General features: G+C 26.6%; 4 protein-coding genes across 4 annotated transcripts; 1 reads left to right on the top strand and 3 right to left on the bottom strand.

Moving 5' to 3' along the window:
- Positions 1 to 3,728: 3,728 nt before the first annotated feature.
- On the bottom strand, positions 3,729 to 7,755 carry LOC145828642 (long-chain-fatty-acid--CoA ligase 1-like). The gene is made up of 6 exons (XM_082936397.1): positions 7,636 to 7,755; positions 6,274 to 7,408; positions 5,747 to 5,916; positions 5,442 to 5,664; positions 4,264 to 4,415; positions 3,729 to 3,983 (listed from the first exon to the last, which is right to left on the bottom strand). The coding sequence occupies exons 1-6, from the start codon at positions 7,753 to 7,755 to the stop codon at positions 3,729 to 3,731; spliced, it is 2,055 nt and encodes a 684-aa protein (XP_082792523.1).
- A 12,728-nt stretch (positions 7,756 to 20,483) lies between these two features.
- Positions 20,484 to 38,592, top strand: LOC145828641 (glycine amidinotransferase, mitochondrial-like). The gene is made up of 9 exons (XM_082936396.1): positions 20,484 to 20,504; positions 24,097 to 24,204; positions 25,664 to 25,859; positions 27,831 to 28,024; positions 28,602 to 28,739; positions 33,031 to 33,195; positions 33,982 to 34,045; positions 34,752 to 34,868; positions 38,483 to 38,592. The coding sequence occupies exons 1-9, from the start codon at positions 20,484 to 20,486 to the stop codon at positions 38,590 to 38,592; spliced, it is 1,113 nt and encodes a 370-aa protein (XP_082792522.1).
- A 1,220-nt stretch (positions 38,593 to 39,812) lies between these two features.
- LOC145830154 (long-chain-fatty-acid--CoA ligase 1-like) lies at positions 39,813 to 52,138 on the bottom strand. Its single transcript, XM_082938048.1, has 15 exons — positions 52,024 to 52,138; positions 48,092 to 48,194; positions 47,710 to 47,777; positions 47,330 to 47,531; positions 46,823 to 47,031; positions 46,473 to 46,601; positions 45,450 to 45,553; positions 45,277 to 45,385; positions 44,891 to 45,018; positions 43,700 to 43,815; positions 43,437 to 43,619; positions 43,235 to 43,320; positions 42,706 to 42,822; positions 40,749 to 40,955; positions 39,813 to 40,382 (listed from the first exon to the last, which is right to left on the bottom strand). Exons 1-15 carry the CDS (start codon positions 52,099 to 52,101, stop codon positions 40,245 to 40,247), a joined length of 1,977 nt encoding a protein of 658 aa, XP_082794174.1. The 5' UTR covers positions 52,102 to 52,138; the 3' UTR covers positions 39,813 to 40,244.
- LOC145830191 (membrane-bound acylglycerophosphatidylinositol O-acyltransferase mboat7-like) lies at positions 49,331 to 50,113 on the bottom strand. Its single transcript, XM_082938105.1, has one exon. The coding sequence runs from the start codon at positions 50,111 to 50,113 to the stop codon at positions 49,331 to 49,333; it is 783 nt and encodes a 260-aa protein (XP_082794231.1).
- Positions 52,139 to 58,854: the final 6,716 nt, after the last annotated feature.

Here is a 58,854-nt window from a genome sequence, read left to right as displayed (position 1 = left end):
AATCAATAAATATTCAGTTGCAAAAGATTAAACTTGGTCGTACATTCTATTACATTAAAAAGCATTTTTACAATAAATATTAAGAAATGAGTAAAAAAAGTTTAAAGTATCAAACATTAACATCGAAAAAATCTAACTTTACATAATATAACTTTACCTTGAACATGATTTAACAATTTAAAAATAGATAAAATTTTTGAGCGACGATAAGCTTTTAATAAAAACTTGACTAAAAATAAAAAAAGAGATTAAAACAACGACTTTAGTTTTATAATTTTAAAATTTTCATAGAATGAGACATTACACGTACATTTTTTTTACTAAAATGTACTAAAGAGGTAAATAGTTAACTAGTTTCAATATAATTATTTATACAGCCGTAAAACCGGAGGATTTAAAAAACAGTGTTTTGGAGAAATTTAACTTTGTTAACTTTTTGTAGCTAATACTTATAAAAGCTTGAAAACAGACAGAAATATAAATCGTAACAATAATTCTTTTGTTTTTTCACATTATTTTAAATGAATTACTGTTAATTATTAGAGAATGAGTATAATTTAAAAGTTTATTTATGATAATGATAACAATATTTTTTTATTTGAATAAGCCGTCTTTCTTTAAAAATGTTGAAGTAAAAAATAGTTTTGCTCGGGTATATATTTTATTTGGAAATATTTTTTTATAAGTATTTGCTATAATGAATTTCAATTATATAAGTTTTAAAGAAAACTATCCACAATATTTTTTTACACGGGAAAAGGAAAAACTTTATTGTTAGTGGGAAAATTACATACTCTATAAGAAGCTTAAAGAAAGTTTAACTTCTAAAGTATTATCAAAATAGTTCATATTTTTAAAATGTTTATTTTTACTTAATCAATTTTATTATTTCTAAGCTACATCATTAATATATTTTAATAACACATAACTAAGATGTGGCGAGTTTAGTATATATTTATTTTTAAAACTAATTAGAAATAAATAAAGAAAATATTTTACTCATATTATACTTTGGTTATTTTAAAATTTTATTGTTAATGTTTGAAAAATATGGAATGTATTTCAGTTTTTTACTGTAAATAACGTTAAAGGAACTAGCCTACTTAAGTAACACTTTTTAGATTTTAGTTATAATATGTCAGTAAATATTTATTCAACTCAAAAAAAAATCTGAAGGTAGAAAAAAAAAATATTAAAAGATGTTATTTTTTAAAGTTAGCTGCCATCTGTGAATATGAAAAAGAAGGCTTAGATGCAATAGCAGTTTATAAAACAAAAACATTTGTAATTTTACAGTACGTGCTTTTTTTAAAAAAACGACCTGATGAACAGTATAGAAAATAGATATCCAAAAAACAACTAAAAAATCCAGTCTGTTTTTAGATTGATAAGAAATATGTTTTCATTTTGCATGCCATAAAAGTAAAATACAACATTAACATTATATGAAAAATAAGCAAAATGGAAAAGTTTTAGATAATTGTGGCAATTAAATAATATACTTTTAAAACAAATAAAATATTCAATTTAATTCTTAGATCAATGTTTTTACTAACTAAAAACACTTTTAAACTTTATCGTAATTGCACACTTTAAAACGATAGCTAACTAATAGTGATGTTTTAGTGCAGTTTTAAATGTTAATTTCTGGATTTATAAACATTAAATCAGATTTTTCTTTGATCGGATTCAGCAAAACAACCAGATTTTGATAAAAGAATTTTAGCAAGCCGTAGTCAGCTAAGAAAATAAGTTATTGATTAAAGTTTTGTTTTAAGAATGTAAAAAGCTGTTAATAGTTTAATTAGTTATCATAATCGTGTCTTAGAATAAGTAGATTTAAACCAAATATGTAATAAAGTTAAAAAAAAAAAATATTTTCTACATTATTTTAATTTTTTAAAGATTTCGATTCAATATATAGTAAAATATAGCCAAAAACTTTCAAAACTAAATCTATAACTACTACATAAATACAAACTGAGAAAAATAAAAGAATAACAAAGTTTATGTCTAATAATTCAAAGTGCATCAACATAAAATTGTACCAGATTTAAATAATCTTGTGAGTGACGTGATATCACATATCAGAATTAAGATTACCTTTAAAATTGTATCTAATTTTAATAAAAAACAAAACAAAAGTTATATATTTTGAAAAACCAACTAGTTTTATGTACTTTTTGGCTATCATAAACGATAAGTTAATTAACGACTAAAAATGAAACAGGCTCACACAAGGGGCGTGTATAGACTTTTATCAGTTTGGTTGCACAACGTTTTGTTCAACTATAAAATATTTTAAGTTGCAGTTTTTAATGATACACTATATAAAACTACATATTTGTCTACTACATAAAATTATTGACAATGTGAAAGTTTAGCCTCACATTGTGAAGCTTACATGTATAACGAAATCGTTTATAAACAAAAAACTAAAAACGAAGTACTAATCAAAACTAGTAATTTACATGTATAACGAAATCGTTAATACATAAAAACTAAAAACAAAGTGCTAATAAAAAATAGTAACTAATTTGTCTTTGATAATAGAAAAACATAGTCAATTATATATAGATAAGTTACTTAGTCAAACATTTCCAGTTAAAATGATTTAGCTGAAAAAAAAACTAAAATCAAAAACAAATTATATTTTTGATAACAAATTAAAACTATACAAGAACTACTATTTTAAAACTTGATAAAAAAAAGTAAAGTTACGGTTTTTCTAATGTAGTAAAAACAAAAAAATATGTGATTTAGTCAAAAGTTTTTTAGTTAAACATGAAACTTTTTGAGGTGTAAAATCATTCAGAAATAGTTCTTTGAAACTTTTTGAACTTGCTAAATTTGAATGAAACATTTCCTTTTCAAATGTGCTCCGATCGTAGTTAATTTTTTTTATATAGTGTATTCTTTTTTTTCTACAAAAATGTTATAAACTTACATATAAACTATTTATATTGTCGGAAGAAATTTTATTGTTTTAACTACCATTGACAACTTAATACGAACATATTTTTCACTAAAAAAATTATAAACTTAAAACTTTTTGAATTTGTTTGATTCTGTTTCAAAAGTTAGATGAAATGTGAAACAGTTTCGAAGAAGCATACTAATTTTAATTTGAATAGCATGTTTTTTCATAACTTTGTATAACTACGTCGTGATTATTTTAAATTAAAACATTTTTGTCAATCTTCAAAACTGTTTTAATTTTTATTTAACTTTGAAAAATAATGAAATTGATTTGAAAAGCTTTAAGCTTATATAAAAATTAGAAATATATACGTATATAAAGTATCAAATGGTATTTGAATTTTACTTGATATCAAAAAGTTAAAAAAAAATATATTAATCTTTAGCAATTTATTTTAAAAGAATACCATATTTAACTGCTTGTTTGTTATGTCAACTCTTTTTTTTTCAGGATTCGCACAGGAAACAGGAAACAAGTCAATATACGTACCTAGCTTACACGTATTAATAGTACTAATAAAAAGTTTTAGGATAATTCATATTATAATTTTGAGTTAAAAAATTTCTAAAGGTAAAATTTACAACTCCTAAAAAATACATTAAAAATATTTTATAAAAAACTGAAACAATTACAGAAACTGGTTATTTTCGTAGCAAGAAAGTAAAGTTTTAATGTTTAAGTCAGATATAAATAAGTATAATGTATAGCTCTAGTAGTTTTACGCATTGATGTATTTCACACTAAAGTTTCAATCCATGTCTTCAAATAGAGATTTGATTACACTTTCATATTTTTTCTCAATATTTTTTCGCTTTATTTTAAAAGTCGGAGTCAGCAATTTGTTTTCTAGCGAAAAAGATTCAGAATCCAAATGAATTTTTGTTGGTATTTCAAATTCCTTCAAGTTTTTTTCTTTTGCTATTTTTTTTATGTTTCCTAATATAAGAGTATTAACTTCATTGTTTTTGCAAACTTCTTTTTTTGATGGTATTTTTTTCATTTTCTGAAAATTTAATATAACTTTTAAATAAAAGTAAAATTATTTATAGCCAACTGAAGATTGTATAATTTTGTGATAATTTTTTTTAGTAATTAAAAAAACATTGTTCACTTTCTGTAAATATTGTTAAACAGTATTAATAAATTTTGTATTTGGTTTATTGTAAAACAAAAAAAAACACTTAATTATAATGCTAGTTAAAATATATGGTCTTATACTATAGAAAATAATTTACCTATTTGTTTATCTTTTTAGAACAAATTTTCAGTTTTTAATTTCTTACCTCCTTTTCAAGCCATTGAATTATTGTGTCAAGATCAATGATAGCAATGCATATCAGGCTAGATTTTGAACTGCTTCCAAATACTATAAGTTGATCGATTGGAACTGCTGTTATCAAAATACTCTCTATTTTTTCCGGCGCAACGAGATCACCTGTCGTTTTTATTGAACAAAAATTATTAAAAAACAACTCAAAGGCTAAATTTATCGATTTAACATTACTAAGCAATACAAAAAATTTAACATTTTTCGTAAAATTGTTAAACTATTGAAAGTATTATATACATTTATACTAAAAATTTTTAAATCATGAAAGAGTAAGATAAATATAAATAACTTGAAAACAATTTTGAATAACATACAGTAATCAGGATAAAGGTTTGCTAGAAATATATGCCTCCTAATAATTTTAAAGTTGTATCACCAAAAAATGCAATTATAAAACATGAGTTATAGCTATTAATGGATTTAAAATATAATAATAATTAATAATATAATATCAATGAGTAAAAATGTTAAGTTTTAAAACAAAAACTAATTCGTCGTTCTGAAAAAAAATATATAGAATATAATTTGACTTACTCTATCTTCTTGGTTCAAGTATGCCTAACCTCATAAGGTTTTTTTATAAATTTTATGACAGAACTTATAATATTTACTTTATTTCTACTTATTTTAATAACAAAGACTAATTGTAAAATTAATAATATGTTGTTAAATAAAACAATACGATGGTCTACCCAAAATTTTACAACAAAACAAAAAAAGAATTAATTGTATACTACTTTTAAAACAAGCATTAAAGTCTTATAAAAAAAAATCAAACATTTATTGCAACGTAATATACTATTTTTTAATGTGCATAAAGTTTTACACTATGAATATAGATTCTATACAAACTTAAAACTTTAAAATAGTATTTGCTATCGATCTCATTAGATTAGCATGAGTTAATACTTTTGTTTTTTATTCATACTACACGAAAACTTTAAAGTTAAGATTTTTCAACTACTCTTTACTTGCACAATGCGAATAATTCCTAGCAGTTCAAACAGAACAAAACTAAAGTTACTTTATTTTGGTTACTTAAATAAAAAGTACTATTTTCCATTAAAGTTATTGCTTATTGAAACAAAATTTCAAATTATAATTTCGCAAACTTTGCGTTAACAAAACTACCGTTTGAAAGCTTGTAGACGTTTTTCTTTCTTCCGACGATTCTCAACGATCCGTTCTTGTTCCAAGACCCAACATCCCCGGTGTGGAGCCAACCCTGCTCGTCCAACGCCTGTTTGGTCATCTCCTCCTTGCCATGGTAACCGGTAAAGACGCTCATGCCCGAGATGCAAACTTCGCCGATTCCGTGCTTGGCAAAGTAGCCCAGTTCGGGGACGTCGACCAGCTTAGAAAAGATAAAGCAAATTTAACTCTCTGCGGCACAATGAGATAAAAATATTTAAATGAAGGAATAAAATATCACAAACCTTGACGGTGTTACACGGGGCGACGGTGCCAACGGATTCGGTCATGTAATCACCTGGCAGCGTTATCATCGTTGCCCCTGTGCATTCCGTTAAACCGTACCCTTCGGTGAACGGAATACCCAAGGCGGCCCTCATAAAGTTCAAAATGTCTTTTGACACTGGGGCTGCTCCTGTGAATTGTAATAACAGTTTTAGTTTTAAGCTACTATAGAAAAAGATGAAACTAATAACAAAATAAAAAAGTTGTTTTAAATTATTTTATCGCGTTAAATATTATTAAGCTCATATCTTTATGCAAATAACTATTTAATACAAACTTTTTTTTTATAATTGATCACCAAAAAACTTAAATACCAAGGAACAATTTAGTACTAACTTTACAAAAAGTGAAGTAAAACTGTTTAGTTTGACACACTATATTACATAGAATTTTTACTGTTTTGTTTTCCATGATGATTTAAAGTGCGAAAAAAACAAAAAAATTTAAACTAAAAACGAAAAAAACTTATATGTACAACATGTACTACCCGCCAGACAAATTCTGACTTTTCCGCCGAGCATGTTTTGAAAGCTGCCGAAGACGTACTTGTCCCAGAACGTTTTGCGGCTGACGCAACCGCCCTGCAGCAGTTTCATTTTACTCTTCAATGCCCTCCCCAAAAACATCGACTTGAAGCACGAGCTGGCGGCTTTCTGGTAAAACTGGTCGTACACTTTCTTGATTGTGTGGGGCACCATGGGAAAAATCGTGGGTTTCAGCTCCTTGGCGTCGTCAAGCAAGCGATCGACGTTGCCGCGGAAATAGCCGACGCTCGCTCCCCGCAAAAACACGATACCCTGGCAAACTCTCTCGTACACGTTGGCCAGCGGAAGGTAGGAAATGTAAACGTCGCTCGGCTTAACCGCCAAAAAGTCGTTGTTGCCGAGGATGTACACGGCGACTATGTTCGCAACAAAGTTTTTGTGCGTCAGCATCGCCCCTTTCGGCTCTCCGGTCGTGCCGCTGGTGTAGCAAATCGCGTGTAAATCATCTGCCGAGGGCGGTATAAAGTCTTTCAAAGTGTCTTTTCCGAGATCTTGCAGATTCTTGAATCCTATCAATTCCAAGCTGGTGCTTTTCTTTTTGGCGTGTTTTATAACGCCGGTGCTCGGGCCGTCCATCACAACTATCAGGTTTATTTTGAACGTTTTTTTGGGAACGGCGTCTAGCAGCATCGTCGCTCTTTCATTGCTGTCAACGACGACAGTTTTCAAATTGCAGTCGGAAACAACGTGCATGACTTCTTTTCTGCTCAGATTGGCGTACAAAGGCACCAGCACCATCGAATAGCAGCTGCACGCTTGCTCGACTATTTTCCATTCGGCCCGACTTTCCGAAAATATACCGATAAAGTCTTTGGGCTCGTGTCTTTTAGCGATCAAACCGGAACCAAACTCTTGCGTCTGATTGTAAACGTCGTCGTAGGTGAGCCACTCGTACGGAAGGTTTTCTTCCGGTCTGCGGCCCAAGCACCGTTCGAACCTTGAAGTTTTGTGTCCTTCGATGAAGATGTCGTGCATCGTTTGGACTTTGGGGTCGAGGCAGGTGATAGGTTTGCCCGGGAGCATCATGGGGTTCCAGTGGACCCCGGAAAGTTTTCCTCGGTCAGCTATTGTTTGCTCCTGGTTATTTAAATTTTTCAAAATTTTTCAAAAAACAAGATTTATTAATATTATTATTAGTTCGACAACATTTCTAAAGATATCGCGGAAAAAAAAACTTTTGTGGAGTTTATGGATAAAATCTTAACTGGTAACTCGAAAAAAATATTCAAATTAAATATTCTATTGTTGTGTATTTTATTCTGGTCACCATCAGCCAACAATTAAAAAAAGATAAATTAATTAACTTGCAAGTAAGTAGAGTGATGCACACTATTGTGTTCGTTGAACCAATAAGCTTCTGCAGATTTTTCACCTTCTTCTTCTTCGTTTTCAGGTTCTTTTTCATCTTCATTTCGTGCGAACATATTAAAATTGTTATAGTTTAGGTTAGAAAAAAAAAAGTTTTTAGTAGTATTTAATTTCTATGGTTCTAATAGTAAGTTTCTATTTAAAGACTTGTTAGTTCTAGAGTATAGTAGTCATGATCATAAAGTTATTAAACTGTTCGAAAATTTGTGGGTTTCTATGCAACAACTTACGATTCTAGGTAGACTTAAAAATTTCTTCGTATTTGAACTTCGAATTTAATAATTTTTTGACAAATTCATTTAACTTACTACTAGTATATATTTTTCTGAAAGTAGAACATTTGTAAATTTTAGGTGAGGAAAACTAAAATTTTCAATGTAGTTTAGTTTTTATGTTAATAAAATGAAAAAAAAATACAATATTAATACAATATCTAGAAAAATTTAAAATTAGCAGCTTGATATACATAAAAGTATATTAGACCCTTAAATTTATAAATTTTGTTAACAATGTCTCATGAGTAAATTTATTATCTTAAAGTTTATTTGTGACATAAATTAGTAGAGATCTAATACTTAATTGCTCCGTCCAGAAAATAAAACTATAAAACATAGAAACTGATTTCTAAAAAGATGTTAGCACTATTATTATATCGAACTATGCTTTAAAAACCTAATTTTTTGTTAAGAAATGCCTTTTAGTCGAAAATTGGTTAGAAAAAATCTATTTATTTACAAAAAAATTATATTTTTGCTTCTAATATAATTAAAAGTAAACTGCAGAACTAATTTTAGTTAAACTTTTCTTTTAGATATTCTTATGAAGTACTACCATGTAAAACTATTACAAAGTACAGCAGCCTGTGAAAGACTTTGTCTAGAATCCGGCTCGTTGTTTATAAATTGCTACCGAGCTCTGATCAAAGCTTTGCCAATACCTTCGAGTTTTTAAAGTCATCACAACAAATATCAGTTATACTTTTATATATTGTTTTCTTTACAATACTTTTGACTAGTTGCTAAATTGTATTTGATCAAATCGTTACTTTTAGCAAATTTGAAAAGGAGGCTGCATTTCGAGCTTTTTAATTAAAAAAATTGCTAAAAGCTTCCATCAAGCAGTTAAACAGTTAGCTTTAATTAATTACTTTAAACAATTAATCAAAAGATTCTTGATATAAAAAATTGACAAAGTTATATTGCTTAATAAATGTTTATAACTGCTTTCGTGTATATTTCATGGTCAGCGTCAGCTAAAACAACATTCTTAAAACTAAAATGTATGATTGCAAAATGACATAAATTAGGAAGAAAAGCTATTATGGCGTAAATTTTTCAAGTTTTGTGTAATAGTAAAAATATTATAATACTTAAGTTCCTCAAATCTTCCTTTAGCTATGTCAATTATTTTTTGTGATTTTTTTGTCTTTATCTTAATTGCTATATATAAAAATTATTATACTTCAAAAAATCAAAATAGCTTTTATTTTACACTGGTTATATTGATTGAAGTGCTTTCAATATGTTCCTCAGCAAGCAAGTTGAATATAAACTGATAAAAAAACCAAATTTTTTTATGTATGTAGAAAAGTTATAAACAAAACTTAATATGACGTAGCTATAAAAATTTAAACTGAAGTTTACATTGTATGAGTTTTAAACTTAAAAATCAATAGAAATAATAGAGTTTAAAATGTTAAAAACACTAAAATAATTAATAAAACAGAGGCAAGGCACTATAAAAACTTAAGTTATGACATTTTTACTCTAACTAATTAAGATACTTCGAAATGTAAAATCAAAAACTTTAAAAACCATTAAAAATTATTATATGAATTTTATTTTGTTAGTTATCTGTAAAGCGGTAATTTTTTTTTGTATATTTATTGTTGCTTGCAGTTTATTAATCCATTTGCTTTCTAAAAAGTCTAAATTTGAACACTTTTTAGTTGTGTCTATGAAAATATTCGAAAAACTTCTTTAAAATCTTTTTTCGATGTTGTGTAATTTTTGTTTTTATTTAATTTAAAGTAAGTATAACTACAAAAAAATTGAAAACGAAGTAAATGGCTATCACTAAGTTACAGGATTTATAAATTACAGTTTAAATAGAAAAGTTTCTTCATAAAACTAACATTTAAACTTTTGGAAACGACTCTTACTCTTAATGTTATTAGAAATTTTTTTCAAAATAACTAACTTACTCTGTAAATAGTTATCCATTTAGTTAAGAAATCATTACTAAAATGTAATAAATGCTTATACATATATAGTTTATTGAACGACGAAGAGAAGTGCTCAGTATGTTTCATCCTTAGACCTGGTGCACTGAAAAACCTGTCGGTTATCTAATCGCACACCACGGATACCTTTTAACGTCGTGTCCAGGACAGTTATAAGTTAAGTTATAGTTATCGGTAATTTCAAGATAATATTGTTGTAGTATCCCTTAATGAATTTTCTTTAAAATGTGGACTTTTACTTCCATTACATTTGAAATCAAAATTGTTTAGATTTGAATAATTTAATTTGTAAAAGTTGAATGCCACTTAAAAAATAGGTTTTAGCAATAAACTTAAGTATAATAAAGATAAATTATTAAGAAGCTTATTACATTTTAAGGAAAGTGTTGAAGTGTCACTACATTAACGTCGCTACCGACTAGTTGAAATGACATGGTCAGTATTTAGTGAACTAAAAATAAAAAAATACAAAGTTAAAGAATATCATTTTACGTTTATGTGTAAATTTCACAGTAAAAAACTAATTGAATCTGCTTTAATATAACCTAATTCGCTATTTAATTAACGCTGATAAAACTTTTTCTCACATAGATTTATTTTCAACAAGCAACTAAGTATGTTTAAACTTTACTAAACAACATAAAAAATGTTTGACTAGTAAGTTTTACTTTGAAGTTTAAACATGGTGCATAATCATTTTTTTACTTAAGTTAGCATTTGCGATTGAAAACTTTAGGCCTTTTAGTAAAAAGTTTTCTATAAATAGGCTCTTTATGGATTGTTTAGTTTATGTAGTATGTTTTCATTATGAAAACTCAACTAAATTTTAGTCTCTTAAGCTAATAAGTAGTACAGGAAAAGTTAATAATAAAACTCTTTTAAGCTTGTTGTTTTATAAACTTACTATTCATTATTTTAAAATTCAGCAAAAAACAAAAAAAAATCACTTTACATATGTGAAGTTTCTTATTAAATAACGTTTGTATTGATTAATCTAAGCTTCTTCTTTTTTCATTTTTTTCCGCACAGACTCAAAGAAACCATTCAAAATACGCCCCTGACTTTATACACAAAAACTTTAGAGAGTTTTCTTATTTTTGTAAACTATTTTCGTAAAAGTTCTACTAAAACTATAAAAATGATATTTAACTTTAACATTGTAGCTTGCTCGAAATTTAAATTGTAGCATATGGTAAAACATACAAAACAAGCTTTATATCAAACTGTTTTCCAAAATTTCTTAATTAATTAAAAAGTAGATCGCAGGCTGGATGTTTACAAATTGAAAGTATATCACTCTTCCCTAAAATACATTAAATATTGTACATTTTAAAGCGTTTTAAACTTTACAAATAGTTAGATGACATATACAAATACAATGATAAAAAAATCAAATTTTTAAGATTTTCTTTTAATTTACATTTTTAATATACAGCTGTGCATAAATTAAAGTATCTGTCTCAGTTATACTTAACCTCTTTAACAGAAACTATGATATTAAAAAAAAAACGTCAGAAAACTTAAAGAACTAAGTTAATATTTATGCATGTAGTTTTAGTTTAAAAAACTAAGTTCTTGTAAAAAAAGTATTAATAAAGTATTAAAAGTAATAAGAAGCAATTTATATAATTTATTTGAGTTAAGAAACTTTTACTTTGTTAACTGTAAGTAAATAGCTTGCGCTGCTCAGAGAGAAATTTTTCTCCCACTCCACGCATAGCAGAATAAAGTGAGTTTATATAGCTAGTTTAACGCTGTTCAGCAGCTGGGTGCTTTGGCAGGCGCCTGTAATCTAGCTACTAGGAAGCTTGAAATGGTGGACGGTATGAGGGTGGGAGCCCTGTTACTCGTTGTGCTATGTCGATCGGGTGTCCGCGCTAAGCTGGGCGTTAATATGTGTCGTGACGGCGGAAGCTGATATGACCAGGTTAAGTAATGAGAGGCGATTCGGGCCAGGACCGCAAGGTAGCAGCCAAAAGTCTCCGCGTCGATCAGTAGAGGGACAGCACCTGAGAATAGGCAGCGTGTAACAGCCCATTCAATAAGATTGGACCCATTTCTTTTGTTTTCACAAATTAAACTTCTCTTTTATATTTCGACTTACTTTATTTGTTGATCGATCAAAAGCAATAAATTTTCATTTATTGTTTGATAAATTTGTATAACTAAAAAGTTCTCAATTCATAACTTTTTAATTATTTGAATAACATTTAGGACATAGGTAAGTTAGTACGACTTTTCACTCTGTTTTTTTTTTAATAATTATTTATATTTGCACAAAAGCTGAAAAGTAAACATATTATTAAGTACATGCATCTTTATATATCTACTTAAGTACATATTTAGTTGGCAAAGCTATTGTTTAATAATGGCAAAACTTGGGTGTTTGTATTTGCAATGTAAACAGTTTTACCAAAACGTATACTAACAAAATATTTTTAATGTGGTTAACTTTTAGTAATATCGGTAAAATGTTAAGGAAGAATATTTTAGGATATTTTTAAAAATGTCCAAACTTTAGACCCGATTATTTTCCTTATCTTAATAGCTAATTTTTTTTAGTTCTAGAGAACGCTCCTATGCCTTTAACTAAAAAAATCCATAGGATTGGGGTTTGACATTTTGAGTGGGGCCCCTTAGAAAAGTATGTTTTTTATTAATTTTCACTTAAATCAGATAAAAAAAAAATTAATATATTTTATTTTATAAGGTTTGATTTATATTTTTATCTACATACTATATAGCAAAGTGTTCAAAATTTTGTAACTTGTTTGTACTTATATTTAAAAAAACATTAGTTACACCTAACTTTTTATTATACTTTGTACTTCCCAAAGTATTCAAAAATTTTAGACTTTTAGAAAAATTAAAAATGTGTTATAAGATCAGCACAGAAAAAAGTAATAAGTTTTAATGAATTGAATACATTTAAAAAATGTTATTGTTACATTATACCGAGCTCGTTTCAAATTTATATTTTCTTAGAATACATATTTAATAACTAAAGCTTTAAGACCAACATATATAACATATTTAAAAAATCGGTTGTCCGCCTTTTAAATAACCAATTTAAATACATCGGTTATTTTATATTTTTTTCACTAGCTCTGCAACAAATGCTAGATCTTTAGTAACTTTATTTAAAAAAACGAAAATTAAAAAAAGTTCAAGAATTCAATTGTAAACCAAGAATATCTAACCCGATCATATCTAACCCGATCACTTCTAACCCGATCATTTCTAACCCGGTCTGTAAAAACTTGTTTTAAGATTTATTTCAATTAGTATTTATTTCAAAAGCAAACTAATTTTTATAAAATTGTTTTTATATTAAGTTAAAATGTAGTTTACTTTGTCTTAACCAAAATGTAATGTTTCTACCTAGACCTAGAGAAAAAAAATCAATGGAACTTAAACAAACTTTTTTGTTAATAATAATCCGAGGATGATGAAATCTCGTCTAGTTAATGTTCTTAAAAATTTTCACTTAAGTTTATAAAAACTCTAAAATATTTTAATTACGACTTAAGTTAGTACTTAAGTTGATGTGTTTATTTTTTTACAATTACATTTTCTTTTAGAAAAAGAGTTTTTACAAACTTACTATCGTAATTATACTTAGTCTAACTACAATTTTTTTTAATTTTTAATAAGCTCTTTTTTTTTCGTTATTTTTTTCATTTGTGCTTATATTATTTTAATACTTTTTAATATGGTAAATAAATAAAGTGTATATCAACATAAGTTTGAATTATTTCTTATTTTAGTTGTACTTGAAACAAAAAAGTGAATCAAATGATAATATTTTTCATATTTATAAAAACTTAACTGAACATTTTAAAGAAGATCAACTGGAAATGTTAGAAATGATCAGGTTAGAAATGATCGCAGTTTAAAAATGAACGGCTTCCTTTTTGAAGACATTTTGTTTTTCGGAGATATACTAAAATAAAATAAAAAATTAAATTATAGGTTATAATATTGAAAAGTGTAAAGTAATTATTTTCTTTTATTTAATTCCAACTACATATTAATTTATTGTTATCTTTAAAATTTTGTTTTTATATGTTACAGAAAGTGCAACTGTGTTTATACTAAATGATTTTAAAGTTTTCAGCTAGTATAAACTTCTAAGGACATATATCCGATTATTATCGTTGTAAAAGTGGAGTTTTGAATACTTACTTAACATTATACTGATATTACTAAAAGTTAACCACATTAAAAATATTTTGTTAGTATACGTTTTGGTAAAACTGTTTACATTGCAAATACAAACACCCAAGTTTTGCCATTATTAAACAATAGCTTTGCCAACTAAATATGTACTTAAGTAGATATATAAAGATGCATGTACTTAATAATATGTTTACTTTTCAGCTTTTGTGCAAATATAAATAATTATTAAAAAAAAAACAGAGTGAAAAGTCGTACTAACTTACCTATGTCCTAAATGTTATTCAAATAATTAAAAAGTTATGAATTGAGAACTTTTTAGTTATACAAATTTATCAAACAATAAATGAAAATTTATTGCTTTTGATCGATCAACAAATAAAGTAAGTCGAAATATAAAAGAGAAGTTTAATTTGTGAAAACAAAAGAAATGGGTCCAATCTTATTGAATGGGCTGTTACATGCTGCCTATTCTCAGGTGCTGTCCCTCTACTGATCGACGCGGAGACTTTTGGCTGCTACCTTGCGGTCCTGGCCCGGATCGCCTCTCATTACTTAACCTGGTCATATCAGCTTCCGCCGTCACGACACATATTAACGCCCAGCTTAGCGCGGACACCCAATCGACATAGCACAACGAGTAACAGGGCTCCCACCCTCATACCGTCCACCATTTCAAGCTTCCTAGTAGCTAGATTACAGGCGCCTGCCAAAGCGCCCAGCTGCTGAACAGCGTTAAACTAGCTATATAAACTCACTTTATTCTGCTATGCGTGGAGTGGGAGAAAAATTTCTCTCTGAGCAGCGCAAGCTAATTACTTGCAGTTAACAAAGTAAAAGTTTCTTAACTCAAATAAATTATATAAATTGCTTCTTATTACCTTTAATACTTTATTAATACTTTTTTTTACAAGAACTTAACTTTTTAGTATATAAATTTACATAAGTTGACTTAAAACAAGTAAATTAATTCTAAGTAGAAACTGCAAATTTGTCTTTTAAGCATTAAATAAAAATTTCTTACTATTTAATCAACTTCTATCAAAAGTAGCTATTTTAAACATTACAACTTGTTTGTTTAATTTTCTATTATCTTTACAAACTTCACTTTATTTAGATAACAACTTATTACTTTTAAAGTCATCACTTGATAAACTGTACAGATTAAAAAAAGCTAAAACAAACAAACTTAAAACATTTGACAAACTTTGTGAGTTGCTACATATTATTGACTACTTTGAAATAGTTTGAATTTTTTAGACTTTATTAAATAAAGCCTTTTTAAAAACATATCTATAAAAATAAACAATGCACAATACAAAAAAAAAAGATAATTTAGCTAAACATATTTATAAACTATTCTGGACTAAAACTAAGCTTGTAAGAAATAAATTAGTAGACTTTTGTTTAACTAATCCAAGATTAAGAAATTATGTTAAAAAAGACTCCCAGTTGAAAAAAATCTTTTGTAATGAAATTAAAGAATTATTGATAACTAAAAGTAGATTTAGAAGTTTTTAGATTTTTTAAAAGCTTTCTAAAACTTATAGACAACTTTTCTTAGTTTGGTAACTATATAGGAATATAACGGGTTGTAAGATTTAAAAAAAGTAAATATTTAATTTATAAGGTAGAGAAAAAAAAACTAATACTCAGATTATCTCTAATGTACACAACATCACTTCTATATTGAGCGATAAAAAAAGGGCTCAAAAAGTTTGGTCTTTGGACCTGGTGTACAAAGTAACCTTTCGATTATCGAGACGTACATCACTACAACTCTAAAACACTAAAACACTAATTGCTTACTTCTAGCACCTAATTTAAACCTTTTCCTATTTTTATTTTAAAAATAAAAGTACTTAATAAAAATTAAGCCGTGTAGAAATAGCAATAAAGAAACTATTTTCACCATTTTAACTAAAGCAACTGTAGAAAATTTATATTCAGCGAAAAATTACACCCTTGCAATTGTGAGGCGTTTTAATATTTAATAATATAAAAATTTAGTTTAACTTTTTTTCATCTCTTAAATGTAGAAATATATAGAAATTCAGTTTACTCAGAGGTCGGCAGCATTTTATAACAAACTAGCCAATTTTCCTTTAAAGAATTGCCGGCAAGCCGCGCTTTATTGTATAGGTACACAAGATATGTTAATTAAATATATTTATGATAAAAGCAATAATTTTACTACCTCTGTGTTTTTTTTAATGTTGGACTTATCTACCAAAACATGTTAAGCTTAGATATAAGACCGCGAAGAAATAAACGACATCCCTTTATCTGGGTCACTACCATCCTAAGTTTTGTTATCTTGTTTGACAGACTTTTTTTGACAATAAAATTTAAAATTTTGAAGTAATATAAATTTCCTTATTTTTAAGTCGAGAACTTTTACTGTAATCTTAAAAGTAAAAGTACACAGTTCTCATGAAACCAAATGGTATGTCATATTTTGTAAACGTTTAGCTTTAGATACTATTTTTCAAATTATTTTCGTTTGAATACAAATGAGGTTCTTCATTTACAAAGTAACGGTTACACATAAAAAACAAAAGTTTATATATTTGTTATGGAGCTTTGTTAAACGTAGCTGTACTATAATGTCAGAAAAACGTACAAATACTAAGTAAAGCTTTACTTCCTTGTTTTAAATTTATAATGTTTTACTGATTCGAAATTTGTCATCAAGAAAGTGTTAACTAATAGGGAAGCTATGTATTTAAACAAAACTTTGTTTTAAGTGTCTATTACGAAGTATGTAGCTGCTTTAAAATAAACACAAGTTCTTTTAGACTTGTTATTTTATATATTGAAATCAGTTTCAGGATAGATATAACAATAATTTTATTTTTTTAATTGTTTTTCTTTTTTTTTTTCAGTTTAATGATAATAATAAAATTAGATAATAAAAATTAAGCACTAAAGGTAAAATATAAATAACTCAACTTATTATATTTAGTATATTTTACAAAAAATTGCATTCGTAAAATCGGTTTTCTTTTAAACTTTAAAATTGAATGAAGTTTATAATATATTTTGTGCAACCCAAAATAAGCTTCGTGCACACTTTCGTATACGGGTGCTAATGGTAAAGTCCACTGCTTTAAACAAACAAAGTTCTGATTTTTTAATCAAAATGAAAGTTGAAATACACTAAAGGATAATTTATATATAATAGTTTAAGTCAAAACTTTTTATACAATTTGGTGACTTTTTTAGTGCTAAAAATGTTTATGAATATTTTATGTAATAATTTATGTAGAAATATAAGTTAAGTAGATCTTAAATATCAGTTGTTTACTTAAATTAAAATGAGCTGCTCAAGAAAAAGTGAAAACGGCTATCAGTACGTAAAGTGTGGTAATTTTTTTATTATGAAGAAGCAATACCTGTATGTGAGTATCATAACTCTGAACTTGCTCATATTAACATCAAAAACGGTAAACCTGATGACAGAAGTCTTGAAAAAGTTTCAATCCAGGCCTTAAGTGCACTTGCAATAAATGAATCCACCTTCTTTATAAATGGGCTGAGATTTGAAGGAGAAAATGGTGTATGGTCAAATGATGAAAAGTAGAATTCTCAAACCAGCTAGACCGAAAAAAGTCTCTACTTCAATTGATACAGCGATGAAAACTACTTTTCCTGAAACATCGCAACCAACAACACCTAATGATAATGTTTCAACAAAAGTTTCGACTACTTTTAAATCAGAAACAAAGTCAACAACAACTTTATTAACAACACAAAGTTTGTTTAAAACAGACTTTAAAACAGAGAATTTTCTACTTCAAAACCAGGTGTTGAATTCAGCAAGGATGACACAAAAAGTTCACCACCAAACTCGGTACTGATTTCAAAACTCCTGAACTAACTCCTCAAAACCTGTCCACAAGCTCAGTCTTGATCGGAATGAGTTTCGCAATTGCTTAGCTTTTCTTTGCTGTAGTAATTTTACTCGCCTATATATTCTACGGCAAAAGCAAGCGAAAAGGTAAAAAAATAAGACAAGTCTAAAACACTAAAAAGTCGAAACCTACCCGATCAGATTAAAGTAGCGAACCAGACTATTGACAAATTGAACAGTAATGAACAGAAATAGAAGAGAAAAATAAATGTAAAAGTAATAAAAACGAAAATATCAGAGTTAATTGTTCAACATTGGTTGCTGCTTAAACGAAAGTTGACGATAAAAAAAATTAAAATGCTCCATGCACGACTTCCGAAGCGGCTCAAGCGTCACCACAACCTTGTACCTGCCACTCTTTAAATTCGCTCTCCAGTAGTTGCTGGTCCAGTAAGCCAATTTCGCTGATTCATCGTTGGGCACCACCGAAGCTGCCATCATCTCCCTTTCCGGTGATGAATATGCTCAAAAAAATTTTTTGTGGTCTAAAGCAACTACGATGAAGACGAGCACCTCCGTGTCGTCATTATCGACCACCAGGTCGTAATACACAAAGCGTATTTTATCGCGGTGGGTTCAGCGCCGGCCAAGTTTCGACGAGTTTCAACCTCTGCTACTCTGAAAATTTGGTTTTTGTAATAAGAGTTTTGTAATTATTTTTGAACATTTCATCTTCTCCGCCTCGGTTGCATAACAAACATTTTCTACAAGGGTATTAACTTCCTTCTCCTAACGTTAACTTAATGAGTAAACATTTTGTAACTAATTAGTAATGTTGCAACAGTCAGTGCCCAGTGGACGTTTGTATGTAAACATTACAATTGAATTCAGTTGTTTCTCTCTCTCTGTTAATCTTAGCAAGTTTTGAAAGATTGTGGTCCAAAAGGTTAAAACTTTGTTACTTTCCTTCATTCGTTTGAAAAATCTTTTGTTTGGTGGTCTGAACCGATCTTTCTACTTTGCTGTTTTTTTTTCAGCATCTCTACAACTTAATCCTGGACAAGACGTTAATAGATGTCCAAGTTGTGTGCAACTCGATTATTTAAAAGTTCTTTGTGTACCAGGTCCAAGGATAAAATATGTTTAGCGCTATTTTTGTCGCTCAATAAACTATATGTATAATCCTTGCAAAAGTATGACTTTAATAATTTTACAATTACGCTCACACAACCTTCTAAACCTTAAAGACTCGTTAAATACAATAGTTTTGTAAATTAAGCGAGGATGATAAGATCTTCCAATGATGTAAACCGTATTGTTAGTGGTAAGTTTAACGTAATTTCTAAGAACCCACTTTTTTCATTTCCGTCTATGATTTGATAGACATCCAAAAACTATAAGTCCTTGATGTTACTTTAGAAATTTCTTTAAAGATAAGTTTTAAGTCATAGTTTTCAAGCACAAATTTTATCTTTGACATTATCTGTGGCTGTTCTTGTTTGGGTAAAAAAGTAATATCACCGAAATAACGTTTTAAAAGTTTTGATGCTTTTAAGGTTGTTTTGACTTGTAATATTACATGATATAGCGCAATATTTGCAATTTTAACAGAGTTGTTATCTTCAGTACAACTTCGTTTGTTTGCGAATGAAATGATGTTGCATTTTGCACTACTACATTTCTTAGCAAAACAAAGTAAGATCGACTAAAATGTTACTTACCAGTTTTGAATAGTTCTTCTTCTAATATTAATTTACTATACATTTAAGTGTATCACTTTACTTTGTGCTTAGTTGAGGATCAACTTTGATTGTTTTGATTTAAATTTTCTTAAAGTCGGTATACTTACAACTCCCATCCATTTTTTTCCTAAAATTCTTTATTTATTTTTGTTGTGTTTTGCTTATTTTTCTTCATTATTTATTTATTTTTTACTATCACTGTAACCTCTAACCCTTATTTTGGTGGGTAAGTGGTTCTCAGATTTAATCAAGTGGGAATTGTGCGCAGATGGGAATTAATCGCGGTTTGGAATTAAGGTTCCTACAATAACAGTTATACTTAAAGTTTTTGTCCCTGATATGATAGTTTTAATTTGCTAATTATATTAGGTGCTTCCCGCTAAAGTTACAAAATGGCCCCAATAGTAACGAAATAAACAAAAACAGTTTAAATAAACAAAAATTAATTACATGTGCAATTTTGATTTTTTTTTAATTACAAGTACTTGGTCTCAAAATTAATTTTTATTCGTTATCTCAAGTTTTTCTAAATCTAATTTTGAGTTTCATATAAATTTTAATTAAATAGTAAAACCTATTTTTATAGTAGTAAATCTTACACATTTTTACAGTCATGTAAACCAACACCTTCAATAAGCACCTAGCATTAATGTGTATTAGTAATTATATTTATAGAAAAAATTAAATTCTTCTAACAGCTAAATTAAATTGCAGAATAATACTATCTTAAGTCGTTTTATATCAGAATAAAAAGCCTTGCATACTGATACAATGAAAACTTTAAGGTTTCAGGTAAATTGATTCTTAGTTACTTTAGCTTTTTGACATATTAGTTATTTTATAAACTTTCTTTTGTTTTTTGTACAGTTTATATTCACTCATAGGTTTCAATCAACATTGTTAGTAGTTAAAACAAAGTTAAAATTTATGTTTTTAAATTCTCTATGAAAATTGAAAAATGTACAAAATATTTCCAACAAAATATAAGTTGAATTTAGATCTAACCTAAATAATTTTTATGATGTAAACTGTAAACTTTGATTAACTTAGCGGCATAGGGAGGTTAACTATGTTTTTTTTTTTACAAAACTAAAATTGGTTCTAATATAAAAGCTGATGAGTATAAACTATAAGTCAGCTTGCATGTATTATGAAAATTTAGATTAACATTTGAGATAAATACATTTTTGTAAAAAAAATTTCTATACAAGCTATAGACAGTCCAATTTTATCTTGAAATTAAAAAATTCACTAAAAATGTATCTTCTTAATTTTTGAGCTAAAGACCTTAAATTTTCAAGAAACATTCTTATGGTTTAGAAAACTTTCAATATTAAAAAAAAAATAGATAGAAAAAAAAAAAAATTTTACTAAACTAAAAGACTTCCTGCATTAGAAATATTTAAACATTATTAATGGAATTACTATGAAAATTTGAAGAAGATTGGTTGAGAAATGAAGGAGAAAATTGATTTTTTATGAAGTAGTCTTTTTTCACGTTTTTGGTTTGTGCCTTCTATTAGGAACTTATTGAGCTCGCCAACTTTGATTGCTTCTATCTTAAAAGTTACTTTTAATTTTTTTAAGTTTTCAAAAGTGTCTGATAGCTAAGATAAAACTCTACAATTACTTCAACTTGTAAAAATCAAGAGAGACCATCTTATTCCCTTTCAAGTATCAACTTATACTATCAACTTATAATTAAAAGTTTTCTACCAAATTTAATTTAACTTTATCAGCAATAACTTATTTAACAATTTTTAAAACACACTGCAATGTTTAATTTCCTTAAATTCATTATATCTCTTTTTAGTAATTATAGTACTTAACAAAGGCAATATGATGATGACAAAAAAAGGAGTCAAAACAATGTAAAATACCCAAATTGTTAATACTATATATTTTTTAAATACAGTCTCAAGTAATTATTTTCTATTCTGCTTTGCACAGTAATCAAGTACAGCTTTTATTGTCCCTGATATTTAGTAGTTTATTTTTGAAAGGCTAAGACACTGGTTTTAAAAATATATGAGACTTAAGTTGTGGTTAAATCAAAAGTTTTATAGAGTTTATTACTTAACAGTTGTTTCATGCTTTTGCAATAATCATAAAAAGTAAATAAATATTATGTGACAATGGATAATTGATATGTATAGTATTAGAATAGTAGTTAGTCAACTACGTACTTTTAAGTAAAATTAAAGAGAAAAAATTGAGTTTAGTAATTGAACTTTGAAATAAATAGCTAATAAGTTATTTTCATCCACGTATAAAAAAGGACAACTAAAGATAGAGTACAACAAACTAAAAGTGTGAAACAAATTACACACTTACTATAAAAACATAGTGAGGCAAATTCAAAAATTTAAGATTAACAATATAGCTTGACAATTTAGACTTTAAGTAATGCTTTGTGAAAAGTCTGCAGTCTCCTACCAGTTCAGATCTCAGATTTAAAAGATTTTTACTTTCTACAAATACAATTTCAATTCTCTCTAGATTGCAGAGAGTGGACATTTTACCAGATTTATTTAGGTCTGTGGAGTGAAGAATTTCTCATCTTGTGGATTTTCTTAATTTGCATTGTAACCTTTGATTTTGTGGATAAATCTACTTTACCTTGTGTTTTCTTTCTTTGATTTAATCTAAATGATTGCATATGTTCTTAGAATCTTTTCTTGAACTCTCTCCCTGTAGACCCAATATATATATATATCAATTCTTTATTTCTATATTCAACATTAGCCTTGTAAGTCACTCCTTTGGTGAGGAAATTTCCATCAACTGGACAGTTATTTTTTGGTCTGCAATTGCAGGATTGGTTATAATCGTCCGTTATTTAATGGGAATTTCGAAGAAGTTAGTGATTAAATTTTGATCTTTCTTTCTCCAGATTAGGCATACAGTATGTGAGATTTTCATATTATTTCTATTAAATATAGCTCCAAAGAACCCTGATTTTAGAAAGTGCTTAATTACCAGTTTAAGGAACTCCTTTTCTATGTTTGTTTATTATAGAATTGCTGTTGGGCGGGTTAAAATAGAATACTTTCTTCTTTCTTAACTTTTTTTTTTTTATCTGCTACACTTGTGTCCTTGAAATACAACAATGGGGTTTTAAAATCACTATTTTTTAAGACATTTTCATATGGAGTTTTAACTTTGTCAAAAATCTCTTGAGTTTTGGATAAAGTTAATAATCATTTTTGAATCATGGTTGAAAATTCTTTCTTTTATATTAAAAATATTAGCTAGTAGTTTTTGATTGTTTAAATTTCAACTGCTGAGTGTGCCATAACAACTTTTTTTTTCTAAAAATATTTTTTTAAGCTCTACAAAGTGGGTTTTTAAACAATTTTTATTTTATTAATTTGAAAATACTAATAAGGATGAAACCGGTCTCAGTCTACCAAAGGCTTGTAGTCTGATGATCAAATTGGTGTGATCAAGTTTTGTTAAACTTGAGCTTGTCTCACGACATACAAAAGACCAGGCTTCTGCTCTACAGACTTTCGCTGCTGTTTTTGTTGATACTTTTTTTTAGGTTATTTTGTCTAGTTATAAAATATTTATTAAAAAACTGCTATCTATAAGAACAAAATGTTTAGTATTTAGTTTTTTTTCTATTACTACAAAAAGCTTGATTTTTTAGACTATCAAGAGATTACTAAATAGTCAAAGAAGACCAGTTTCAAGTATTGCAGCTAACAATGCACAAGTAATAGTTCAAGTATATTTTTAAATTTAAAGGTGGTACTTGCTATAAAATAGTTTAATTTGGTTATATCAATCAGAAAATTTAAATAAATATACTGAGTTGTTTTTTTAAGAGTTGTACAAGAAATTAAAACTAAAATGCATTATGATCAATTTTTAAATAAATTTATAGTTAATTTGCTGATCTGGAAATAATTCTGCATTGAAATAGTTTGTTTCCAACATTTGTTTGTTTAAATACATTTATAAAATTAAGTTTAATTAATAATGACACCTTTTATAATTTTTTAGATAAATTAGAAAGAAATCTAAAGACCATAAATATCATAAAAGTTAAGGAAATTTTAGATAAGTTAAATTAAATTTTATAGCAGAGTATTTATAATTTATACTAAATTAAGGTAAATAAAAAGTGATCAAGTAGTATACTTGCTTTAGCTTTACAAAAATATTTTAGGCTACGTGTCATTTGAGTGTGTACTTGCTGGAGTTTATTATATACACATTTTCATGAAAGCAAATTTGTTTTACTTGCATATATTATTAAATGATAAAATACATATGTAAAAAAAGTAGAAGTATATAAATAAGTAAGTTTTTTTTTGTGAATCTAGTTATTTGTTGTTAAATTCAAAGCAGATGGTAATTATTTTTATGCTTTTAACAGGCAACAGCGTCAAAAGTATGTTGTCATAATGAATGGGATCCTTTAGAAGAAGTTATAGTTGGCAGAGCAGAAAATGCTTGTGTACCTCAGTTTACTTCTGAAGTTAAAGTAAATTTTATTGAGTTTTGTAAGTATCTAACACTATGAGCAGTTTTTGAAAGTGTTTTAGTTTTATTTTTTAAATTTTACTGTTTATTTTAAGCTTCATTATACTCAATTTAACCTTAGTTCATGTTATTTTATCAATTTTTAGATAAAAATACCATAATGTGTTAAAATGAACTAGTTTTATACCAATATCACTTGCTTGTAAATTCATAATAATCTAATACTTTTAAATTTTATGCATAAAGAAAATATTGATGAAATAGAGTTAAAAATTACTGCAAAAATATTTATTTTTTGAAAGTTAAGTAGAAGGTTTGATTTAACTTTTGACTTGTTTAATCGTTTAAAATTTTTTCAAAGTAAGTAGTTTAGAATTATTAAAAGTCTTAAGTTAAAGTACATGATTGATACTCATTAAGAAAAGCCAGGAATAGACCAGGAAAATTCTATTTTTCTTAAAAATGATTAGAAAAAGTTAGAAACTAAGTTATTCAAAATAAAATAGACACAAAATTTGTTTAAAAAAACTTTTAAATCAAAATATTTAAACATTTTTGCTCTACAAAAAGAGCTTAGCTATTATTAAGTACTATTAAATATTTAATACTACTATACAACAGTAGCAAACTAAATTGCATCTACTTAAGGCATAACATCATAATTATAAAGCTTTTTCAATGTTCTTTAAAGCTGTAAACCATTTTATAAAGTGTCAATTAACTTACCTTACTTAAAGTAATATTTATATTTTTAATTAGTAAGTTAAGTTTTTAAATCGCTCTCAAAAGTTTTTCAAAAACTTTTAAGTATATAGCTTTCGATAGAATTGCAGTAAAACTCTACTTTATTTTAGATAACAGACGGTATGCAGTAGTTGATGTATAATATCGTATAAAGTTGCAGCTTTATTTTTGTATTTAAAATATTTTACAAGGAAACGTGAAAGCTAAAAAAGTCTAGCAAAATATATTGCTTTAACTTTCCTACAAAAATTAAACTGTTATCTGCCTTATATAAAATATTTTTTACTAATAACGTTTTAATTTGGTTTTGTTCTAAGTCTTAGGTTTACTGATACTTATGTTCCATGTATAAAGGTTATATAACTGTAGTTTAAATTAGAAGTTGAAAAACTGGGCTGTGAAGCAGTAAATACAATAAAGTTTTAAAAATAGTGGTATTAGTCTCTTAGTTTCATTACTAGTAACTACTGGTGCTTATTAGTTTATATCTTATCTTTTTATTGGGTTTTCATAGTACTTTTTAATTAATTACTATATATATTGTAAATATAACCCACGAAAAACTATTTTCTGTTCAGTGGGACAGCAAGCAACTTTTTATAGGAAAATTAGTAGTTATAAAAGAGTGACAAGCCCCGGTTTAGATAATGAAGCATTGAAAACTCAAAGTTGTTTTTTAATTTTGATATATTTGAAATTGTGATTTTGTTTTGTAGGCAAACTGCGACGAATCAATGTGGCCATTCTTTTTAAAAAATGGAGGATCATATTTTCCAGAAGGGCATTTAAAAAAAGCTGTTAATGAAATTGAAGAATTTTGCAACATTTTGAAACATGAAGGAATAACTGTGAAACGGCCTGATAAAATTGACTGGAAAAAACCATATCAAACACCTGATTTTAGTGTAAGAGGTAAAAAATATTTAATATTTTGAAAATAACTATTCAAAATATAAATTTAAGTGTTTGTTAACAAAAGATTCTATTGAAACAAGTTCACTGGAATATATAATAATAACAAATTATACAGTATCCTTCTTTTATTACACTGACATATGTTTCTTTGTGTTAACGTATTAACACACTTCAGCTGAGCTCTGTAAAAAAAATAAATTTGTTTACTTTATTTAATTTAGACTTAATAAATACAAATATTATGCAGTCTTATAACAGTCTGATTTAACATTAAGTATTTTATATATTATTAACGATTAACCTCTAAAAATCTATAGCAATTATTTTTATTTTAATGAACACATGTATACACCTACTTTAGCTCCTATTCTTTCCTTACAGTATTTATTTTTTTACAGAGCTCAGTTGAAGTGTGTTATTCCGTTAACACACAGAAACATATGTCAGTGTAATAAAATAAGGATACTGTATAATCTGTTATTACTATTTTGGAAATATTAATAGTTATAGATGTAAATTCCAATCTAAAGAATGAATTTATGTTAAGACTTTTGATATTTATGAATTTTTTTATTGGTCTGTTTATATTTTTAAAACTATAGAATAAGCATTAGACTGCACCACATGACCATCAACAACAGTATCAATGTAATACTGTATAAAAACAGTATAAAATGTACAGACAATCTTCGACCTGTGTCGTCTTTGTTAGAATTCATTAGATATGAATATATGCGAATAACTACTGTATACTGTTTAAACGAGCGGGTTTAAGTACCTTAGCAATAAAGCATTTGTTTGTTGGTACAATTAAAATTTTGACGCCAATTAATTCTTCACAGCGCAATTTTTAAAATATTTTAAATGTTATTTTTTAATTTTAGTTTACTATTGTCTGCTTAGTTAAGTAGTATCAATGGTTTAGTTATCTTCTGCAAAGCTGAAGTGTTTTTGCTATAATAAAGTAAGCAGTAGATTGCACCACCGTGCTAAGTTACTTAAGCCTGCTTGTTGAGGCTGAAAGCAGTGCAACTATATCTATCTGCTTAGTACTAGAAAGTACAACACCATTTGTATACTGTCTTGGTTGTTGTTGGTTGTGCGGTGCGGTTTCTAGTGCTTGTTGTATGTTAATATTGTAAAATAAATATTATTGCATTATCAAGATAAACATAGATATATTTTCTATGATAGCAGTTTTAAAAACTGAGGAAAAATCATACGAAAACCATTTATTTGATGTTAAAACAGCATTAGTTGTGCATACATTCGTCGTTTTATATTGTTTTAGTTAAAAGTTAAATAGTTTTGCTCGCTTATTGCACTGATTAACAAAAAAGGAGATAGTTTTTAAGTTACGAATAAAACTTGTGAGTAAGTATATTAACCTAGTGACAAAAATTTTAGATCTACACTGATGTTTTAACTCTAAACAATAATTTTATTGTCATTAAAATATTATGAAGTGTTTAAATTAAGACTTAATTGAAGAGTTAATTAAACCAATTAGCTTGAATTTAGTAAAAAACATAAAAGCGTTTTTTCATGTTAGCAAAAGCTAAGCATTTTTATAATATTGTCTGGTTTAAATAATGATTTTTTTTTGTTGTGATAAGTGTTTATATGTGCAATTTTTAATGATATTCATAATGATTTTATAAACATACGGCTTCGATTCCTAAATCTTTGCCATATAACAACTAAGTTATAAAACAGTTACAAGTTTACTAGTTTCTAAAAGTATGTTGCTAAGTTGATTTTTATACTTATTGTTATTTTTAGACTAACTAAGTTTTTTCCTAATATTAAAATATTTAGGTCAAACAAGTTTCTATACTTTTATAATGTAATTAAGACTTTGTAAATTTTTGTGGTCTAAAGACTGCCTTCAAAACTAAAATATTTTACTTTAAGACTATAATTATCCTAATTATATTTCTGATTTTGTACTATTTAGTATTGCAATAGGTGGCTTATATGGAGCTATGCCTCGTGACATTCTGGTAGTAATTGGCGATGAGATAATAGAAGCCCCGATGGCTTGGAGGTCCAGATATTTCGAGTTTCGAGCTTACAGAACCTTGCTTAAAGATTATTTCAAATCTGGAGCTAAATGGACTGCAGCTCCTAAACCTCAAATGAGCGATGAATTGTATGATCAGGTTTATTTTAAATTTGAAAACACATTTTACGTTAAAAATGTCTGTGAAATTTCTACTTTTTTAAGTTCTGGTTTTATAGGCTCAAATTTATTGTGCAATAATACATTTAAATAACATTTTTGTCATTATGAATTCAGTTATGTTATCTAGACTGTCGTTTTACTGATTTACCAGCTGACGTAGTTTAATTGTAAACACGTAACAAATCATGTATAGGTTAAGTAAACTAGTAATAAATGTTTTATAAGTAACAATTTTTTGAATAGTTGATTGTAATTTAGTACAAGTAATACAGCCAAAAAGGTATCTGTTTTTAAGCTTGTTATAAAAACTGCAAGCTTAAAGTACAAAAATTAGTACGAAGATAACCACAGTTCGATTAAAATATTAGTAATTTTTGATATTCGAGAGTTAATGTTTTTCATTTTTGTTCATACTTCTCCAACCTAATCTGAATAACATTTAAATTTACTAATTGTCCTAGATATTTAGGTTCTTTATAACAAACTATACAGATTTGTGTTAACTTTGTTTCAATGTAAAAACGCAAATTGCAGACCAAAATTTTTATTTAAAGTCTTACACAATAAAAACCGTTCAAGAAAGACACCAATTAGCAGCTGAAAGTAAATTTGTCACGACTGAATTCGAACCTGTATTTGATGCTGCAGACTTCATAAGGGCTGGGAAGGATATTTTTGTCCAAAGGAGCCAAGTGAGTTAATTTAAATATACTCAAGTTAACTAACACTACTTGTGTACTTCAAACAATTTTTGTTAATGTTTTACTTTAAAAGCTATTCTTGGACTACATTATTTTTCCTTATCATTTTTACTGCCTCATATTTTTGGTACCTTGTTTTTGTTATTTGTTTGCAAATATTTTAGTTAGGTAAAACGAGTGTGAATATATTATAATTAGTCAGTTTAAACTTCTAAGTTCGTTTAGTTTAATTAGGTTAGGGCAGAAAATAGAACTTTTTTATCACTGTTATCTATGTATGAAAACTTGAGACAGTGTAGCTAAAATTGAATTGACTTTAGCTTTTAATTTTCCAAGCTAAACTTTATTTAACATTATAAAAATTAGAGCTCAATGTAAACTGTATGGTTTCAAAGCTTAGTCTTAAACAGAAATAGTCCTTAAATCAGCTACTAGATTTTATTTAGAATATCAAAAAACAAACAACGTACATAAAACTTGCAAAAAAAATCTTTAATCCACCGTTTTCATTAACGCTAGTCACAAAGTTGGAAAAAAAATTATTGACATTTATTACCTACGTTAATAAAGCCTATTCCTTTGCAAAAAGTTTTATTAAAAATTATAACAAAATTATCGTATACTTTCTTGAAGATTTAAAAACAAAAGTACTAAATAACATTACCAAAAGCTCCTATATGTTAATAGCATTATAAGTATGACTTGATGATACTGTTAGATACAAAGCTTTGCTCGGTATTTATTAATTATTTTGTTTTCAAATAATATTTTAGTAAAACTAACTTTTGAAATATTTGTCATACAAATTTGTATACATAAACAAGTTACAATAAACATAAAAGTTTTTTGTATTAAAATATTGATCTAAAACTTTAAGAATTTTTGTTTCTATAAAAATGAGTATTACTTAATGATACACCAAATTCAGATCTTTTTATAAAATTAAAAATCAGCCGGATCTAGTAGATCACTAGTTTAAATATAAAAACACATACCTTTACTTAAAGTAAGAATTGTTCTGCAGAACAAAAACCAAACAGTAATATTACGTGCAATTTTTTTGGCATAAAGTACTTGTAGATTGAAAAATTTGACAAAAACATCCTTAAACAAAGGAAAAAAAGATAACAACCGTGTTTACATTTAAAATGACTAACCTGTAGTTATATTTTCACACAAAGTTTACAGTGTTTTTGAATAACTAAAACAAAACGTCTAAAAATAACTATACTTACACTGCACTTTTAAAGAAAGATAACTTGTTTGTCTTACTTAACTTACGTTTTATCTACGTCATAATCGCAACATGTTTATACATAGATAATAGCAGCATGTTTATGTTATAATTACAATAATTTTCTCTGTAAGTTTACTTTTCATATCGTTTTGAATTATATTAGGTGTCTTTATAAATAAAAACAAGTAATGTTTCCACTACCGGCTATATAGTTACTAAGTCCTTCTTAATAACAATGAAGTTTATTAAAAAATAAGCGTTTAATAGTTACTTATAAAACAAACCAAAATTTTCGATTTGTTATGACGTAGTACTCAAACTGAAGATGAAATATAGTTACTTAGCCAAGTTTGCTAAAATGCTGTATTGTTATTGTGCTTTTATTTGATTTTAAGAATCTTGTTTACCAAGAACTCTAAGTGTTTGTTGAAAATAAAAAGTTTATATAAAAATTCTTAAGTGGTCATTGTTAGGGAGAAATTGAAAATTGTAAGTATGAATAGATCAACAACAAATTCAAAACAATCATAAAGTCTCGTCTAAATAAAACACAATTATTTTTGTAAAACAACTGTTTCACCAATCACGGTAGGACTTTTTATGGGTACTATTTTATGGGTAGAATTGCTGCAATGAAATCTGCTCATAATTTGATGTGATGTCATTAAATTTATTGGTAGTATTTAGATGTTGCTGCAATTAGATGAAAAATAAAACAGTGTATAGGCCTTATATAAATATTATGGATAGTTTTGTAGATAAGATTTTATAAACTAAAAAATAGAAAACAACTTAAATACAAATAAACTATTTGTTTGATTTGTATGTACATTTATTTAAATTATATTTTGTAAACTAATAAAAGTTGTGGCTAGACTTATTAAAAGATTATGGGTAGTTTTTTATTTAAGGTTTAATAAGGAAAAAAAAAAACTTGAATACACTTACCAATTGTTTGATTTTTTTGTTAATAGTTGATTTGTTTTTTTCAAGGTTTACCAAATTTCTTCCAGGTTTCAAAAGTACACATTTTTGGGTCTATTTTTGTTTAAAGTTAAGTTTAAGGTAAGATAACTATGTTAAATAGTATAAAAACATTTAAAAAATGCTATAAAGCTATTTAAATATTTTTTTAATAACAAATTATCTGTGTCAAATTTAGATTTTAATACTGAACATGTTAAAATTGTTAAAAATTCCAGGTTTTCCCAGGTTTTATGTTTAAAATTCAATGTTTTTCCAGGTTTTTTCAAAATTTCTTAAATTACAGGTTTTTCCAGGTTTTTTTTTGCCTAAATTTTCAAACTCCAGGTTTTTCAATGTTTCCAGGTAAAGTAGCAACCCTGAAAAAAATTTTACTATTACATAAAAAACATTTAATGAGCATTATAACAAATATTTTAACCTAAAAAGACCATCATAACAACTGCTTTACTTCATATGTGTTTATTTTCTATATTTTACAAAAATTAAGTTAAGACAATTCTGTTATCTAGTCTCCTATTTTGCTGCTGACACTTTTACTTCTTTTAAATTTTATATCTTGTAAAAAAGTACAAAGTATTTCATACAATACGAAATATATAAAATGTGAAAACTATATTTTCCTGTATAATATAATGTAAAATATGATATTACTTTTTACTTTTATAGTTAGAGATAAAAATAGGCAATATTAAAAATAAAAACAGAAAAAATATTATTCATTTATTCAATTTTTATGACAAAACTAAAAGTGCTGCACTAAATTTTCAAGTGATCAGGCAATTAAATAAAAAAACAAGCATTCATAAACTTAATTATAAGAAAATTTTTAACACTTAAAATTGACTAGTGTAATATTTTCAATGTTTTGTTTCAAACCAGTTTTGTTTACATTGCATAAACATTAACTAAAGTTAAGAGATCTAGACTTTTTTTTGTTGTTTAATTACAAATGAAAAGTACAAAAGTTTTACTTAATTGCAGAAACATCTCAATACTACCCATAATTTTAATGACATCACATCAAATTAAGGGCAGAATTGATTGCAGCAATTCTACCCATAAAAAGACCGACCCCACCAATCACTTTACAAACAAAAACTCACAATACTAATTTTTTTTATGATAATTACATCATCATCAGTCATAAACATTAATCAGGTAAAAGGTATGCACAGCCAAGTTATAAATAACTGAAATTATCTAAGATAACAGTTAGATAAATGTTGACTTTTTTATTAAATACTAGCACCTACAACTTCTTTTGCAGAGCCTTTATATATTCATTATTAATTACCAAAATCTACGTATTGATAATAATATAATTTTTTAAGTATTTGCTTTAAAACTAACTTACATTTCTCTATGTTAAACTAATGGCAAAGTTCCATGAAGATCTTAAAATGCAAATACTTCAAAAAAGAGATTAATTAATTAACAATTATTCATATTTTTACTTATTTAGTAAAATTTAATGATGAACTAATATATTCATTAGGCTTGGGAAACTTTTGTATCAAGAAAACTGTAGTCTATTTTTAATATATAAGTTATATCTATTTTTAGACAAAAAACAACGAGTTACAACTGTCTCACACTTAAAGTATAAAATTTTAAGTGATTCTCAGAAATATATTTATTCTGAAACTAGAATCGAAATTTATATAAAAAGAATGTTTATTTGACGTAATACTTTATTAATTTGTTAACCAAAATTTTAACATCATTGAATAATACGAAACTTAGTTGTTTTTTGGATAATATTGTAATTAATTTTATTTAAAAGGTTCAGCATTGTTTACAAGATACAATTATTTCAAATAATATATTTTTTTATATGATTTTAAACTATCGATTTAAGTTTTACTTATCTGTTTAGTATTCTTAAATGTGAATTTAAAAAACTATGTTTTACACAACAATATGAAATGAATAACATAGAATACGTTACACTCTTCACAAGCATGTCTTTACTTGTTTGATTACTCGAACTTTAATATAAGTATTCCAAAACTGGTAAGTAACAAAATTTATTTAACTCATCGAAACTAAATACCTTAGGTAACCAATTCCTTTGGTATAGAGTGGATGCGTAGACATTTAGGTTCGAAGTACAAAGTTCACGAGCTTAAATTTAAAGATCCCAACCCAATGCATATTGACGCAACCTTCAATATTATTGGTCCAGGACTAGCCATTGTAAACCCTGATAGAAAATGCTACCAGGTTGTATTAAATAGTTACAAAATGTATGAATTTGACTTATAAAACGATGATCACTCAATGATAAAACAGTAATTGGTTTGAAAAATTAAGTGTTTTCTAGTTATGATTTTTTTATTTTTTGAATTTAATTAAGGTATAACTATTTTATTCTTTCCTACGTGCAAATTTTAAGTTATTTTGTAATTTGTAGTTATTATTTTAGAATTCATGCCTGAATTCTAGTTCTAGAAGTGTTTAAGATAAACGAAGTTTAGTAATCAATACCAAATTAATTTATAAAGAGTAGTATAAGTTTTTTTTTACTGTTTCAAATAAAAAACTTGTACTCTATAAAGTATTGTAATGTTTTAGCTCTGTGCCAACTACTTTTTATAAACGTTGTCTTTTCTAAGTTGCATTAAAAAGTTATAGCCTACCAATTAATATTAAGTCATGCAGTTGAAGTTTATTTAATTTTTAAAGTTAAGTTTAAATCAGCATTCCAATTTAAAATAAATTGTATAATATAATTTTTTATTAACTAGTTTAAATTAAAGTTAACGAAAAATATTCAAAAATTTCAATGCATAGTAACTCCGATGTGCACAGGTTTTCTAAAACAATAAGTAAGCAAAGTTTGTTTTTAAGTTTTCTTCTTCATACTGTTTTATCTTAACTAATCTTTTTTTATTTAATCTTTATTGTTTTATTTAAACAGTATTCCTAAAAATAGCAAGTTTTTATTGTTGTGGTCTTTAATTGAAATTATTTTATTTAGTAAATATTTTGCAAAGATAAAAATAACAGACGAAAATGTTTGAAAAAGCTGGTTGGAAATTAGTTGAGGCACCAAGACCTTTGATTTCATCAGGTAAATTATAGAATTACAAGCAGTATTTAAAATTTAAAAATCAAATTATATTTTCTCAATTTTTTTGATTATTTTAGATAATACTTAATTTAATTGTACGGTAGCTAAAAAAGTACGTGTTGTTAATAAACTAGTGTATAATTATGGTTTTGTACTAGTATAGCTTGTCCTACTAGATATGCTTATTAAAGTTATTTTTGATGGAAAGTTATAACTTTTAATGGTTACATAAGCTTGAAATTTAATGCATATTGTTTATAATTAAGTATTTTTTTATAAATTGGGCCTTTGATGCTCTAGTGCAGTGGTTCTTAACCTTTTTTTAATCTTTTACCCCTTTTTTGAAGACTATTACCAAATTTACCCTTTTTTGGAAGGTAATTACAAAATTTACCCCAATATACAAAATAGTGTTTAATTTGAGGAAAAATACTAGATTTTTTGAACTTTATAAAAATAAAGATAATCAAATTTTAAGAGTTTATTTAAATAACAGTTAGATTTTAACTTATAAGTTAAAAAAACAATTAAAAAACATTGATATACATAAGTTGTAATAAAGAAAATTTACCCCCTAAAACAAGGTAATTTACCCCAGGTTAAGAATCGCTGCTCTAGTGTAAGGTCATAGTGTCATACTCAATATTTTATATATAAATTTAAGTATGTTAAACAAATTACATGATTAAATGATAAACCAAACTAGATCATCCGTTATGGTTATCTTCGAAATGGCTGAGTATGAATGTTTTGATGCTTGATGAAAAGAGAGTTATGTGCAATAAAACAGAAACTTCAACAATCAAAATGTTTGATAAACTTGGTAAGACATATGCACTAAGCTTTTCAGATTTAAAATAACAAGAAATAACAAGTTTTTATTAAAGTTTAATATTTTGTTAGATATATTTTAGTAATTAACAATTAAAATTCTGTATTTACAGTTGTTCTTGGTAAACATTAGGTATTTTATTCAATTTTTGTACGAATTTTAATGCAAATCTATTTTGATTATATACTTTAAATTAGACTAAGAAAAAAACTAAAAGGTCTAAACAAAAATAGCCACTTCCCAATACTTTACTAGTATTTTTTATTTATTTATTATTTATTTGGTTTTTTTAATTCCTACTGTTTATTTTTAACTTGTCGCTTTCCCAACTGATCTATCGAGACTTACGCAACGTGAATATGTAAGAAAAATAAACCAAAAATAGTAGTGGTAGAAAATAGTTAGTGTGTATTTGCTTTTGTTTGTAACAACGTTATAATAACATGCCAAAAAAGGTAATATGTACATATGGTCTTTCAGTAGAAGTTTTAAAAGACGCATTTACGAGCATAGTGTTTCTTTTTTACGTAGTACAATACAATCAAAACCGAGAAACGGTATCTGTACTGGGGACGGGTCTGTTTTGCACGAAGTAACTTTTGCACAAGTCATCTATTTTACTACAACCAATTTAGCTGAACTGAATACTATTAAAAAATTTGAATCATTGTCTTATTGCATTTCGTTTACTTATTAATTTGTTCAAGATATATAAAATAATATCTAAATAAATAATAATATAATATTAATAATATAAAATAAAGCATATGTTTGTATTGTACATTTACCCGATAATTTATGTAAGAAACCAAATCTTTAAACAACTACCTATAACAATTGACTTCAGACTAAGCAAACTATCCAGTAAAGAAGGGTCATATGACCGTAGAAAACAAGACTATTTGTTAGCCCTCAAATCCGTAAACCCAAAATCAATCTGGAATAATAAAAACACAAACAATAAATATCAAAATCAACAAAAAAAAAAATTTTTAATGATTTTATCCCACATTTTTGACTAACATTGGCCACAAAACAAAGTAATAAATTTTTAAACTAATTGAGCAATACTTAGACGTAACCCACTCATATTACAAAATATTTAAAACAGAAATACATTAAAAATATGCTACAGTTGCATGGAAAATTTCAAAAGAAAATTAACAATAAAATTTTTTTATACAATACAAATATTAAAAAACAAGAAAAACCTGCAACTGCAGAAACGAACAATGCCTAATGAGTAACAACTGCTTATCATGCAACCTAATCTACAAAGACATAATAAAAACCGACAACACAACAAAAGTATACATAGGCTCGACTAGCACAACGTATCAAAATAGATACCCAAACCATAAAACAAGTTTTAACAACAAATACACACCACATAGTTATTAATTTTTACTTTTGGGGCTCAAAAAGTATGAACATAAAATAATGACTAAAATGAGAGATTAAATTAAAACTAAACCAAAAACAGTATAACATGTAAGCTATGCAGCTTAGAAAAAGTTTGAGATAAAAATATTAAGCAGAGGGTTTTTGCTAAAGAAAACAAATGAAAGATATTAACCCTGCCTCCACAACCAAAACATTTATTTAAAGAAATCAATAACTTAAAGTAAAAAACAAACAAAACACAAAAAACAAATACTAGTACTTTTATTTTGTTTACAAAAAATTATTGTAATTTATTCCATTGAACTTACTTCGCTAGGATCTCTATTAGCAAGCGATTAACTTTGAATTTAGAATTTTTTACTTGTACATTAGTATATTTGAGATAGACCAAGTTAAACTATTTTTTTTAATTTACGCTATAATCGTATTTTGGGTATTAGTAAAAAATTTCTTCGCTAAATAAACTTTACTCTGCTTTGATAATTACTGCAAAAGGCTGCGAAATATTGTCAGAAACATCAATATTTAGCGGTTTTATATTTTAAATATTTTTTTTTTGAGCTGTGAAACATTTGAGTTCCATAGAAGGACTTTGACAGTAGCCAAATAAAAAACACTACTAATATATATACACTATGTCTTATGTTAACAATTGTTTCACTTGCCTTCAAAAGTAATCAAAATTTTTAGTCAGTTTGTTAACAAATCAAAGTGTAAACTAAAAAGAACAAATTTAAATAAAATTTTGTAAGGATTACTAGGTCTTTCTGTTTTGGTTTTAAGCAGATACACTAGAATAGCTTGAATGTTGAAAATTATTAGAAATAATATTAAGAGAAATGCTTGGAATTACTATAATTTTTTTTTTAGTTAACGCTAAATTTTTGTTTAATTTTGTCGTTTCATTTACTCAATGTTATAAAGAGTGTTTTTAGTTAAATACGATTATCATTGGGATAAAATCTACCTGATGTTATTAAAATATAAGCTGCTGTCTTTTAAATTCTAAATATACTGTGAATTAATGGCTTTAAATTTCAACTTTTGATTATCAAAATAATCATTACCCCTCGCCTTCTGCCTTTTACTGTTAAGCCCTTTAACCCATTGCACTGCTCAAAGTTCTCCGCTACCACAACTGTCGCTAAATTTTATTTGTTAACAAACAATTGCCGTTGACCACTTTACATTACATTTTTCTTTGCAGTTGCACAGTTTTGATTGTTCTGTTTTTTCCTCCAGCATTTTCCAATTGTGATACATTATTTTTCTCTTTCATGCTTGGCATGCACGAGCACGAAATATTTTGTTGGATATTTTATGGAAAGGGTAGGAGCAAAATTTTTGGCTAACGATTTATAGAAACATTATATATAAAGTATACACTTTTGTTTGTAATTTAATTACATACTGGTTTTATATTCTGGTTGAACGTCAATTAGTGTTGAAAATCGTAAGAGTATTGTTTATGTTTTTGATGAAATTTAAGTATGGTTAAATTATACTTAAATATTATTGTTTTTTCCATTTTCTTAGACTTTTGGTTTAATTATGGTATGATATTTTCTTTCAAGTTAAATAAAAAAAAAATGTTTGCATCAATTTACATAATCTGATATCTTTTCATAAAATAAATAACATCAATCATTATTTAGCTAAAAGTAAAATATCATTAAATATTTTTTTCTAATTATTTCACGTGTTTCTACAAGTGTTCACTACACTTGTTTATGATTTTACAAACTCAACTAAATGTTGTTGTACTTTAAGAAAGATAATTTATATGAAGTTTGAATGTCTTTTCAAGGTCTACTTAATAAAAAACAATAGTAGCTGCGCGTGTTTATAGTTTCTGTGCTTGAAATTTTAAGAATAGTGATCAAGTTTAGTATTTTTTTATTATTTGTGCTAAGTAATATTTTAGACTTTTTTTAATTATCTGTATTAAAAAACAAAGTAAGTTACGCTTTTATATTTTAGAGGTTTGAAGTTGGTTATCTGTTTTAATTTGTTTTTCTTCTAGCGTGTTTATAATCGGTTCCCTCTTCAAAAAAGTTGTTTTCAACCAGCTGTTTTATCACTATCAAAGTAAAATTTTGTAGTTTTTTTAGTAAAACAATACTTGTAGCCAAGATTTCATCAGATAAGGTCAGTTCTCCAAAGCTACTTAAATAGAATTTAAAATTGAAGTAAAATTTCAGGTATCAAAGCGATAACGTGCGACATCAGTCATGCATGGTCGCTAGGTGGAAGTTTTCATTGCTGGACGACCGACGTTAGAAGGCGTGGTGAACTCAAAAGTTACTTGTGACGTCACTATGTTTTCTGCCAGTTCGAGATAAAGCCGAGTAAAGCTATTATTTTACATATTTGTTGTTTTAGCACTATTGAAAACAAATATAGTTTGAGTTTTTAAAAAATTTTTGATAATTTTCAAATGATAATTTTTTTTGATCTACAGTTGTTAAATACCAAGTAACAAATAAAAAATACAGCTTAATATTTTGTTAAGGACTTTTTAATAACACGAAGAGAAATCTTTTGTAACTCTAGTTTATTTTTATCGGAAACTACCTAATCTCTTCTAATACAGTTTCTATTTGAAATATATTTAATAAAAAAGTAAGTATATGTACAAGTATAACTGTTTTTTTATTTATTTACAAAAGCTCTGCAATACTTTTATTTTCAAGTTTTTATTTTTATATTAATGTTTAGATGGATCATTAAAATTGAATAGCTGTTTTTGTCGTGTTACTATTTAGCTTTTTAAGCTTTTAGATAAACAAAATTAAACATACTACATAGTTTTGTAACATTAAGTAAAAGTAAGCTTTGAATTAACTGTTAAATTTTTTGTAATTTATTGTTTTTTATTTTTTTTCAAAACAATTTAAAAACGTTTTTAGAGTTTTAAAAGTAAATTACTATTGATTGTATGTTTTTAATTCTCCATGTTTATTTATGGCTTTTGTTTTCATATGTTATATATTCTAATAAACTTTATATGTTCTGTTTGTAATTTAGTTTGTTTTAAAATTCCTAACTAATAATTGTCGGTGTTTAAAAAATGTTTTGTATTTTCAAAGTGTACAATATACAATTTGATTATAGTTGTATTAAATTTAAACTATTTAGTCCGGGTCTTTTATTAAAAAAAACCTAGTCGGTAACTATGGTTTTAAGCTATATAAGCATAGCCCAACAGCAGTCCACGTTAAAATCTGCGACACGGTTTCGTCCTCAAGACCGATTGAAATTAAATTGATAATTTTTTTCTTTACTACATTTGTATAAATTAGCTCTGTATTAATATATTAAACAAGTTGTTTTAAATAATTTGATATTTTTTTGTAAAGTTACACACATATCTATTTGCAGTTGTTAATAAGATATACACTGTTGTCAAATTCTAAGATTGTTTATTGCGTTAAGTCCTACCTTTGGCAACTTTTTACATGCAAATAAGAAGAAGTTCAAAAGGTTTATTAAAATAAGAAAAAGTACTTTTACGAATGCAAATTTCCAAAATATTTGCAAAAGTTAATAAATGATAAGTATACTAAATATATGAAGAAACAAATTAAGCTAAGGCAAGGTAGATAATCAAATATAAGTCATTTACTTCTAAATTTTGATCATAGCTTATATAGTGTGCAAAAGTATTTTTTAATTTTGTAGTAAATTGAAAATTTTTGATTGTTTGAAAAATTCTCTATAAAAATATGTAAGCTTAAATTTACTTTACCAGTCATAAAGAGACCTTAATTTTTATTTTAACTACCAGTAATTTATTAAATGCTTTCTCTTTATTTAAGAAAAAATAGGTTGTATGTAACAACTTAATATCTTTTTTACTTGGTAAGAAACAAACTGAAGGTATTAGCTGAAACAATCATTATTGTACAAAAAAAACTCTGGTTATTGGCGTTAGTTTCCATTAACTTAGAAAACCAAACTTTTTCAATCAAGATCTTGATACATAGCGTCAATTTGCTCAGCATACCTTTTACTAATTTGAAGTCGCTTTGACTTGAATGTAGGCGTGAGTAAGTTGTTTTCTACTGAAAACATTTCAGGGCTCAAATGAACTTTTCTTGGCTGTAATATTGGTTTTTGAAATTGATAAAAAAAAGTTTTTATAAACATCAAATAAAACGATATTTTAGCTCATCAAGTTAGTTTATACTTCTTAAAAAAAACAGCAAAGCTTTTTATAGGCTAAAAAAAGTATTAACTTTATTTACACTACATAAAGTTTAAAAATTTTTTTTGAAATTTGTACGAAAAAAAAAACAGACTTGTTCAATAAATATTTAAGTTTTAGCAAACTGTATATATTCTTTATAAAAAAGTTCAGTAGCTTGAAAACAAGGTTGAAAGTTTAACTATTTTTAAAATAGACATATCAAACAGCTGTTAGTATGCGTGAAAATAAAAACAACGTAGTTTTACAACGAAACTTACAATCTCAAAGCCTTTCAAGCCGTTGCCGCCTCCGACCTGCTTGAGCTCCTTCAAAATGAGTTCATTCACTTTCGGGTTGTTGCAGAGCGCCTCCAGTGTTGCGTCTCCTTTTATTCCTTTGGAAGAAACCCAGTTAAAAACTGTTTCTGGGTCAGGGACCACAACTGATACGAGGGAGGACTTCAGACTGTTTCCGTGGACGTATACCTAAAAAAGAATCTAGTTTACAAAAAACTAAGCAAAGCTGAATTTTATTTTTATAGTGAATACGATATCACAAATTGTTTTTAATCTTAACTAATATTAAATAAAGTATGAGTGTTGTATGTGATACAAACTGTAATTCGATTCTTTTTTTTTTTGATACTTTTTTATTAACTAAAACATATTTTTGTGATTTAAATCAGTTATAATGTTTAAAAAAAGTTTTTTAAATAGGACTTCAGACTGTTTCCGTGGACGTATACCTAAAAATGAATCTAGTTTACAAAAAACTAAGCAAAGTTGAATTTTATTTTATAGTGAATACGATATCACAAACTGTTTTTAATCTTTACTAATATTAAATAAAGTATGAGTGTTGTATTAGATACAAACTGTAATTCGGTTCAATTTTTTTGATGCTTTTTTATTAATTAAAAGAATTTTTGTGATTTAAATCAGTTATAATGTTTAAAAAAAGTTTTTTTTTTTTAATAAATAGTTGTCAAAAATAAACAATGTTGTTTATAGAAACAATTTAAAATTCTCTCACACTAACATGTTTTTGTAGCATGTTTAAAAGGTTCTTAGTAAACAAAAGCTTTTTAAATTTATTAGTGGTAGGCATGTAAAAAGTACGCATATAGATAAGTTTATGATTTAAGATATTTTTAACAACGCGTTTGTTTATCTATTAATTTTAAGCAGAACAATGTTATCATTTTATTACATAGCTCAGAAAGTTTTATAAACTTCTTTACACAAAAATACTTTATCTACTTTATATAACAAATATACTATTTTTGAAACTTAAGGCTTAACCATATATTAACTATTTATATGTGTTGTACTTAAATTATTTAAACGTGTTTACTGTTATATACGTAGGAAAATTTAGGTTAACCAGGTACACTACCGGTTCATTAAGCTGAAAAAATGTCAGGAATTTTGCACACAAAAAAGCAACCTCTAGTCACGCGATAACCAATGTTCTAATTAAACGTAAAAATATTTTGTGGCGAGCTTTGTAATAGATACTGGTTTTGAACTGTCAGCATATTTTTTTGACCATTGAAAATACTTTATCTTTGTTAAAACTTCACAGCTTTTGATGTAATTATTGCAGAGAATAATTTTAAAACATTTTTGTCTGTTCTATAAACTGTTACCTTACAAGCCTTTTAAAAGATTTTACAAAATTCTATTTACATTAATTACACTAAGCCCTATAAATAGCTAAACTAAATATTGAACTTACTGAAAATCACAAACATTTAAAAATATAACGGTAAAAGTTAAATATATACTACTTAGTGAAAATGAATCAAAATCTATTTAAACTTGAAATTATAAACGTAATATTTAAATTTAAAATTTTTATGATTAATTTTCTTATATGTCATTAGACTTTTAACTTCTTATTTATTTCGAACTTTAGAGATTTTTTATTTAACAGTTTATGCGAAAATAAACAAAAGTAAACTATAATTATTACCCAATAAATAACAAAGTGTAAATACTTACACTAGATATTTAAAGTTACTGCCTACATAAAGTTTATAGCTTGAGGATAGTAGAATTATCAACGTATTAAAACTTTTTTAAATTTAAAGCGATAGTAATTTTTTATGTTCTGTTGATTTAAATGTTTTGGTAACTAATTTTTTTTTTTCAATTGAAAAGAATAAAGTTTGTATACCCAAATAGGTGAATTTTTTTGATGATATATTTAAACATCATATATATGTTTTATTACCTGGGCAACTGGAGTTGATTTTGTCAAAAATTGTTCAATCTTTTCTGGAGCAACGTATTCACCCTGAGACAGCTTTAATATATGCTTCTTTCTATCAATAATTTTCAATGCACCGTTCTAAAATATTTAAATGCTTTTTTTTAACTTCGCTAGAAAAAGTTAAATAAAGTAACTTATTTTTTCATAAACTATAGTTAAAGTTGTCTAGTTTAATTTTTTAAATGTAGTATAAAAACAATTAAAGATACTTAACTATTTAAGTCTTAAAAAAACAAACACAGTTATATTTTTGTAATTTCAGACTGAGTTATTGATTATATTTGATGTATTAAAACAGTGTCAAAAAACTTATAAACATTTTACTCTAAACCTTCAAGTATTTAGTAATTAGTAAAACACAGAACAAAAAAACAAATTTTTCTGTTTACGCTAAAAGAATACTTTGCAAATCTTTCGAAAAATTACAACTTAAATAAATTTTGGTTTTTTTCAATAAATATATTTACTTTTCATTGACCAATCAACTAACCGGCATCCACATTCCAATGTCTCCCGTGTGGAGCCAACCGTCCTCATCCAATGCTTCTTTCGTTTTCGCCTCGTTTTTGTAGTAACCTTAAACAAATTTAACTTTTTAACTGTTTTTACTAGAAATTTAACTTAAACTATCGAACGCTTGGCTGACTAAAGGTACAAAAAATTGACAACAAAACCGAAAGTTAAATTAAAACCTTTAAACACGTTGAAGCCTTTGGCGCAGACTTCTCCTTTCCCGTCGGCTGCAAAATATTCCATCTCTGGCACGTCGACCAGCTTGACTTCATTGCACAGAGCCGGTGCGCCGACCGACCCGCTGAAAAAATCTCCGGGCACCGTTACTGAGATCGCTGCGGTTGCTTCCGTTTGACCGTAACCTTAAAATATGAAAGAAATTAAGAAAACATTACTAATAAATGGGCTTTGATTTTGAGATTTCGCAGTTTGTAATTTTTACCTTCGCTGAAATTGACTCCAAGTGCGACACGCAGGAAGTTGAGAACTTCATTTGAAATGGGAGCTGCTCCTGTGACGCAAATTCTTGCTCTACCGCCGAACAGGTTTTGAATTTTTCTGAGTAAAAAAGTTCATAAACACAGATACAAAAGTAATGATTAAGTGCAGTAGTCTGCTACTTGAATTCACACTTTAAACACAGTCCATAAGTGCGAAAAAAATTATGGTTATAAATACATTGAAATAGAACAATTCCAGTATGTAATGTTTTTTGATGTAAATAAATTTAGTGTTTAGATTTTATTTAAGTAAATAACTTCACTATGTTTTTAGTCAGTATATTACTTCTTCTAGTTCTAAACATCCACAACAGTATTTTACAACAGTGCAACATCCTATTTATAAACTTTGTAGTAAACTTTGTCACAAAAAGCATAAGTAATAACTTTATGAACTTAAAACTTATAAATCTTAAAGTGCTTAAAAACGATAATTGTGTTTACAAATTGTCACAAAAGCTTTTAGATACGCGAAAAACTGCTAAAAAGTTTGGAATTTAATTTATGTTTAAAAGTTCTGAACTAAAAAACATTTACTCAGTGTTTTATAAACACTAAAACTAAAATAAATGATATATTTTAATAAAAGCCCGTCTTTAGCGTTCTTGGGGACTGATTGTTTGAAGAGTTTCACAGAAAAAAATAACTTATTATATCAAATTTTGCTGGTTACTAAACTTTCTTAAATACTATAAACCAAAAAACACTTAGATAGGTTGTTTTTAATTCAGTCATTTTAGCTAAACGTATTTATTTTATTTATATTTATTTCTTGGACTGACAACTACTGTTTCTATTTCCTTAAAGAAATTTTTTAATTAATTGTTAATAGTTATTTTTTTCCAAAACTTGTAGACTTTTCCATCCACGAAAAAAAAATTAAAAAAGATTCAAGATTATATCTATTTGATAAAAATATAGAATTTCTTCTATACGCTGTAAAGGTTTTAAAAATTTACTATGCTCATTTTTATTTTTATACTCAAGTAAGAATTTGAAAATAAAATTTGAAACAACAGAAATATTTTATTGTGAAACTAATGTAAAAAAATTAGGCATAAATAAAAGTGTATTGAATTAAACTTATTTACATTTTTTAACCTTTTGAAAAACTTATATAGTGAAAGTCTAACTTAAAGACTAGCGTATCCCACCATGTGTCTCTTGTCACAATTCCCTGCCGCAATTTTTCCAACTTGCTGTTTTTTGCCATGTTAAGTAACATGGACTTCACACATGAAGCTTGTACTCCTTGGTGGATCTTGATTAAGTTGTTGCTTTTTATAACTAGGCTATTATGGCGGTTTTTTATAACTGCTTTCATAATTCACAAAAAAATTATAATTGTACTTTACAAACTTTTAGTTACATAAAAAATAACAAAGTAAGCATCAAATTTGAAATTATTTGAATAATTAACTTAAGTTTTTAAGTTTTTTTAATTTTACAAGCATTTTTTTGAGTTACCAAAGCAAATAAATCTGGGCTAGTTTTTTTATTTTAAACATGAAAAACTCACTTTGTCATACATTCTATTAATAAGACGAGGAACCATAGGGAATATTGTTGGTCTCAACGCTCCAACATCGCTAAGAAGCAGCTTGATGTCTCCTTGGAAAAAACCGACTCTGTTTTGTACAATACATATTGAAAATTTGTTTATAAAGCTAAAACTTTGAATAGATTTCGTACCTTCCACCATGCATGTAAGTGATGGCTGACATAACACGCTCAAAAACGTGAGCAAGCGGCAGATAAGAAATGTGCACATCATCTTTGCTGAACTTCAAAAAGTCCTGTTTAGAAAACAAATAGTTTTAGTAATTTGACAAAAAAAAAATTTCTGTTTTATTTGTAGAGATACAATTAAACATTTTAAAAACTTAAATATTATTAAAAAACAATAAATTTAATATAAATTTTAACAAATTCAAGTATTTACAATGTATTGTAAACTGTACTGATTTTTATACTTTATATAAATTGAAACTCGTATCTAAAATACTTTTTAAGGCTAAAGGAACAAAGTGTTTTCCTTAGTGATAAGCGCCCGTCAATATTATAAATTATTCAAGATAAAGAAGAAGCATTTTAATTTTTTATTTCAAAGAAAATTTTCTGTTCTTATTTTTATCATAAAAGCTCTAAAGTTATGTAAGTACATACAAAATATTGACGAAAAACGTGTTTTCATAACTTAAAAAATTGTTATATAAGCTAATTTTTATAACGAAGAAGTTACCCTTTTTTTAAAGTAATTACAATAATTTAAAAAGTGTAAAACATTGAAACTGTTATTAAAAAGGCTAGTAGCTAGTTTTCCTAGAAATCTTTATTCTTTTATAGTAGTCGACTTTGTTTATTAGTTGTAAACTTTTAATTAACTCATTTAATGTCAAAAGTTTAAATAATTTATTTATTATGACAGTAGGTTTATACTCATAAAATAAGTAGTACTTTGTTGAGTTACAAAACATCTTATTTTTCTTATTCTATTTTACTATGTCGTAATGTTATATGCATTTTTTATATTCAACAACTTATCAACTAACACAAAATATAAATATACATAAACATATTTCAAATGATAATATTAGTTCATTCAGGTATTTTACTTTTAAAACTGTATTGTTGCAGCATTGCAGCACTTATAGTTTCACTTAGAAAACGTTAGTAAATAATAATAAACATAGCGCTAAGCTTATTAGAACTAACATTTTTTCCTAGAAGTAAGACACCGCACAAGTTGGAGACAACGTTTTGGTGGGTGAGCATTGCTCCCTTTGGAAGTCCTGTGGTGCCGCTAGTAAAGCATATAGTGTGAAGGTCTGATGGCTTCGGAGGCTGTAATCACGTTGTTAAAATACTAGTATTGCACAAACTTAAAATGCTAAAACAAGTATAAACGAAAAAGATTTTTTGTTTTTTCTTTACTACTTTGTAGTTACTTTAAGTATTTAAACTTAAACGACAAGTAGTTTCTTACCAAAACAAACAATTAAAAAAATACTTTATAACATGTTTTTAACAGTTTTTTAAAACAGAATTTATCTATTTAAACTAACAACTATGTCTAATATTTCTTCTTTTCCAAGTTCTACTACTTCTTTAAAAGTCATTAGTTCAACTTCATTACTTTTAGCACTTTCTCTTATTTTAATACTCGGTTCATCCATTATAACTACTAAATCTAGTTTAAATGTTCCACTGTTGACACAGTTAAGAAGGGTAGTTGCTTTTTTTTCGTTATCAACAACTATTATCTTAAGCTCACCTGTTTAACATTTTTATGAAACATTATATAAGAAAAAAGAAACATTAAAAAGTTGTCTGAACAATTTTTTGCAAATAGTTTTTAGTTAGTAGATTTTTAAAAGTATACTCAAAGTAATTAATTCAGTTAAATATTTTGTAAATGTATCAAAAAAATTAAAAATTATACTATAACAATTAATTAAAAACACAGTAAAAATATAAACTTTAACTTTTTTTTTAGTAATCAATAAAAAGTAAATGTATAGAATATGTATAGACAAAAAGTAAGTCTATTTTATTTCAACTAAACCACTAACAAAGTGAAACAATGTGTTCAATGGCTTCTTGTCCGAGAGTGTCGTACAGAGGCACGATTGCCATTGAGTAGCTGTTACAAGCCTGTTCAGTCAGTTTCCATTCTACTCGATTCTGCGAAAATATTCCAACAAACTGATCCGGGTTTGTCTGCGCCCCTTTTTTGACAAGGCCCGATGCAAAAGCTTTCGATTGTGCAAGTACCTGTTTTTTTTTTGCCTATTTTAGCTACTTAAAGCTTGTGTAGTCATTAACATTTTCTTATTCTAATAAAGAAAGTTGTTGAAACAATTCTTTTATTCAAACGTTTTATAATTTCGACTAACTAATTAGCTGCTGTATTTCTTATTCAACAACAATTTTTATTAAACTACAAATGTACCTCATCATAACTTAACCAGGAATATTCGGCTTCAGGCTCAGGGCGAAATCCTACGCAGGGATCGTTTTCTAAAAAAAAAGCGTTTTACTAATGTTTTAAGACTGTTTTTTTTGATAGTAGCGTCCTATAAAGATATTGTTGTTGATATGAATTTAGGTTTAAAAAATAATTTTAAACTTAAAAAAAGTACCTTTTTATACTTTTTGTGTTAAGAAATTTTTTTAATAAAAGCTTATATCATACTACCGAATCAAAGCAACTTGTACTTGTATAAAAAATTAGTTTTGCTTTTATGCGATGGAAGCATTTAACAGATTTTAAATAAAACATAAACACAGTTATAAAACTATAACATAAACAATTTTCATGACGTAAAACTTACGCGATATTCCGTGACCAGCCATAAAAACGTCGTGAAGTGTTTGCATCTCTAAACTCAAACAGCTTATTGGCTTACCAGGTTTCATCATAGGGTTTCTCCTTACCTGATAAGTTATTTTATGCTAGTTCTACATGCTTATTTTATTTTTGTTTACTGAAAAAAACTAAATCATAGCTTGTGTATTGTCTTTTTTTAATGCAAATTAGATTTGAGAACAACAATGAATTTTAAAAAAACTTGAAGTGGAAATCATTTTTACAATAAAAAAAAGTTACTCGTAAAGACAGATCTTATTTTAAATTGACTGCATTTAAAAATTTTACGTTTTGTAAACTATAGCTAAAGAGATGTAAGCATTTTTTGCTATAAATTATATGCTTTACGCGAAAAAAAAATATTTGATTAACATTTTCAACTAAAATGATATTTTAGCCATTTTTGCTAGGAGATGATGCATAATTTTTTTCGACCATAAAAGGAACTTTATATTTCATTATTAAAAAACTACAATAACTGTATAAAAGGTATAATTTTACTTTTTTGAATATCTTGTCATTTGGTATAGTTATTTTAAACCATAAAACACGCACAAAAACTAATCATTAAATAAAGTATATCACTAAGTAAATGTAAATAACAGTAACCAACATTGTTTATTTCTAGTTTATGCAAGTTTTTAAATAAACTTTTAAATGTAGGCTTTATCAATGACTTAAGAAAAATAAAGCTTAAACTGCTTAACCCTACAGTTTTGAATATTTAAATTAGGTCAAAATATGAACATTTGCTTTATTTCTTCAATAATTTAATTTATAGTTTAGAATATTTATACAACAAAAAAAAATATTGTTAGTTGACTATTATCTATTTAGTAAGATAATATTTTTATTAGTTTAAAGTTTGGTTTGGAATTCTTCAAAAAGTTCCTTGTTTGAAAAAGATAAATAATTATTTAGTTTTGTAGTATTTCTTGTGTATATTATTTTTTATAAACATTTTATAAAGATTTTTAAAAGCAATTTTTTGAAACTTTTATCTGCATAAACCAAACACGATTTTTTTTTTGTTTTTCTTGTTAAACTTAAATAGAAAAAAGAAAGACTTTAAACTTAAAAATAGATAAGACACAAATAAATGCTTAAAAATAGATTAACTGAAAGCAAAAGTAATTGTTTAAATTATAAAACATTAAACCATAAAGAAAAATTAAACACTGCTTAGTGTAAAAATGTAAAACATTTAAGAGCTTTTAGCCTTATAAGACGAAAATTTACTTATTTTAAAACTTACTGAAATTAGAAAAACAACATTTACTACAACAGCATACAAATGAATGTACCAATTCAAAAATCCCCATATGTTCACTACTTCATCAAAACCCAAGTAAAACGCCACGCTCAAGTATTCAAAAGCCCGGTAGCACATGAACCAAGCATAAACCGTATAAGCCGGCCGAAGTCGTTTCGGTAGCAGTGCAGGTATGTACTCCCCTATAACCTCCTCCGCTTTCATCAGCGGGATTGTGGAGAGAGTGGCAAGGTAGTAACCGGGTTTGACTCCGTGAAGGTAAGCGCTGGTGAACATCAAAACAGGCAGGCCAAGAGGTTTAACAGGAAATCTTCTCAACACGTAATGACCCAGCCACCACTTGACGGAAAGGTTCCAGCGGTTCATCATTTCCCTCATGCTAACTGCCTTTTCGAGCTCCATAGGCTCGATGTTTTTTATCGTGGCAAAGCTGATCGCTCGCCCGTCATAAGTGTTGATTTGATCGAAGTTGGAAGTCGGGCCACACCCCGGTTTCGGCGTGGTGATTTCGGGGTATGCACCGAAGTTGAGAGACCGGAAAGAAAGCTCAGCGCCGAGCCAAACTGAGTAGAACTTGAAGCGCTGCTCGATGAGAAACAGGAACGGGTAAAGTAGTCTGTAGTAGAAGGGTATTTCCGAATACTCGCTCGTTATCAATAGCTTGTAGTTTGTCACTTTCGGCAGCAAAAAATGCAACAAACCTAAGAATAACATTGACAGTATTTTTTTTGTTTCAATAGTAAAGTTGGAATTTTTATATAATGCCGTTGACGGCTGTTTTGTAAAGTCTATAAATGTTTTAAATGTATAAAATGGACCGGTAAACAGACCGGCATAACAATAAGTGTATGAAAACAAATCAAATACGCTTGGTTCATTTTCAAAATTTGAAATGTAAGCAGTACTTCTTTTTTTTTCGTCGTTTTTTAACCTCCTTCGAAAATCTGATATGTCACAAGAGATGCTTATGAGCTTTAGAGTTACAATAAAATGCAAAGTATTCGTAACATCAAATTGTTTTTCAAGCCCCAGATTCTGGAGTTGACTCATAAAAAACAAGTATGAAAACAACCATGTAAAAGATGCAGGAACTAAATACGTAACACGTAACTTTATTAAACTTGCAATAACAATAAAGCAAAGCAAGGAATGAAATGCTTGCATTCTACAAAATACCAAAACCATTGTTAACCCGATAGCTGCGGGAATAAATTTTCTACTTGTTGGCCTTTTTAGGTATCTTAATGGAATACCGATGAAAATTGATCCAATAATTATCGAAACAAACTGAACTTCTTTAGAAAGCTCTGTAAGCTTCATGGTGTGCTATTGCAAAATTACCTTCACAAGTATGACTTAAAACTTTTTTTTAATAAAACAAAAACTTGAAATTAAAACTACCTAACAGATTGGTAAAAAATGAAAAAAAAAGCAATTAAAAATAAAAATTATAATATAAGTAAAAAAAAGAAAAAACTGATAAAATAGAAACAAAAGCTAAAAGTTTTAAGTGTTGTTGTTGCTACAAAATCATTAACACCCACGCTGCTTTGTTTGTCACGTGCTAATAGCGACTTTTTTAAAAACATGCAAAAATATGAAATGTCTCTACTCTAATAAACAAATCAAAACTCATTAATGTTCTGATTTCAAAAACACAAAAATATCTAAATTTATTTTTACAACAAGAAACAAAAAAAAATTATTATTCATACAAAAAGCTTTTTGCTACTTATAGTCAACTATCTTAAAATAATACAATGAAACAAGCGTAAAAGTTTAAAGGAACTGTAGCTTCCGTTACACTTTAAACTGTTGTTACAATGTATTAGTTTGAAAATGATTAAGTAATTTAGTTTTTTAACTGTTTTATTTAAAAGCTTTATTAAGTTTCGGTTTTACAAAAGTATACTTTAAACTGTTTTATAAACATGTTAAATTTGTAAAGTAGTAAGAAATACATAAACAACAGCTTTGTTTTTTTTTTTTACAATGTTAGTTTTACTTCTTAGTAAAAACCTGCAGTGCAAGTTAACTTTTATTAGTTTAATTACATTTATTCAAGTTATTACTAAAGTACCAAAAACTATATTTCTTATCTATTTAAAGTAAGTAGAGCCTATACTTATGTTGAAGTTTACGTAAAAGTTAACTATTCTAGACATATTTAAAATTATTTCCGCATTCTGGCTGTCATTAAGTTATTTCTACATTACCTCATTTTTATATTTCAATGTAAAAATCACTAGTTTTATTAAAGTTTTCACTAGTTTTTAGTACAAGCTATTAACCATAATTTTAGCTTAAAGAAAAGTAAATTAACTCTTGTGTAATCGTTTTAGCACCATTAAAAAACAAAAACCGTTATTTTTAGATTTTTTCTTCAAGATGTATTTTGTTTCATTAAACATATACAATAAAAATTTATAAAAAAAAAAATTTTCGTGTGCTGTGTGTACCTTTAAACTTGTTTCAAAAAACTAATTTAACTTTTAAAAGTGTATAAAAATATAAAACATTCAAAACCTTAAACATATTGAAAGTATTTATCTCTTTAAAGGTAATCAAAGTTTAGCTAAAAATTGCTTAGATTAGTTATAACATGTAAATTTATAGAAGCTTACCCTATTTTCATCTTCCACTGTTTGATTTTGAAGGAAGGAAGAATGATGAACATCTTCATTGTATTCACTATTAGCCATAATGACTTTTATTTGCTACAATAACAAATGTCTACCTATGTATTTATTCATAAGTTTAAAAAAAATACAGGCATAAGTTATGAAATTGTTCATAAAAAATGTTTTGCAGGTAAAAATTAGTTGTAGTTTCACTCAGTAGAAATACACTAGTTTTTAACAAAACTTGAAATGAAAAGCGTATACAAACAAAATGCCAAGTATTTTGTTTTTGTTGTAAATAGTTTTTAATCTTTCTTAGTTATAAGTGTATGAGTTATGTATTTTTAAATAATTAATTGCTTTTTGAATGATACATTAATACCTACTAAGGTGTCATGTAGATCAATAGTGGTTTATTTAACAAAAACAAAAAATTGCTCAAAATGTTTTGGTTCAAGGACCTGGATACGCAAAAAGATCTCTCGGTCATCTAGTTGCAATTCAATAAACATAAACATAGCGACTGCTTTGATTCTCTTTAATGTTAAGTAATCAAATTTGAATTTTTTAATAAGACAATAAAAGTTTGCTTATACTTGTTATATTTTAAATAAACTATTAAAAGAAGTATAGCCAAGTAAAGTTAAACGTGCTTCCGGTAAGAATCACTAGTTTTAGGTATTTGTATAAAAAATATACTTAATTAAGTATAAAAGGCTTTCATAAAAATTACAGAACTTTTTAATTTATTTTATATAATTTATTTATTTTTAATACGTTTTTAGTTTATGAAGACTATAGAAAAGTTTTTAAATACTAGTTTTTTAGACCAAAAATAAAATATACTCAGCATGTATTAGATTGTAAAGAAATATTTTTGAAAAGCAGATAACAGGTTATTTTTTCATTAACTTCTTAAATTTTTGCACATACATATTTAGAATTGTAGTCTAATTAAAAAAAACAACTTTCCATATAAATTGAAATTCTGTTTAATTTTGCTATACTTATTTTGCTTTTTCTCGTGCAAATAACCTTAAAACTTATGAAGATCATTTATATAGTGAGTTTTTGTTTTTAAAAAGTATAAAAATCATTAACTTTTAATATTAAACAATATTTAAGTTACGATTATGCTTTCAATAAAACTTAAAAACTTTAAAGTAATTTTGTTTGAAAAAAAGTTTTTATGTTTTTAGTTATAGTGTTTTCTATAAAAAATCCTTGAGTAAAACTTATTTTTTAAAACTGTCAAATATGTTTCTAGAAATGTTTACTAGCTCAAATAACTACATACTGCAACAGAAATAAATTCTTTTTAGTACAACGAATATTTGTAGCTTTGTAATCATTTTCTTTTGTAAACTAAACGCTTTAAAAACATACTGTTTGTTGTTTTAAAACTAAAATTAGTTACAAGCAATCAAACCGTCCTTCTTCATTCCAGGTAAGTTTTAAACCTCACAACTAGCCTCTAGCTTTCATAACTAAAGACTAAAAACTAGTTCAAATTCGTTTAAAGGCTAACACAACACTTTACGCTATAGAACAGCATGCGAATAATTGCAATGTTTTTCTCGAAGGCGAGGTTTAAACGAGAGAATGCGAGTTTATTTGACCGTGATATTCACGCAAGGCTGGCCGCTTTTTTATTATTTTTATTATATTTTTGGGTTGGCCAAATACAAATTTTGTTTTTAATTATAAATCTTTCACATTTATAATCATCAACAGTTGTTTAAATAAAATATTAGAATAAACATAAATATTTAAGTTTTAAAATTTTATATTGAATATCAAAACGTTTTTGACAACGTGTATTTTTTAAGGTATGCATACTTTTTGATTTTTTCCGGAGGGCATTTACGTAAAAGAAATAAAGGTAAAAAATTTATAACGAAACTAAAAACTTGGTCACTAATTGTGAATTTTTTTTTTACTGTTCTATTTTCGTCTAGAAACTATCTACAACAATTTTTTTGAGCATTGAGTTGTTTTAATATTTTATCTTTATTTTATCATAACTATACGTCTAAAATTCTAAATTTTCATCTAAGTATATTATTTCGTAAATAGATAGAAAAATATTTCAAAACTGTATAAAAATCTCAATCATTTATTTAATAATATTTTTAATTTATAACCAGCAGTAAAAATCAGTTGTTTTTAAGTTTATGTGTAGTTTACAATGAAAGTTGAATTATTTTTCAAGTAAAAGCTTTACGCTAGAAGAGACTATATTATTATAAATCAAAAACAATTTCAATGTTTATCATATGAACTTAATATAAAAACAAGTTGTTTTGAAATGAAACTTAACTAAGAATAGTTAGTTTTGAGTATTTAAAAAGCATTTTTCTGCGTTTTTAGAAAATTGATAATTTAACTGACTTGTACTTAAATTTGAAAAAAAAAAGTATTTATTTTAAATGAGATCTTTTGATGTAAAACTAGAGCATAAGCAACAACCATATTTTATTTATACAAGTTTACAGTGATACCGCGCTTACTGCTTAGTGCTTATAAACTGAGATTACTACAGAGAAGTAAAAAGAGGGTTTGAAGTTTTGTTTAAGTTGAATGTAATACCAACAAAGTACTAAACTTGAAACTCTCTACAACTTGATATAGAGCTTATATACACATTAAAATAATTTACAGTATTTTGTGGTACAGTTGTTTCACTGGCTTCAAAAGCAGACCAAAGAAAATTTTGATTACAAAGCACTATTCAAACGGTAAACATTTAAAACAAATTTTTCAATAATCATTATTCCATTAAACTGTTCAGTTTTACAACAGACACACTAGGGTGGTATATATATATATATATAGCTGTTGAACTACAAGAAATACGCTCAAAATATTTGGTCCTAGGAACAAAACTTTCGGTTATCGAGTCGCACACCACGGATACTTTTTAATGTCTTGTCCAGGACAAGTATAAACGAGGTTTCGGAATATTGCGGCCAACTTGCTTAAAATGAGATAAAAGTGAAAATTTTTTAGCTATAAAACAATTAATTAAAGTAAAAACAAGCTTCTTTTTTTTTCTAATCAAAGTACATAAGTATGCTCCTTTTTTTATTAGAGTAAACTGCTGGCTATTTTTTGTTTTAAAAGTGTTTTGTTTTTACTCTGGTCATCGAAGGAATTTTTGCTTTAAATATGGCCCGCGAGGAACCTTTTTCTGTAATTCTGGTCTTTTCGTCAAAAAAAGTTGCAAACCTTTTGCCTAAACTTTCAAAATGATTAAAAACAAACAGTTTATAAAATGTTTACAAATACTTTAAATATTTTTTTTAATACTAGAATAGACTTAATTTTGCACTCACATTTTTTAAATATTAAAAAGAGTACAGCTGTGTTTAAAGTTAAACATTTGTTTTGGCAAGAATTTTCCATCTAATATTTTAGAGTATATATTTTTTTTTATTCCAAATATTAACTTTCCTTGATTACTTAGTTATTATGTAAGTTTAAAAGATCTGATTGTTTATTGCTATGTAAATAACCGATAAGATAGCACGAAACATATTTTACTTAGCTAAATTTTAAGTGTTATTTTATGAATAAAATAACAAACATACTCTTAAAAAGTGGTTTTAAGTTTTGATTTACAATTAAAAGTTAAAAGAGCAACTATTCCAGGTGTATTTGCTTTTTGTATTGTTTTTTTTTTCTTTAAAGAATATGAGAACAGTTTGTATTGCTACTATTTATTTTGTTCAAAGTTTTATAGTTGTGTGTTTTTATTCTCCCTTTTAATTTGAAAGGGTAGCTAACTGAGAGTTTTATTGTATTGGGTTTGAAAACTTCCTTATTTTGATGGTTTCACCGAAAAAAACTATCTAGGTTGATGGGGGTTAAAATATGTGAAGTCTCTTTTTTCAAATTTATTCTTTATTAAAAGTTTTATCATATACTAGGTTTTAATATAGTTATTAAATAGTTGAATTTTCATAATACAGTGCTTAATCACTTATCCGGACTTCATTTATCCGGAACTCACTTATCCGGACAGTTTCGGTCACAAAACTATTCAAAAAAAATTCAATATTAAACACTAACATTTTTTTATGATACAAATATTTAAGCTTTCATGCTGTAAGAAAATTTTAAGTGACTTTATAAATTCTATAACTTTGTTCATTATGATGACGTAATAATACTACTAAAGATTACTTTTTATCTTTGTTCAAAAGTAGTTTAGTATCAAAAACCTTTGCATATAAAGTAAGTCAGTTTGAAATTTTTAAAGCAATGCTACTTAAAACATAAATTTTAGTTTATTATTTAAACTTTCAAAGTTTTTTGTAGGTGATTAAATTCAGATTTTTAGAAAATGAGTGTATAACAGTTACTTTATGTTAGATTTATAATTCAAACAACATTACAAAAATTGGTTATTCAAACACTTTTTGTTTAAGATGGGATGCATGACTTTTTTTTTTTTTAAGTTATATAAGTTTGACGCTTTTAACATACCAGGTTTTAGAAATAGACAAGAGTACTAAAAAATAAAACGAGTTGCACTAATCATTAAAAACAAATTAGAAGTTTGTAAAATGGTAAAAAACAATGTGCCAAAGTCTTTTATAATCAAGCAGTTCAGTATAGGCAGGTCGACTTTGTACGACATTTTTAAAAATGAATAAAAGTTTAAAATGTTTAAAGCAGAAAAGGAGGAGCTTGGATTAATTAAAGCCACAAAAACAAACAAGAAAGTAAAGGGAGGCTGGTTTGGAAAGTTGGACAGCGCCCTTTATATCTGGTTTTGTCAAGAACGTGAGAAGGATAGTCCAATAACTGGCAAATACTCTTAGAAAATGCATCTGAATACACCATTTAATTTACGATGAACATTCTAGGTCATTTTTAGCAAGCATTATTAAAATTCATATTATTAAATGAAAAAAAAATATTTTTTGTACTTATTCGGAATTTTGGTTATCCGGACATCTTTACAGAAAAATCTTGCCCAACGTGTCTGGATAAGTAAGAAAGCACTGAACTTAGAAAAAATTAAGGTCCAATATTATAGGAAAAATATTAATATGCAATAAAAAGATTACACAATATAACCGAAACAAAATACATACTTGTTCGTTTTTTTGTTGAATTAATTATCTAGAAAACAGGTAGTGAAATTCGAGTCAAGTTGTTATAATATATGTTTTGTAATTAAAGTTTAATAATACGAATACCTATATCAATAACAAATATGTTCCACTAAAGTGTTATTACACTAAAACAAAAAAAAAAACTTTAAAGAATCTAATCTAATTTATTTTTTTGTGAAAGTTAAGAATTTTTTATAAAATCAATACTGAACAAATAAACAAACATTGAAAAAACCAAGTGTAAAAACTTTTATTAATATTTTTGACACATACCAACAAGTTTAGATAACAAACATATTATTTTAAACTATTCAGGTTTACCTAGTAAACTTACATCTCAAAAACGTTTTTGATTTATTACAATTTAACTGGATTCTTTGATTATTATACATATATGAAAGCTATTTTTAAAAACATTAGTTCCTTATTAAATTCCTACGTTTTCTTTTAATAATTCTATTATATACGTTTTTCTATATATAGAATTTTTTAAATGTATTAACTTCAGCTAGAGCTGGAATCAGCCGCCGTTTACGACAAAGAGACCAGGTTTACTAAAAAAAATTATTTACGCCACAACACAAGAAAAAGTTATACGAGAGCCATAGAAGGAATAATTGTTAATATGTACAAATGTGTAATTAAACAAACATAAAATAGGCAGCAAAGTTTAGTAATAAACAGAAAAGGCATATTTTTAACACTTCAATATTAAGAACTTTAATTTTACTCTCTCCACCAGTTTTGTTAGCTAATACGTTCACCAACCCATATTTACAATAGAAAATACCGAAATATTGAAAAAACTTAAATAACCTTTTTTTATCAAACTCTTATTACACTCTTGAGCGAGGTTTCCTAAGAGTAATTTTAAATAATTTTCTTGTTGCATTTGTGCTACCAACACCTTAGTTTTTTTTATCTATGACAAACTCTAGTTCAGGGTTTCCCAAAGTGGGCGATATCGCCCCCCTGGGGGCGATTTTAGTAATTTGGGGGGCGATAATTAGTAAGGGGGCGAAAGGGTGGGCGATAACTAGTAAGGGGGCGAAAAGGGGGCGATTTTAAAATTTTGGGCTGTCATAAGATTTTTACTTTTTTTCTTGCTATTTTACTAATTTTAGCTTGCTATTAATTATTTGACCGTGAGGTGAAACTTAAACAAAAAAGTTTATTTTATTTATATAACAGATAGAAAAAAAATCAAGTGCTTATGACTCCTACTTTCAAGTAAATATTTCCTTATTTAACAATTACATAGATCATAGACGATTTAAATCCCTCTCACTATTTTATAACCTGACATATATGTTATTTGGGATCATAAATGGTTTGTAAAAATCTATGTTATTTATTATTAACTATCACCTCATGATATTTCCAGTTTTTTTTTATTTTTTGAAAAGTCACTAAGTTAGACTAAGAAATAAAACTATACAGAGTTGCCAATTTACCTAGAAACCTGGAAAATTCTGAAATTTGACAATTTAGGCAAAAAAAAAACTTAGAAAAAATCTGGAATTTTTAACAATTTTAACATATTAAGTAGTAAAATTTAGATTTGACACAAAAAAGCTATCATATAGATAAAAATATGGATCCCTTCGAGGCAGATACTTTTGAAGTAAACGACTTACAAACTGACCTTGAACTTAAAGTAAGTTCTTCCAAAGAACGATATGAAAGCTTTTGGACTCAACAAAAACTAAGG

This window comes from Thalia democratica, chromosome 2 (assembly GCF_965202585.1).
Source record: "Thalia democratica chromosome 2, ktThaDemo2.hap1.1, whole genome shotgun sequence".
NCBI lineage: Eukaryota > Metazoa > Chordata > Thaliacea > Salpida > Salpidae > Thalia > Thalia democratica.
Note: the sequence above shows the minus strand (reverse complement) of the source record. Positions and strands in the feature narration are given on the sequence as shown.

Bases quoted from the DNA above. Each gene is read 5' to 3' on its own strand.
- LOC145828642 (XM_082936397.1), bottom strand. From the start codon at position 7,755: ATGTTCGCACGAAATGAAGATGAAAAAGAACCTGAAAACGAAGAAGAA. The intron at 5,917-6,273 runs GTAGTACATGTT...TACAATTCACAG, and splicing joins AGTCAGAATTTGTCTGGCGG to GAGCAGCCCCAGTGTCAAAA. The intron at 5,665-5,746 runs GTTTGTGATATT...ATCTTTTCTAAG, and splicing joins CCCCGTGTAACACCGTCAAG to CTGGTCGACGTCCCCGAACT.
- LOC145828641 (XM_082936396.1), top strand. From the start codon at position 20,484: ATGAAAACTTTAAGGTTTCAG. The intron at 25,860-27,830 runs GTAAAAAATATT...GTATTGCAATAG, and splicing joins ACCTGATTTTAGTGTAAGAG to GTGGCTTATATGGAGCTATG. The intron at 28,740-33,030 runs GTGAGTTAATTT...TAAATACCTTAG, and splicing joins TTTTTGTCCAAAGGAGCCAA to GTAACCAATTCCTTTGGTAT.
- LOC145830154 (XM_082938048.1), bottom strand. From the start codon at position 52,101: ATGGCTAATAGTGAATACAATGAAGATGTTCATCATTCTTCCTTCCTT. The intron at 46,602-46,822 runs GTTAGTTTAAAT...ACGTGATTACAG, and splicing joins AAGAAATATTAGACATAGTT to CCTCCGAAGCCATCAGACCT. The intron at 42,823-43,234 runs GTTAGTTGATTG...TAAATATTTTAG, and splicing joins ACATTGGAATGTGGATGCCG to AACGGTGCATTGAAAATTAT.
- LOC145830191 (XM_082938105.1), bottom strand. From the start codon at position 50,113: ATGTTATTCTTAGGTTTGTTGCATTTTTTGCTGCCGAAAGTGACAAAC.